General features: G+C 58.1%; 4 protein-coding genes across 8 annotated transcripts; 1 reads left to right on the top strand and 3 right to left on the bottom strand.

Moving 5' to 3' along the window:
• Nucleotides 1–4,882: 4,882 nt before the first annotated feature.
• Nucleotides 4,883–20,683, bottom strand: LOC100089850 (coiled-coil domain-containing protein 183). Of its 4 annotated transcripts, XM_029054165.2 has the most exons (15): nt 20,669–20,683; nt 19,918–20,096; nt 19,477–19,598; nt 17,902–17,979; nt 17,620–17,787; nt 17,046–17,150; nt 15,355–15,477; nt 14,947–15,072; nt 14,721–14,772; nt 12,607–12,707; nt 10,340–10,500; nt 9,184–9,349; nt 6,864–6,968; nt 6,631–6,715; nt 4,883–5,156 (listed from the first exon to the last, which is right to left on the bottom strand). In XM_029054165.2, exons 2-15 carry the CDS (start codon nt 20,054–20,056, stop codon nt 5,035–5,037), a joined length of 1,653 nt encoding a protein of 550 aa, XP_028909998.1. In that variant the 5' UTR covers nt 20,057–20,096; nt 20,669–20,683; the 3' UTR covers nt 4,883–5,034. The 4 variants fall into 4 exon arrangements, with proteins under 4 accessions (XP_028909998.1, XP_028909996.1, XP_028909997.1 ...); XM_029054163.2 differs by lacking the exon at nt 20,669–20,683 and having other exon boundaries at nt 6,855–6,968; XM_029054164.2 differs by lacking the exon at nt 20,669–20,683 and having other exon boundaries at nt 6,855–6,968; nt 14,721–14,769.
• A 2,670-nt stretch (nt 20,684–23,353) lies between these two features.
• Nucleotides 23,354–29,421, bottom strand: LOC114807836 (transmembrane protein 141-like). The gene is made up of 5 exons (XM_029054486.2): nt 29,332–29,421; nt 28,489–28,555; nt 26,406–26,489; nt 24,919–25,026; nt 23,354–23,629 (listed from the first exon to the last, which is right to left on the bottom strand). The coding sequence occupies exons 1-5, from the start codon at nt 29,383–29,385 to the stop codon at nt 23,550–23,552; spliced, it is 393 nt and encodes a 130-aa protein (XP_028910319.1). The 5' UTR covers nt 29,386–29,421; the 3' UTR covers nt 23,354–23,549.
• A 2,545-nt stretch (nt 29,422–31,966) lies between these two features.
• Nucleotides 31,967–37,526, top strand: PAXX (PAXX non-homologous end joining factor). 2 transcript variants are annotated; one of them, XM_039910700.1, is made up of 7 exons: nt 31,967–32,031; nt 33,273–33,333; nt 35,551–35,600; nt 35,708–35,904; nt 36,033–36,101; nt 36,759–36,843; nt 37,199–37,526. In XM_039910700.1, the coding sequence occupies exons 1-7, from the start codon at nt 31,991–31,993 to the stop codon at nt 37,236–37,238; spliced, it is 543 nt and encodes a 180-aa protein (XP_039766634.1). In that variant the 5' UTR covers nt 31,967–31,990; the 3' UTR covers nt 37,239–37,526. The 2 variants fall into 2 exon arrangements, with proteins under 2 accessions (XP_039766634.1, XP_028910029.2); XM_029054196.2 differs by lacking the exon at nt 31,967–32,031 and adding an exon at nt 33,034–33,153.
• Nucleotides 37,527–38,545: 1,019 nt separating this feature from the next.
• CLIC3 (chloride intracellular channel 3) lies at nt 38,546–51,420 on the bottom strand. The gene is made up of 6 exons (XM_029054485.1): nt 51,372–51,420; nt 42,090–42,199; nt 40,488–40,613; nt 40,282–40,388; nt 39,241–39,416; nt 38,546–39,094 (listed from the first exon to the last, which is right to left on the bottom strand). Exons 1-6 carry the CDS (start codon nt 51,405–51,407, stop codon nt 38,933–38,935), a joined length of 717 nt encoding a protein of 238 aa, XP_028910318.1. The 5' UTR covers nt 51,408–51,420; the 3' UTR covers nt 38,546–38,932.
• Nucleotides 51,421–51,909: the final 489 nt, after the last annotated feature.

Here is a 51,909-nt window from a genome sequence, read left to right as displayed (position 1 = left end):
GGTAATCGGGTGGTCCCACGTGAGGCTCCCAGTTCATCCCCCATTTGACAGATGAGGTCACTGAGGCCCAGAGAAGTGAAGTGACTGGCCCACGGTCCCACAGCTGACAAGTGGCAGAGCCGGGAGTCGAACCCGTGACCTCTGACTCCCAAGCCCGGCCTCTTGCCACTGAGCCACGCTGCAGAGCACTGGACCAAGCGTTTGGAATGGACAGTTGGGCAACAGAGAGAGACCATCCCTGCCCCACGACGGGCTCACGGTCTAATCCCGGCTCTGCCACTTGTCAGCAGCCTGTGTGACTGTGGGCAAGTCCCTTCACTTCTCTGGGCCTCAGTGACCTCATCTGTAAAATGGGGATTGAGATCGTGAGCCTCACGTGGGACCCCCTGATGACCCCGTATCAACCCCAGCGCTTAGAACAGTGCTCTGCACATAGTAAGCGCTTAAGAAATACCGACATTATAAACGGGGGAGACGGACGGCGGAGCAGAACGGAACCAAACAAAAACAAGACCACATCCTCAAGATAAATAGAATCATTCATTCAGTAGTATTTATTGAGCGCCTATGTGCAGAGCACTGTACTGAGCGCTTGGAATGGACCATTTGGCAACAGATAGAGACGATCCCTGCCCGATGACGGGCTTAAAGGAGATATACACCTTATTAACCAAATACAACACATTCTCGCCCATCCCGCCGTCGACCCCCGGGCCACGTCCTCCCGCGGTCGTTCGAACGCCCTCCCTCCTCACCTCCGCCGAACTCATTCTCTTCCCCTCTTCAAAACCCTACTTAAAGCTCACCTCCTCCGAGAGGCCTTCCCAGACCGAGCTCCCCTTTTCCCTCTGCTCCCTCTGCCCCCACCTTCGCCTCTCCGCAGCTAAACCTTCTTCTCCCCCCTTTCCCTCCGCTCCTCCCCCCTCCCATCCCATCCCCTCAGCACCGTACTCGTCCTCTCAACTGTATATATCTTCATTACCCTATTTATTTTGTTAATGAGATGTCCATCACCTTGATTCTATTTATTCGCTATTGTTTTAATGGGATGTTCTTCCCCTCGATTCTATTTATCGCCATCGTTCTCGTCCGACCGGCTCCCCCGATCAGACCGTGAGCCCGTCAAAAAGGGCAGGGACCGTCTCCATCTGTTACAGATTTATACATTCCAAGCGCTTAGTCCAGTGCTGTGCACATAGTAAGCGCTCAATAAATACTATTGAATGAATGAATGAATCCGATACCCTTTGTCCTATTAAAAAAACAAAACAACCGTTGGTAGCGACCGTTGGCTGAGTTCCGTGGTTGTGGCGGTCCGGGCCTCAAAGTGAACAACCGTAATAATGATCGTAGTGTTTGTTAAGCGCTCACTGTGTGCTGGGCACTGTACTAAACTCAGGGGTGGATAGACTTAAACGGGGTTGAACGCAATCCCTGTCCCACGTGGGGCTCACCGTCTCGATTCTAATCCTCCTTGACCTCTCTGCTGCCTTTGACACCGTCGACCATCCCCTCCTCCTCCATACCCTATCTCACCTCGGCTTCACGGACTCCGTCCTCTCCCGGTTCTCCTCTCGCCTCTCCGGCCGGTCATTCTCGGGCTCCTTCGCCGGCGCCTCCTCCCCCTCCCGTCCTTTAACCGTTGGAGTTCCTCAAGGGTCGGTTCTCGGCCCTCTTCCGTTCTCCATTTACACTCACTCCCTCGGTGAACTCATCCGCTCTCACGGCTTCGACTACCATCTCTACGCAGATGACACGCAGATCTACCTCTCCGCCCCCCGTCCTCTCCCCCTCCCTTCGGGCTCGCGTCTCCTCCCGCCTCCGGGACGTCTCCGCCTGGATGTCGGCCCGCCACCTAAGACTCGACACGAGCGAGACCGAGCTCCTCGTCTTCCCTCCCAAACCCGGTCCTCTCCCAGACTTCCCTATCACCGTGGATGGCACGACCGTCCTTCCCGTCTCTCGGGCCCGCGATCTCGGTGTCGTCCTTGACTCGTCTCTCTCGTTCACCCCGCGCGTCCTATCCGTCACCGAGACCCGCCGGTTTCACCTCTACGATATCGCCGAGATCCGCCCTCTCCTCTCCACCCGGACGGCTACCTTACCGCTACGGGCTCTCGTCATATCCCGGCTAGACTACCGTGTCGGCCTTCTCTCTGACCTCCCTTCCTCCTCTCTCGCCCCGCTCCGGTCTATCCTTCGCTCCGCCGCCCGGCTCATCTTCCCGCAGAAACGATCCGGGCGTGTCGCTCCCCTTCTTAAACGACTCCGGTGGTTGCCCATCGACCTCCGCTCCAAACAGAAACTCCTCACTCTAGGCTTCGAGGCTCTCCATCACCGCGCCCCTCCCTACCTCTCCTCCCTTCTCTCTTTCCACCGCCCACCCCGCACGCTCCGCTCCTCCGCCGCCCGCCTCCTCGCCGTCCCCCGGTCTCGCCCGTCCCGCCGTCGACCCCCGGGTCGCGTCCTCCCGCGGTCCCGGGACGCCCTCCCTCCTCGCCTCCGCCGAACCGATTCTCTTTCCCTCTTCGAAACCCTACTTAAAACTCACCTCCTCCGAGAGGCCTTCCCAGACCGAGCTCCTCTTCTCCCTCTACTCCCTCTGCCACCCCCCCTTCACCTCTCCGCAGCTAAACCCTCTTTTTCCCCTTTTCCCTCTGCTCCTCCCCCTCTCCCTCCCCATCCCCACGGCCCCGTACTCGTCCGCTCGACTGTCTATATTTTCGTTACCCTATTTATTTTGTTAATGAATTGTACATCGCCTCGATTCTATTCAGTCGCCATCGGTTCTTACGAGACGTTCTTCCCCTCGACTCTATCTGTCGCCATCGTTCTCGTCCGTCCGTCTCCCCCGATCAGACCGTAAGCCCGTCGAACGGCAGGGACCGTCTCTATCTGCTGCCGACTTGTTCGTCCCAAGCGCTTAGTACAGTGCTCTGCACATAGTAAGCGCTCAATAAATACTATTGAATGAATAACAACGATGGTACTTGTTAAGCGCTTACTATGTGTCAAGCACAGTTCTAAGCGCTGAGGTAGACACAAGCAGCCTGGCTTAGTGGCAAGAGCCCGGGCTTGGGAGTCAGAAGTCGTGGGTTCCAATCCCGGCTCCGCCGCTTATCGGCTGTGTGACTCTGGGCAAGTCACTTGGCTGGGCCTCAGTGACCTCATCTGGAAAATGGGGATGAAGACCGTGAGCCCCACGTGGGACAAACTGATGACCTCGTATCTACTCCAGCGCTTAGAACAGTGCTTGGCACCTAATAAGTGCTTAACGGATACCGAACGTCGTGATTAAGATTATCAGCTTAATCAGGTTGGACAGTCCCTTAACCCCCAGTTTCCAGTAAGCGCTCAGTAGGGTGCCTGACACATAGTAAGCGCTTAACAGATACCACAGTTCTTATTTAGTGAGAGTTGACTGTGCGCAAAACACCGCACTAAGCGCTTGGGAGAGCACAGTGCAACAGTAAACGGACACATCCCCTGTCCACGATGAGCTCACGGTCTAGCGGTGAGGACGGGAGACGGACGTTCATAGAAATAAGTGACAGCTGAGGGCATAAGCGGTGTGGGGCCGGGGGTGGGAGGGGACGAAGAAAGGGAGCGAGTCGGGGCGACGCGGAAGGGAGCGGGAGAAGAGGAAGGGGGGGCTCAGGGAAGGCCTCTTGGAGGAGGCGGGCCTTCGATAAGGCGCTGGGGCGGTGGGGGGCATTTCAGAAAAGCCCACCCTCCCCTGGGCAGCCGTGTAGACGGAAGGGGCTGCGCAGTGTCCCCTGGGCACCACCACCAGATGGGCACGGGACTCCACCGGGTACCTACCGCCCCCGCCGTGCCCCCCGGGGCGCCCCGGCAGCCCCCTCTACCGGACCGCCCGGCCGCCTCCCCCGGAACCCACCCGGTTCCCATCCGGACCCCCCACCTTCCATCGCCCCGGCGGGACGCCGGAAAGCAGCCGCGGCCCGGCGTCACCCCCACCGGCCCCCCGGGGAGGAAAGGGCGGCTGCTGCTGGACCGCTCACCGGGGCCACGGTTCGGACCGTGGACTCTGAGCTGCGGGGAGCCTGAAATTCTGCTCCTCTAGCCGCAGCGCCCTACTGATCCTCGTTCTCGTCCTCGCGTTGCCTTCGTGTTTTTCCGTGGGCGTCGGTCACCATTCGGCCCTCCCCCATTTGTATTTTTAGACCGGAAGCCCCCCAGGGCCAGGGCCCGAGTCTAATTCCCGCCTGTGTATTCGAAACCATTCCTTAGTACGGTGCTCTGCACACGGTGAGCGCTTAATAAATACTACAATTATGACTACTTCGTCTCTATCTGTCGCCGAACTGTACGTTCCGAGCGCTTAGTACGGTGCTCTGCACATAGTAAGCGCTCAGTAAATACTACTGAATGAATACTACGATGCCGGGAGAAGCGGCAGGGCCGAGTGGAGAGAGGACAGGCCCGGGAGTCAGAAGGACTTGGGTTCTAATCCCGGCTCTGCCGCTCGCCTGCTGTGTGACGTTAGGCAAGTTACCTCCTTCTCTGTGCCTCGGGTATCCCATCTGTGAGATCATTATAACCACGATTAATCGCGGTATCCGCGAAGCGCCTACTAGGTGCCGGGCACCGTACTCAGCGCCGGGGTGGATCCCGGCCAATCAGGCCGGACCCAGTCCCACGGGGGTTAAGACCGTGAGCCCCACGTGGGACGCGAACTGTGTCCAACTCGATTAGCTTGTATCTGCCCCAGGGCTCAACACAGTGCCCGGCCCAGAGTAAGCGCTTACCAAATACCGCTTTTAAAAGAACGGTCGCTTCCTTGGGAGGTGGGGCAGAGGGAGGTGAGGCCAACTTGCGACGGGAAATCTGAAGGCCGGGAAGGACAACGCCCCATTCGGTCTTGGGGGAGAAAAAGATTGTGAAATTTAATTTTATTCATAGGACAAAAGGGCGGGGGGCGGAGCAAACCCCCGAACCCTGGGGCAAGAGGCCGAGCCGGCCGGCCGGCCGGGGCTCCGGGCCTCGGAGCCTCCTGGGCAGACCCGGAGACCCTCAATTCTTCGGCTTCTTCTTGCTGGCCTTGAGCTTGGCCTCGATCAGGTTTTTGCCCTGCCTTTTGATTTCCTCCCGGGTCGGGACGTAGTAGTCCTCCACGTCGGCGGAATCGAAGCTCTCTGGACAAGAGAGGTGAGGGCGGGAGAGGGAGCCGTGAGGGAGGCGGGAGGGAGCTTCGGGCCAAGGGGCGTCGGGAGGGTGACTGGTCCCCGACCTCCCTGCCTCCAGCCTCTCCCTTCTCCGGTCCTTCGCTCTGCCGGCCCCGTCATCTTTCTTGAAAAAAGCCTCTTTTGTGCACGTCTTCCCACTCTTCGAAAACCTCCGGTGGTCGGCCCACCCACCTCCGCTTCCAACGGAAGCTCCTTACCAAGGGCTTTAGGGCGCTCAGTCGGTTCTCTCCCTCCTACCTCACCTCGTTTTGCTTCTCCAACACTAACCTACTCGCTGGGCTTCCGTCTCCTCTCGCCCTTGGCCTCTTGCTCACTCGCCGCCGCCCGCCTCGACCTCCCTCCCTCATCCATTCGTTCAATCCGTCGTGTCTCTGGAGCGCTAACTGTGTGCAGAGCACTGTACTAAGCACTTGAGAGAGTGCGAGAAGCAGCGTGGCTCAGTGGGAAGAGGGAGAGGGAGTCAGAGGGCGAGGGTTCTAATCCCCGCTCCGCCACTCGTCTGCCGTGTGGCAAGCCGCTTCCCTCCTCTGCGCCCCAGCGACCTCATTTGAAAAACGAGGGGAAGACTGTGAGCCCCACGGGGGACGACCTGCTTACCTCGTATCTACCCCGGCGCTTAGAACAGTGCTTGGCACGTAGCGCTTAACGAAAAACCTCATTATTATTACAACACCACAATTAAGAGACACCTTCCCTACCCGCGGTGAGCTTACAGTCCCCCCGATAGCCAGAAGACCGGTGTGCCCGGTGGCCACGGCCACGGTTTGGACAGTGGACCCTGAACGCGAGGAGCCTGGGCTTCTGCCCCTCCCCTTTCAGAAGTCGCATCGCCTCCGGGAAGCCTTCCGTGACTAATGTCTCATCTCCCCACCCTATCTCCCTCCCAACTGTGTCGCCTATTCCCTTGAGTCTGTACTCCGCGGCACTTTTTTTAACGGCACCCGTTCGGTGTTTACAATACGGCAGGCACCCTGCTAAGCGACGGGGGAGACAGAAGCCGATCGGGTCGGGCGCGGTCCGCGGCCCGCGCGGGGCTCACCGTCTTGATCCCCATTTGGCAGATGAGGCCTGGAGGAGGGAAGTGACTTGCCCAAGGTCACGGAGCACGCACGTGGAGGAGCCTGGATTCGAACCCGGGACCTGCGGCCTCCCAGGCCCGTGCTCTAGCCACTACGCCGTGCTGCTCTAGACTGCGAGCCCGTTGTGGGCAGGGAACGTGTCCGTCTATCGTCGCGTCGTCCTCTCCCACGCGCTTAGTACAGCGCTCTGCACACAGTAAGCGCTCAGTAAATCCGACCGAATGAATGGACGACCCAGCCTCTACCTTGCTTCCTTTCCAAGGAGGCGGTGGGGGATGGCGCTTGATGCCAGGGGGGCGATCGGACTCTGAAAGCCCCCACCCTCCCGCCCCTGGGGCGCCCACCTGTTGTTTCAGTTTCCTGATCTACGTAAGGAACCTTCCTGTTCAGCTTGTCCTCTTGGGCCGACTTTTCGAGGACGCGTTTCACCTGCGTAAGAAACCGCAGCAGTCACTTCAGCTCCGAGGCCGGGGTCTGGGGAGAGGCGGTTGACCCCGGGACCGCGAGCCCCGGCCAAGGGGCCGGTGGGGACCGCCCTCCGCCCGCCCCTCCGGCCCCAACGCGCCACCTTCTCGACCTCCTCCGGGGGGACTTCTTTAGACACGTTGACCAGATGGACGAGTTTCCTCTGACAGAATTCCAGCTTTGTGAATGTGTCTTTGAAGTCAGTCGGGCCATCCTCCTGGAGGCCGAGAAGTGGGTGTGAACTTTGACCCCCCCCCGCCCAAGCCGGTGGGCTCCCTCCTCGACCCCCCGCCCCCACCCCCGACCCCTCACGATCAGCCCAACGTCCCTTTAAGCCCTTGATCTTCACCCCATCCTCTGCCCCACGGCGCTTATGCACGTAGCCGTAATCTATTTTAATATCCGTCTCCTCGCGTAGACTCCAAGCTCCTCGCGGGCGGGAAACGTATCTACCCACTCGTCTTCTCCCACGGGCTCGGTGCAGTGCTCCGCACGCAATGTCTGCCCTGCGGCCTGGGGCCGGTCGCTTGACTTCTCTGGGCCTAGTCGCCTCGTCTGTAAAACGGGGATCGAGGCCGTGAGCCCCACGTGGGATGAGGGACCGTGTCCAACCCGATTTGCCTATATCCATCCCAGCGTTTAGCACGGTGTCCGGCACACGGTACGCCTTTAATAAATACCGTGATTATCAATAAGCGCTCAATGAATATCACCGCCTTATTGACCGACCGACTGAGCTTCTCCACCCAAGTCCATCCGCTTTCAGACGAGAAGCAGAGAAGCAGGGTGGCCTAGCGGAAGGGGCCTGGGCCTGGGGATCAGAAGACCTGGGTTCTAATCCCAGCCCAGCCATGCGTCGGTTGGATGACCTTGGGCAGGTCACTTCATTTCCCTGTGTCTCATTGGCAAAATCGGGATTCAATGCCTATTCTTCCCCCTAATGTGGGACGTGGTCACCTTTCATCTGCCTCAGCGCTCAGAACAGTGTTTGATACGAAATAAGTGCTTAGGGGTCACCACAGTTGGTCTTCTCCTTCCTCTTCTTCCTCCTCGTCTTCCCAATCCCCTCGCCCCCTCCCACCTTTCATTCATTCAGTAGTATTTCATTCAATAGTATTTATTGAGCGCTTACTCACCTCACCTCGCTGCTCTCCCACTCCAACCCAGGCCTCACATTTTCCTCCTCTAACGCCAACCTTCTCACTGTCCCTCCATCTCGTCTATCTCGCCACCGGTCACTCGCTCACGTCCCGCCTCTGGCCGGGAACGCCCCCCCTCCTCACATCTGACCGACAGTGACTCTCCCCTCCTTCAAAGCCTTACCGAAGGCCCATCTCCTCCGGGAGGCCTTCCCTGACTGCGCCCTCCTTTCCTCCTCTCCCACCCTTTCCGCGTCGCCCTGACTCGCTCCCTCTCTCCATCCCTCCTCCCAGCACCCCCCCCCCCGACTTACGTCCATATCTATCATTTATTTATTTCTATTGATGTCTGTCTCCCCTCTAGTCTGTAAGCTTCTTGTGGGCAGGGAACGTGTCTGTTTATTCTTACATCGTACTCTCCCAAATGCTTAGTACGGCGCTCTGCACACGGTAAGTGCTCAATACATAAGACTCACTCCTCCTCCTCCTCTTTCTCCATAATAATAATGACGCTATTTGTTAAGCGCTTACTATATACCAAGCACTGTCCCAAGCATCCTCCCTTTGAGGACTAGAGGGAGAAGAAGTAAGGGGGAAACAGTGTGGCCTAGTGGAAGGAAACCCGGGCCGGGGAGGCACGGGATCTGGGTTCTAATCCCAGTTCCGCCACTTGCCTACTCGGGGCAAGTAATAGTAACAATCCGGTATCTGTTAAGGGCTTACCCCGTGTCGAATATTGTCCTGAGTGCTGGCGGAGGGACGAGTTAACTAGGTTAGAAACCGTCCCTGCCCTGCAAGGGATTCACAAATTCAAATACACGGGGCGAGCTCTTCGTATGTGTCAAGCAGGGTACTAAGCCCTGGTGTACATACAAGATGATGAGGGGGCTCACCGGTCTAAGTAGGAGGGCAAACAGGTCCCGAGTCCCCATTTTGCAGATGAGGAAACTAAGGCGCGGTGACGTGAAGCGACTCGCCCACCGTCACCGAGCGGACGAGCGGCGGAGCGGGGATTAGAACCCAAGGCCCTCTGACCCGCAGACCCGGGCTTTTTCTCTAAATCACTTCTCCGCTTCAGTTATCCCGACTCGACCCCAGCGCGGAGCACAGCGTCCGACACGCAGCGAGCGCCGTCTACCGTCTCTGACCCTTCGGCCGCCCGCGTCCCCGCTGGCCCGGGGGGAGATGCGTGCCGGCCCTCCGCCCGGGGGCACGTTCCCTTCGCGGCCCACTGGTTCCCCCAAAACGGCCGGGGCGGGCGTGGGGGGGGGGGTCTCTGACGAGCGGCCTCACCTCTCCGGGCACCGAGATGCCGCACAGGCGCATGCAGAGATTGTCGATACCGTTCTGGATGGTCAACATCAGCTCCTGGTTCTTCGCCACGCTGCGGCTGGCCTGCTGTCGTCTGGCTTCTTCCGCCTCCAACTTCTGCTTCAGCTGCTCTTCCATCTGTCTGTACCTGGCGGGCCGCCGCGGGGGAGCGAGACGATTATAAGGGCACCGACGACGGTGCTGACGATGACGACGGCATTTGTTAGGCGCTTACTGTGTGCCAGGCACTGTCCTGAGCGCTGGCGTGGATACAAGGTAATCAGGTTGTCCCACGTGGGGCTCAGAGTCTTAATCCTCATTTTCCAGGTGAGGTCACTGAGGCCCCGAGAAGTGAAGTGACTTGCCCAAAGTCACACAGCTGACAAGCGGCGGAGCCGGGATTGGAACCCACGACCTGGGCCCGGGCTCTTTCCATTAAGCCACGCTGTTCTCAAGCGCTTAGTACAGTGTTCTTCACAAATTAAGCACGCAATAAATACCCTTGACTGGTTGTTCTTGTGGCCCCCAAATGGGTACCATGACAATCCCAAACTTCAGGGTGCCGGTTCCAGGTCTGATGGGCCGTGGGCATGGGGTCCAGGAGCCAGGGCGGGCCCGATCCCGGCCCCCGGGCGGCCCCATAATAATAATGATAGCAATAATAATAATAACCGCGGCCTCTGTTAAGCACTTACTATGTGCCAGGCACTCGTCTAGGCGCTGGAGTAGACGCGGGATAATCGGGTTTGATACAGTCCCCGTCCCACATAGAGCTCCCGGTCTTACTCCCGTTTTCCAGATGAGGGAACTGAGGCCCAGAGAAGTGAAGTGAATGGCCCGAAATCACACAGCAGGCAAGTGGCGGAGATGGGATTAGAACGCAAGTCCTCCCGACTCCCGGGCCCGGGCTCTATTTATTGAGACCGTGAGCCCCACGTGGGACAGTGTCCAACCCGATTTCGCGAATCCACCCCAGTGCTCGGTACGGGGCCCGGCACACGGTAAGCGCTTGACCAATACCACATAATAAGAATTATTATTATATTACTACCCACTTGGCCACGCTGCTTCTCCAGGCAACCTCCACCCGGGACCCTTTCCGTCAGCGCCGCGGCGATCCCCGAGCGGCCGTAGGTACCTGATGGAGCTGGGAGTCTGGTGATATTTGAGTTCTGTCCGCTCCAAATCCAGTTTGTGCAGCAGTGCCCTCAGCTCCTTGCGCTTCTGCTCACATTCTGCTATGTGCTGTACCAGCTTCTCCTCGGATACCTTCTGGGCCTGGAACCTCCCGGTGATATCCTGCCCGCCGGGGGAACATGAGGCGGGGGGGCCTGACTCCCTTCGGGTCCGCTCCTCTAGTTTCCTCTTTCCAAAACCGCCCTCGCCGTCGGCTTTAAAGCCGTCCGTCCCCCGGCCCCCTCCTACCTCCCCTTCCTTCCCTCCTTTGGCATCCCAGCCCGCACGCTCCGCTCCTCTGGTGCCGCTAACCTTGTCGCCGGGCCTCCGTCTCTCCCGTCTCGCCACCGACCCCAGGCCCGCTCCCACCTCTGGCCGGGAACGCCCTCCCTCCTCAAATCCCCCAGACAGTCCCTCCCCACCCCCGCCGCCCTTCGAAGCCTTATCGGAGGCCCATCTCCTCCAGGAGGCCTTCCCAGACTAAGCCCTACTTTTCCTCATCTCCCACTCCCTTCTGCGTCGCCCGGACTCGCTCCCTTTCCTCTTCCCCCCACCTCCCGGCCCCAACAGCCCTCGGGTCCGTCTCCGGCATTTTATTTAATTATATTGACGTCTACCTCCCCCGCTCTAGACCGCGAGCCCGTGGCGGGCAGGGAAAGTGACTGTTTACTGATGCATTCTCTTCATTCGTTCCTTCGATCGTATCTATTGAGCGCCTACTGCGGGTACAGCACTGTCCTAAGCTCTTGGAAAATACAAGTCGGCCACGGATAGAGACAATCCCTACCCAACGACGGGTCTAGAAGGAGGGAGACGGGCAAAAGAACGACTCCCGAGCGCTTAGTACAGTGTTCTGCGCACAGCTAGAGCTCGGTAAATTCGATCGATGAATGAATGAATGAATGAACGACACCCACCCCAGCCAGTTCAAGTCCACGCTGGGCAGAAAAGCCAGCTCTTCCAAAATAGTCACGTCGACCGTGGTATTTGTAAAGCGCTCACTATGTGACAGGCACTGTGCTACGGCTTGTGGGGGGGGGGGGATATAAAATAATCTCTATCCACACGTGGGACTCACAGTTTAAGGGGGAAGGAGAATAGGTCCTTTAGACGGTGAGCTCGTTGTGGGCCGGGAATGTATCTGTTATATCGTACGCTCCTAAGCGTTTAGTACAGTGTTCTGCACATGGTAGGCACTCAGTAAATACGTCTGACTGACAGATACGACCGACCGACTGACGGGTAATTCATCCCCATCTGATAGATGAGGTAACTGAGGCACAGAGAGGTTAACAATAATTAATAATGATTACGGTAGCCGTTAGGCGCTCCCGAGCACCGTTCTAAGCACTGGGGTGGATACAGGGCAATCGGGTTGGACGTAGTCCTCGTCCCACGTGGGGTTCAGAGTCCTCATCCCCATTTTACAGATGAAGTAACTGAGGCCCAGAGAAGTAAAGTGACTCGCCCGAGGTCACCCGGCAGACAGGTGATGGAGCCGGGATTAGAACCCAGGTCCTCTGAGTCTCGGCGTGGACAAGTTGAGTGATTTGCCCAAGGTCACCCGGGAAGCAGAAGGGGGAGCTGGGATTAGAACCCAGGTCCTCTGACTCCCAGCCCAGGCTCTCCCTTCACTTCTCTGCGCCTCGGTTACCTCAACGGTCAAATGGGGATGAAGCCGGTGAGCCCCGCGTGGGACGGGGACCGCGTCCAACCTCAGTACCTTGTATCCAGCCCAGTGCTTACGACGGCGCTCGGCACAGAGTAAGCGCCTAACGAATATCATAATTATTATCATTATCATCTTCTCTGTACCGCAGTTACCTCAACTGTAAAATGGGGTAATGTAATTAATGTAAAAGACGGTGAGCCCCACGTAGGACGGGGACCGTGTCCAACCTGATGACCTTGTATCTACCCCAGTGCTTCGAACGGTGTTTGGCACAGAGTAAGTGCTCGATGAATACCATCATTTTTACTGTTATTCTCCTGCTCTCCTCCTCCTCTCCGCCTCCCTGCCTCGAGGAGCTCTTTCCCGCCACACGGTTGACGGCCCCCGGGTCCCTGGAGATAATCAGAGGCTGAGAAGCCCAGCTCCCCGCCTCTCCCTTCGCGACCTCCTCCCTTCTCTCACCCTGCCGGCCTCAATCCACGTAACTGACCACCCCTAATTCTCCTCTGTGCCCCCGGACCTCCCAGGTTCTTGAGCTGCGAAGCCGGTGGCCTTACCCAGGGGTTCGAACACTGTAGAGCGGTCTTGACCTTTTCCACTTCAGCTATTATCTGGGCTTCATATTCCATCTGGGATTTGGAAGGTTCCGGGTTCTTTCCTGGGTGCGAAAGAGGGGAATGAGTGGGAGAGAGAGGGAGGGAGAGGGAGCGCGTTGGGGGAGAGGCGAGAAGAGAAAAACAGAGGAGGAGAGAGGGGGAGAGACAGGAAAGACAGAGAGGAGAGAAGCAGAGAGATAGAAAGAGGGGGAGAGCGCGAGCGGGGGGAGAGGACGGAGAGAAAAACTGGGTGATCTGACAAGGAATGAGGCCGGGGGAAACGGTAGTTCACACACGAGCAGCTCCCTTGAATTCTCTCCGTGATTTCGCGTTTGATATGGACCCAAAATAGCTAGGGGAATTCGTAGGGGGAGATCTAATAAGAATAACAAACTGGGCTTATTATGTGTCAAGCACTGCACCGAACACTGGGAGAGAGAGACAAAGTAATCAGATCGGACACGGCCCCTTCCCCGCTCGGGGCTCACCGCCTAAGAGGGAGGGAGAACGGAGATCTTGGCCCCCTTTTTACAGACGAGGAAACCGAGGCGCAGAGGAATTAAGTGACTTGCCCAAGGTGACCAGAGCCTCCCAAGCTCTAGGATAGTCCAGCGGATTGGAGGGAGGCCTCAAACCTGGACGCTCTGGATCGATGAATCGATCGATGGTATTCATCGAGGGCTTACTGCGTGCGGAGCGCCGTGCTAAGCGCGTGGGAGAGGACGGCACAACCGAGTCGGTAGACGCATTCGCTGCCCACAGGGAGCTTCCAATCTAGAGGCACGCCGGGCTTCCGAGGTGACCTTTCGGCTCGGGGTGGAACCAGATCCCTTTCCGTTCCGCGGGGCGGAAAATGGTTTCCGTCGGTGGGAAATTTGGGGGGGGGGGGGCGGGCAAGAGGAGGCGGGGGATTGATAGCCAGTCCTTGCTTAGTCCCTCACTTTAAAAATCTGGAAGAGGAGGGGAATTGAGGAATTTCCTGCTACCTCATCTGTAAAATGGGGATTGAGGCGGCGAGCCCCATCTGGGACAGGGACCGTGTCCAACCCGATTTGCTTGCGTCCACCCCAGTGCTTAGTACGGTGACTGGCACGCAGTGAGCGCTCAACAAACACCACAGTTATTATAGGAACCCAGAGATCCAGAAATAGGGTGGCCAGGGTCACCCAGTTTTATAGGGGACAAGTGGGCCAGCCCAGTTCTTTAGTTTGGGCACCCAGGCCCGCGACTGCTGCCAAGTCCCGGCGCTTGGACGCTGCCCCGGATTTCACACTGACCCAGGAGGGCAACACCAAGGTTGCGGAGAAAGCTGGGGGGGTTCTTGGGTACCCCTGAAGAGACTCTCTAGGATCACGGGGAGCTCGGGTACTTCAGAGAAAAGGTTCTCCTAACATCGTCTCATTACACCGCGTGCCCGGGATGAGTGTCACATCAGGCAGGGGTGACCCCTTAACCGAGTAGCGGCCTCTCCTTTCTAGCCGGAAGCCGCCGCGCCCCGGGCTCCGTCCCCGAATACCACGGCCGAGGACGACGGGAGGATCCCCAAGCGATTACATCCAGGAGACGCGGGAGGACCCCCAACGAAAGTAGCTACTTTTAGGAAAGCAAGCGATGCCCCCCATCCCCTCTGGCACCTCCCCCGTCACCGGCAGAGAGCAATCCCACACCCGCTTCCCAGAGACCACCGTCGGGTTGACCCGTGAGACCCGGAGCAGTCGGGGAAGCCGGTGGAGTGCGGAGATAGACGACGATAGCGAAGATAATCATGGCATTCGTCAAGCGCTTACCGTGTGCCGGGCGCCGCACTGAGCGCTGGGGTAGATAGGAGCGAATCGGGTTGGACGCAGTCCCTGTCCCCCGTGGGGCTCACAGTCTCCGTCCCCATTTCACAGATGAGGGTACCGAGGGACAGGTGGCTCAGACAAGTGGCGGAGCCGGGATTAGAACCCAGCACCTTCCGACCCCCAGGATCATCTCCCACGGTCGGCGACCCTTCCCGACACCCAACCCCCGGGCTTAACCGCCCCCTCCCCGCTCCGCGGAGAACCAATCCCGGGGAGACGTAGGGGATTCACCTTTGGTAAGATCCTCGCCAAGAAACGAGAAGTCAGTATCTCTCCTGGACTGCTGGAGGAAAATGCAGAAGAGCCACCCGGGCCCTTGTGAGGTCCACCCTCCGGCGACGGTTCCCGAACCACGTTCCCATTCCCCCCGCCCTCCTCCGGATCCGGCCCGACCGTCCCGGTCGGCTTCGGGCCGGGAGGGGGGACTCTCCCCGGGTCTCCCAGCCTGGGGTCTCACCTGCCGGTGGCGGTCGCCGGTGTCTCTCACCCGGGCCTTGTCAACCTGCTTCTTCTGGGCGTTCAGCTGGCTTTCCTGAGCCTCGTGCTCCGCGATGAGAGCCGTCTCCGCTTTGGCCGCGTCCAACTGTGGGGCAACGGGAACGGGAGAAGGCGGGGCGACAGAGGCGTATAAAGGGGGGCGGACGGACCCGGGCCACCGGGAAGCTCCCGGAGTCCTGAACGGCGCGAGGCAACGAGCGTAGGAGCCGGCGGAGACGTACGGGAAAACGGCCCCTCGCCCCGGAAGGCGGGAAAGGGGGAAGGGGACGTGTGCGCGTCCCCGTGCGCGTTTGCGTGCGTGCGGCTCGGGGACGAGGTTGAGACGGTGGACTCTAACCCAACGGGATGCGCCCGGGGGGGTTCTGACCTTGGTCACCTCCGTGATCTCGACGGTCTCCTGGGCCATCTGGGTCATGTCTTGAAGTGCACTCTGGTAGGCGCCCACCATGTTCGCCATGTTGCTCAGCTTGGAAGGGTAGCTGGCCAGTTCCTGAGAGAAAGCAGAGGGTGGCATAGACACGGGGGGCAGACCGGCCTTTAGGCGGCAAAGGGGGTGGGCAAAGCCATCAACAGCAATTGGCCCTCTCTAGCTCTTCTGCGTCGCCCTAACTTTATAATGATAATAATATTGTCGGTATTTATTAAGCGCTTACTATGTGCAGAGCACTGTTCTAAGCGCTGGGGTAGACACGGGGTCATCAGGTTGTCCCGCGTGAGGCTCACGGTCTTCTTCCCCAGTTTCCAGATGAGGGAACTGAGGTCCAGAGAAGTGAAGGGACTTGCCCACGGCCACCCAGCTGACAAGTGGCAGAGCCGGGATTCGAACCCCTGACCTCTGACTCCCAAGCCCGGGCTCTTTCCACTGAGCCACGCTGCTTCATCCCCCCCTCCCAGCCTCACAGCACGGGCCGGGAAGCGGCGCGGCCGAGCGGCAGAAAGGCGCAGGCCTGGGAGTCCGAGGACGCGGATCCTAATGCCGGCTCCGCCACTTGTCCGCTGGGTGACCTTGGGCGGGTCGCTTCACTTCCTCAGTTATCTCATCAGTAAAATGGGGACGAAGACCGTGAGCCCCACGGGGGCCGGGGACTGGGTCCAACCAGATGACCCTTGTATTCACCCCCGGGCTTAGAACGGTGCCTGGCACATACTAAGGGCTTAACAAATACCAGTTTCATTATTACATCTGTAATTTACTCATTAATGTCTGTCTACCCCTCCGGACTGCAGGCTCGTGGCGGGCAGGGAATGTGACTGGTTATTGCTCCCAAGCGCTTAGAACGGTGCTTTGAACACAGCAAGCGCTCAATAAATACGATTGAATGAATGAAAGGGGCTGGCTCTGACCCGATTGGACTGTGACGACCCCAAGACTGAAGCCTGTTTGTATTTTTTTATGGTATTTGTTAAACCCCCCACGACGCTATCGACGCCTGCCTAAATGCCTTGTTTTGTTGTACTTTCCAAGCGCTTAGTGCAGTGCTCTGCACACAGTAAGCGCCTGCTGTGCCTGACCCAGAGGCAGGTCGCTTCGCTTCTCTGGGACTCGCTTTCCTCAACTGCGGAATGGGGATTCAATACCTGTTCTCCCTCCTACTCGTACTGTGAGCTCCTCCACGCGGGACCTGACGATCTGGTATCTACCCCACGGGGTAATTTTTTAAGAAAATGTCATCCGTTAGGCACTTAACTTACTGTGTGCCAGGCACTGTACTAAACGCTGGGATAGGTACAAGCTACTGGGGTTGGGGTATGCCCATGGTGGGGCTCGCAGTCGAAGCAGAGGGAAAACAAGCATCGAATCCCCACTCGCAGATGGGAAAAGTGAGGGGCAGGGAAGCGAAATGACTTGCCCAGGGTCACCCAGCAGGCAAGGGGAGCAGTCAGGATTGGCACCCAGGACGGGGCACGGTCCGCCTCTCCCGTCCACCGAGGTGCCCCCAGCCGATCCAAAAGCCGTCCCCCTCCCTGGGCGTCGGGGTTCCGGGGCCGGGTGCTGCCGGCCTCCCCGGGGTGGAGAAACCCGGTGGCCCAGGAGGGAGAAGCCGAGGAAAACCTCACCTGTTTCAGGGATGCCAGAGAGTTTTCATACATCTGGTGGATGCTCTGGGCAGAGCTGCACTTCATCTCCATCTTCTCGATGCTGTTCTCCAGCTGGCGAATCCTCTGAGGGTGGAAGGAGGGGTGGGGGGTGGTGAGGGCCGTGGTCTGAAGGCCACCGGGGAGTGGGGCTGGGAAACGAAGGTGGGAATGCGGCCCGGAGGCCACAGGTGGAAGGAGGGGGCTGGGAAATGAAGAGGGCAGGGTACCCCGCCCGAGGGGCGTGACCCGAAGGCCGCAGGAAGGCCCCGGGAAAAGACGGCGGGAGCGGACGTGGCCGCGAGAGGCCACGGGCGAGGGCGGAGGCGGGGAAATGAAGGTGGGGCTGTGGCCTGGAGGCCACAGGCGGAGGGAGCGGGAAACGAAAATGGGGGCCATGGCCAGAGGGAGAGCGGGGAGGGGGGGCCGTCAGCGGCCCGGGGAGTCGTAAGGGGTCGGTGACGGTGGAGGGGGAGGGAAGGGAGAGGGGACGGGGAGGCGGAAGGTGCGGGCCGGCTCGGGGGTCGCCGGTCGGGTCGCCGGGGCCCAGTCTCACTTGGTGCTGCAGCTCGGTCTCCTTGCTGGGCTCCTCCAGGCGTCGCAGCCTGAGCAGTTCCCGCTGCAGGTCTTCCAGCACCGCGGCCCGCCGCCGCAACAGATGAACCAGGGCGTCGTGCACCTTCACCCGGTCGTAGATATACTTCTGCAGTTTCTGCTGCACGCTCTGGCCCGCGGCGAGAAGGAGAGGGGTTGGCCCAGGGGTAGACCGCCAACCCGCCCGCCCCCCGCGCCTCTCCAGCTCTCTAAGGCCCCCCCGGCACCCCTCCCCGGATGTCACCTCCATGGAAGTCTTGTTCGTGGCTAGTTTCAGCAGATGCTCTTCGCGAAAGGCCCAGGAGATGGACCTCTCATCATGCTGCGAGAGAGAGGAAGGACGGGGCCGGGGCCGGGGAGGGGCGGGGGAGACTCTGCTGTACTCTCCCGAACACTGACTACAGAGCTCTGATCGATAAATACCACTGATCGAAGGATTGGATGATTGACAGGCTCCAAGGCCTCACTCTACCCCACCCCACCCACTTAATCCAAGTCAACCCACGCTCGACAAACCCAGTACACACCACTCTCCGTGACCAGAATGCCCTCCCCGCCCCCCTTCACCAGACCGCGTCCCTTCCTTCCCTCCAAATGCCCCCTCTTCCTCCCTTAAAGCGTTCCAGACTAATCTCACCGGCCCTGGCCCCTTCGATCCCCGTCCCGCCCCCTGGCTTTTTTTGTATTTTATGGTATTTGTTAAGCACCGGTGTCGGGCGCTGTATTAAGCTCTGGGGTGGACACAGGCAAATGGGGTCGGACACAGTCCCCGTCCCACGTGGGGCTCAAGGTTTCGATCCCCGTTTTACAGACGAGGGAACCGAGGCCCAGAGAAGTGAAGCGATTTGCCCAAGGTCTACGGCAAACGGCGGAGCGGGGATTAGAACCCATGACCTTCTGACTGCCAGGTCCGGGCTCTATCCACGAGGGGTCGATGAATCTGTCAGTTTCTGGAGTTTGAGTTTCTACCGACTGCCCCTGGAGCTTATCCCGTTAAGGGCCGCTTCCTCCACTGGGTTGTAAATCCTGGGGGCAGAAACGGGTTCTTTCCTTTCTTCCGAGTTTATCCCGTTCACTTGTTTTGTTTCGTTGTCTGTCCCCCCCATTCTAGACCCCGAGTCCGTTGTCGGGTAGGGTTTGTCGCTATCGGTTGCCGAATTGTACTCTGCAAGCGCTTAGTACAGTGTTCTGCACACAGTAAGCGCTCGATAAATACGACTGAATGAATGAAGTGGCGTCTTCTACCGGGTTCTGCTGCCCTTAGTTAAGCTAATAAGGTTGCCCGGCGGATGGATAGGGGTTCAACGAGGGGACCCCCCGCCCAGGCTGGCCCGGCACAGGCTTGAGACCTCCCCCCGCCCCCCAAAATAATCCCGCTCGTGGTATTTGCTGAGTGCTTCGGGACAAGCGGCGTGGCTTAGCGGGTACAACACGGCCCCGGGAGTCAGAAGGGCCTGATCCCGGCTCCGCCGCTCGTCAGCCGGGTGCCGCTGGGCAAATGGTTTGAACTTCTCTGGGCCTCAGTGACCTCACCTGAAAAATGAAGAATAAGAGTGTGAACCCCATGTGGGCCAGGGACTGCGTCCACCTGGATTTGCTTGTATCCACCCCGGAGCTTAGTACGGCGCCTGGCACGTAGTAAGCGCTTACCAAATACCATCGTTATTATTATTACCGGGGTAGAGGCTGGATAACCGGGCCAGACACAGTCCCCGTCCTCCCGGGGCTCACTTAGGGAGAGGGAGAACCGTTACCGAGGAGCCCCGGCTTTTTCCAGTCAAGGTTCCATCCAGTTTTGGGGGGGAGGGGGGTCCCGTACCTTTCTGGCCATCTGCCATTCACGTGTCCGTTGCCGGATGCTGCCCCGCAGGAGGCCGACGGTATCCTTGTTCTGGTTCACTCGCTGCTTGGACGACTGGGTGTGTAGGACCCTGCCTTGCTCTAGAAACGGAACAGAGAGGGCACGGCGGGGGTGGCGGTTGGGGTTCGAGGCGGGCTTCGGCGGGTGGGGCTGCCCGGAGCCGCTGACCGGAATCCCCCATTCGTCCGTTCATACCGACCGAGCGCTTACTGCGCGCCGAGCACTGTACTAAGCGCCTGGGAGAGGACGACGTCACGATCGACGGATTCGTTCCCCGCCCACGACGAGCGGACAGTCGAAGCAGCCTAGCTCGGTAAAGGCCGACTCCCGCACTGTTTCTAGACAAACGGTCCAACTTGGCATCCCGGGGCGAACCGGCGGCCGTTGCCCGGTACTCACCCTGCAGGCGTATGATGGCTCGCAGTTCCTGGATTTGATCCCGAATGTCCTTTCCACCTTGCACCTTCATGGTGGCCTCCGCGCCGCCCGGCTCGCTCTCCTCCTCCTCCTCCTGCTGCGTCCCTCTGCGGAGTGCCATGGCAACAGCTCTCCTGTTCTCCGGTTGCTAGGGACTCTCTCTGATGCGCTCAACGGAAATGGGGGGGGGAGAAGGGGGGAAGGGGGGAGGCGAAGGGGGGAAGTGGGGGAGGCAAAGGGGGGGGAGACAAAGGAGATGGGGGGGGAGGGGGGGCAGTTAAGGACAAGGGTGATCTCTGCCCGTCCCCAAGGGGGCAGTTCCTCTCCCCCTGGGGTGGGGGGACACACATCTCGCGGAGACCCCGACAGGATCCTGCCCGAACGGGATTCTGAAAGGCCGAATCACGACCCCAGAGAATTGTCCAAGGGGCCACAGGGTCCGGGGGATTTTGTCTCCAGCCCGGGGTAACAGAGGGCTTGTTCTGAGGGCATCCGCGGTCCTCGCTGCGGACGGGGATCTCGGAGGGCCAGACCGCCTCGCCCTTCGACCCCAGTTCCGTGAGGACAGTTGGTCGCGTCTTCTTTCTCCACCGTGCTCTCCCGAGCGCTTAGTCCAGTGGTCCGCACACAGCCGGCGCTCAATCAGTACCGCGGATCGGCCGATTGAGCCCCTGTAACCCCGACTCTAGAACGGACGGGTCCTCGGGTATCTCTCATTTTACCGGAAGCTCACCGTGGGCGGGGAACGCGTCTACCGACTCTGTCGGTATCCGCTCCGCGCTCGCTGTGTGTCGAACACCGTTCGGCGCGTTAGAGTAGATCTAATCGGGTTGGACAACAGTCCCTGTCCCGCGTGGAGCTTCCAGTCTAGGTAGGAGGGAGAAAAGGAGAAATGAGGCACAGAAAAGTTGTGAGTCGCCTAAGGGGACACAGCAAGTGGTTGGCGGAGCGGGATTAGAACCCGGGTCCTCCGACTCCCAGGCCCGTGCTCTTTCTACGAGGCCACGCCGCTCCGTGTGTCCCACGTATCCCACGTGGGGTTCACGGTCTCGATCCCCAGGTAAGGGTCAAGAGCCGGGAAGAGCACGGGTCTGAGTCTCGGAGGACCCGGGTTCTAATCCCGGCTCCACCCCACGTCTGCTGAATGACCTCGGGCAAGTCACTTCGCTTCTCTGCGCCTCGGTTTCTTCAAGTGTAAAATCGGGACTCAAAACCTGTTCTCCCTCCTACTTAAGACCGTGAACCCTACGCGGGACGGAGACTGTGTCCGACTCGTACCCACCTCAGCGCTCCGAACAACGTTTGACACACAGGAAGCGCTCGACAAATACCGAAAAACGAACCAACCAACCATCAGAGGAGGGCGGGGGGGGAGGAGCGAGGGGGTCTTCCGGGAAGGAAAAGTGGTCAGGGGAGATTCGTTCATTCATTCAATCATATTTACGGAGCGATTAATGCATGCAAAGCACTGTACGGAGCGCTCGGGAGAGTACAGTATAACAGACGCGTTCCTGCCCACAACGAGCTCACGGTCTAGAGGGGGAGACAGACATTAATATAAATAAATCGATAAATTACAGATATATACAGGTATATGTGCTGTGGGGATGGGAGGATGAATGAAGGAGACTCCCAGGCCCCCGCTCTATTCATTCATTCATTCAATAGTATTTATTGAGCGCTTACTACGTGCAGAGCACTGTACTAAGCGCTTGGAATGTACAAGTCGGCAACAGATAGAGACAGTCCCTGCCCTCTGATGGGCTTACAGTCTAATCAGGGGAGACGGGCAGACAAGAACAATGGCAATAAATAGAGTGAAGGGGAAGAACATCTCAGAAAAACAGTGGCAACTAAATAGAATCAGGGTGATGTACATCTCATTAAACAAAATAAATAGGGTGATAAAGATATACAGTGGAGCGGACGAGTACGGCGCTGAGGGGATGGGACGGGAGAGGGGGAGGAGGAGAGGGAAAAGGGGGAGAAGAGGGTTTAGCTGCGGAGAGGTGGGGGGGGGGTAGAGGGAGCAGAGGGAAAACGGGGGGAGCTCAGTCTGGGAAGGCCTTTTGGAGGAGGTGAGTTTTAAGGAGGGATTTGAAGAGGGGAAGAGAATTAGATTGTCCTAGGTGAGGAGGGAGGGCGTTCCGGGACCGCGGGAGGACGCGGCCCGGGGGTCGACGGCGGGACGGGCGAGACCGAGGGACGGCGAGGAGGCGGATGGCGGAGGAGCGGAGCGTGCGGGGTGGGTGGCGGAAAGAGAGAGGGGAGGAGAGGTAGGAAGGGGCGAGGTGATGGACAGCCTGGAAGCCTAGAGTGAGGAGTTTTTGTTTGGAGCGGAGGTTGATGGGCAACCACTGGAGGTTTTCAAGAAGGGGAGTGACAGGCCCAGAGCGTTTCTGCAGGAAGATGAGCCGGACTCACCCCACTAGACCGCCCTGATTAGTTGTACCGAGCGCTTACTGTGTGCCGAGCACTATACAAATGGTTTGGGAGAGTATGTTATTACCGAGTTGCTAAACGTGAGTTCTCTGCCTAGAGGGCCAGAGTCTAGGGTTCAAGGTTCAATCCTGCATCTCCTTCTATTCTCCATCTAACGTTCAATCCCTTGGGAAGCTCATCCTCGCTCATACCTTAGGCGTTTAGTACAGTGGCTGCACACAGAAAGACAAGCCGTGCGACCTAGTGGAAAGAGCCCGGGCCTGGGAGACAGAGGACTTATTCCGGCTCCGCCACTTGTCTGCCGTGTGACCTCAGGCAAGTCATTTCGCCTCCCTGGGCCTCAGTTCCCTCATCTATAAAATGGGGATGAAGACTGTGAGCCCCGTGCGGGACAGGGAGTGTGTCAAACCTGATTAGCTTGTACCCACCCCAGTGCCTAATACAGCGAACACACAGTAAACATTTAAATAACACTGAAAAAACACAAAACTTCCCAATCGCTGTTGACAATACCAACGTCTTTCAAGTGGGCCACGTGGACATTTTCTGTGATTCCTCTGTCTCAACCTCCAAGTCAAGTCCCGGTGGTTATTCCTCCCTAACATAACATAGTGGATGGATCACGGGCCTCGGACTCAGAAGGTCATATTGATGTCCGTCTCCACCCTTTTAGACCGCGGCTCGTCGTGGGCAGGGAATGCGCCTGTTTCGTGTTGTACCGTACTCACCCAGGCGCTCAGTACAGGGCTCTGCACGCGGTAAGAGCTCAACAGATACGATCGATCGAACGAGCGAACGATTTCCGACGCTGACGTTGCCTCGTGGGACCCGGGACCTCTGCCGCCCGAACTCTGGACTGGCCGGTCCTTCCGCTGCAGCGTCAACGTGACTTCTGGGTTCCCGCCTCCCGGCCCCCCGTAGCCCCACGCCTCCCGCCCGGCCCCCTTGCCCCCCACAGACCGACAAGCGGCACTCCTTCGGGACACAGATTTAATCACCAACCCCTCCGGGGATGGGCCAGGGGGCCTTCTCTCCGCCACCACGGAGGGCCGTCAGAGGGAAGGACGCAGAGGGGAAGCCTGCCGGATCCCACCGGCCCGACCCCCGCTCCCCGCCCGGGGAGGGCCGCCGGCTCCGGGACCATCGGAGGTCCCGCCAGGATCCTCGTTCGCCTATTCCAGCACATCTCCATACCGGTTCCTCCGCGGGGCCGGCTCCCTGCTCTCGGGGGAGTCCAGCCGGATGCTCGGCTCTGGAAGGAACAAAGAGGAAAAGCTGTCGGGATCGAGGCCGGGTCGGGTGAGAAGCAGCGTGTGGCCTAGCGGAAGGGCGCCGGGATCGACTTCTGGGTGCCTCGGTTTCTTCATCTGTGAAGTGAGGCCTAAATACCCCTCTTCCCTCCCACTTAGACCATTAGCCCCGTGTGGAACGGGGACTTTAACCAACCTGATGCCCTCATATCTACCCAGATCTTAGACCGGTGCCCGGAACGGAGTGAACGCTGAACAAACACCGTTATTACTTAGTCCCATGCAACCAAGGCCCATGGACCTAAATGATAATGAGAATCGTAATGTTGGTATTCGTTAAGCGCTTACTACGTGCAGAGCACTGTTCTAAGCGCTGGGGTGGACACAGGGTCATCAGGTTGTCCCACGTGAGGCTCACAGTCTCAATCCCCATTTTACAGATGAGGTCACTGAGGCACAGAGAAGTGAAGTGACTTGCCCACAGGCACACAGCTGACGAGTGGCAGAGTCGGGAATCGAACCCATGACCTCCGACTCCCAAGCCGGTGCTCTTTCCACTGAGCCACGCTGCTTCTCTGTGTGTGTAAAGCAAAGCTAGGGGGTCGGGGTGAGGAAAATGGGACCCGGGCGTTCCACGACAACGGTGGCGTGTATTTTGATACACACCCCCCTCCCAGCTCCACTGCAATCACGTCCACGGCCTTACAGGCAGTTGCCGTCCATTTCTGTAATTCACTTTAACGTCTGCCTCCTTCACTAGACTGTCAGCTCCTCGAAGGCAGGAGATCATGTCTAGCAATTCTATTGCACTCTCCCAAGTGCTTAATACAGCGTTCTGCACACAGTGAGTGCTTAATAAACACCACTGACGGATGGAGTCTCTCCGACCGGTGAATCTGTCGATCCCCCCCGCCTCATTTCCCATCAGGCCTGCGGGCTCGTCCTGATGGTATTTTTAGTTTAATGGCATTTGTTTAGCGCTTAGTATGGGCCAGGCACTGTTCCAAGCGGCTGGGGGGTAGATACAAGGTAATCGGGTCGGGCACGGTCCCTGGCCCACGTGGGACTCACAGTCATCATCCCCGTTTCACAGGGGAGGTGACTGAGGCAGAGAGAAGTGAAGCGACTTGCCCAAGGTCACACGCCCGGGGTTAGGACCCAGGCCCTTCTGACTCCCGGGGCCTAAGGGCTGGGCCACCCTGCTTCTCTAACGGCCACAGCGGCTTTCCATCTTCTTCCCACCCACCCCCGCGGGCTGGAGCCGCCCACCCGGGGCCCCGGGTCCCCTCACCTGCCGCCCCGTCTTGGGGGAGCCGGCCCGTCTCCAGGAAGAGCCAGAGGTCGGAGCATTTCCGCGTCTCCGCCCGGGTCACCGCGTAGCTGCCGGCGGAGCCTGCAACTGAAGGGAGGGTGGAGGTGGAGGAGGGGAGGAGAGAGAGAGCGCGTGGCAGAGAGGGGGCGGAAAGCGGGGCAGCAGCGAGGAGTAGCAGGGCCCCCCCCTCCAGCTCCCTTCCACAGAGTCCCAGACTGATCAGGTTTGGGGGGCGGGCCCGACGCTGAGAACTCTGCTCACCCACCTGAAAAGCTGTAATAACGCTGGTGCTTGTTAAGCGCTTACTAGGTGCCGAGCACTGTCCTACGCGCTGGGGGAGATACAGGGTCATCGGGTTGTCCCACGTGGGGCTCACACACTTTTAGTCCCCATTTTACAGATGAGGGAACTGAGGCGCAGAGAAGTTAAGTGACTCGCCCACGGTCACCCAGCTGACGAGTGGCAGAGCCGGCAGTCGAACTCACGACCTCTGACTCCGAAGCCCGGGCTCTTTCCACCGAGCCACGCTGCAGAAGCTGCCGTCAGGTCCGGCTCTCAGTATGGGCTCCAGACCCCCCAAGATGACCCCGAGTCCCTTCCCTTCCGGCCTCTCCCTCGCTCCCTCACTCTCCCGGGGCAGGGACCGGGGACAGGGAGAAGGCCCGTTCGGAGGCACCAACCAGGCCACTGGCGGGCGGGTGGTCCAGGCTGCCCCTCGCTCTCGTCCATCTCGCTGCCGACCCCTTCGCCCGCATCCTGCCTCTGGCCCGGAACGCCCTCCCTCCTCAAATAATAATACTGATGGTATTGAAGCGCTTACTCGGTGCCAGGCACTGTTCTAAGCGCTGGGGTAGATACGGGCCGTCCCACGGGGGGCTCACACTTTTAATCCCCATTTTTCAGATGAGGTAACTGAGGCACAGAGAAGTTAAGGACTTGCCCGAGGTCGCATAGCAGACCAGCGGCGGAGCCAGGATTAGAAGCCACATCCTCTGACTCCCCAGCCCGTGCTCTTTCCACCGAGCCACGCTGCTTCTCAAATCCCACAGGCTGTGATTCTCCCCGCCTTCAAAGCCTTACTGAGGGAACACCTCCTCCAGAAAGCCTGCCCCGACTGACCCCTTTCCTCCTCTCCCGCTCCCTTCTGCGTCGTCCTGACTCCCTCCCTTTCTTCATCCCCCCTCCCAGCCCCCCCGCACTTAACGTCCGTATCTGTCATTTATTTATTCATTTATTTAAGTCCATCTTCCCCTCTAGACTGTAAGCTCGTCGTGGGCAGGGGATGTATCTGTTAGAGTGTACTCTCCCAAGCGCTCAGTACAGGGCTCTGCCCACGGTAAGCGCTCAGTAAATACGACCGAGCGCATAAATGAGTTCCGACCCCCTTGGTCTCAGGCTGTCCCGTTCTCCAGACCGTCGCCCGGGCAGCCGGGGACGCCACCGCCCACCGCCGAGGGGGCACCCACCCACAGCCAGGAGGACGGTCCACTGCATGGGGTACGGCAGCTTCCTGTTGAGTAGCTTCTGGAGGGCGAAGGCGGCGCCGAACCCTGAGGAGACAAAAGCATTCAGTCCACCTGGCCGTCCTCCCACGGCTGCCCCTCTCCAAAGCCGTCCCATCGCCCCCGTCCGACGTTTGGAAGTCTCACTCTAATGGTTGCCCATCTCCAGGCTAATGGGTCACCAACTCTCCAAAGGCTCCCCATCCCTTTCCCAAATGGCTAGTAATCTCCCTTTAATGGTTGCCTGTTCCTCTAAAACGGTGACACACTCCCTGTCTCGTCGTTGCCCATCCTCATCCAACAGCTTCCCAGTCTTAGAAATCCACTTCACCTCTTCTTCCCACAACGCTCTGGCACAGATATTTAAACGTGACGTTGCCCTGCCTGTAATTTATTGTGTCTTTCTCTCCCGCTACATCGCAAAATCCTCGAGGACAGGGATCGGGCTGTACTCTTGCAAACGTTTAATAATAATGATGATGTTGGTATTTAAGCGCTTATTATGTGCCGAGCACCGTTCTAAGCGCTGGGGGAGATACAGGGTAATCAGGTTGTCCCTCGTGGGGCTCACAATCTTAATCCCCATTTTACAGATGAGGTGACTGAGGCACCGATAAGTGAAGTGACTTGCCCAAAGTCACACAGCTGACAGGTGGCGGATCTGGGATTAGAACCCATGACCTTTGACTCCTAAGACCATGCTCTTTCCACTGAGCCACGCTGCTCCTCAGTAGTTTACTACGGCGTTCGGCACAGTTTACTACGGCGTTCTGCCCGGCTATAGATAGGTTGAATGGCGGGTTGGTCCTCTGTCCTATTTTTTTAATGGTATTTGTTAAGCTTTCAGCCGATCAGCTTGTATATGCCCCAGCGGCTAATACAAGGCCTGGCACACAGTAAACGCTTAAATACCATAATGCCAGCGGTTGAATCTACGAGCCCCATGTGGAGAGGGACCGTGCCCATCCCAATTTGCCTGTATCCACCCCAGGGCTTAGTACAACGCCTGATTACCTCGTATATACCCTACTGCTTAGGAGGGTCACTCTTGCCCCCTTCAAAGCCCTACTGCAGGCTCGCCTCCTCCAGGAGGCCTTCCCAGACTAAGCCCCCCTTCTCCTCAGCTCCCTCTCCCTTCCGTGTCACCTCGACTCGCTCCCTTTGCTCTCCTCCCCCTCCCTGCCCCACAGCCTTACGTATTTATCTATAATTCTCTTTATAGTGATGCCCGTGTACTTGCTTTGATGTGTATGCATCCATAATCCTATTTATTTATAATAATGCCTGTTTACTTGTTTCGATGGCCGTCTCCCCTTCTAGACCGTGAGCCCGTCGTCGGGTAGGGATTGTCTCTGTCTGCTGCCGAGGTGTACTTTCCAAGCGCTTAGTACGGTGCTCTGCACACGGTAAGCGCTCAGTAAATACGACTGAATGAATGAACAGTGCCTGGCACATAGTAAGCGATGAACAAATACCATCTCTACCGTACTGTTCTATCCCAGGCTTAGTCCAGCGCTCTGCCCGAAGTAAACAGAGCTTCGCACACAGTAAGCGCTCAGTAAATACACCTGAACGAAGTAAGCGCTCCCAGCTCCGCCACTTGTCAGCTGGGTGACTTTGGCCAAGTCACTGCACTTCTCTGTGCCTCAGCTCCCTCATCTGCCAAATGGGGATTAAGGTTGTGAGCCCCACATGGGACAACCTGATGGCCTTCTATCAACCCCAGCGCTTAGGACAGTGCTTGGCACACAGTAAGGGCTTAACAAAGACGAGTATTAGTATTAAAAACCACTCGTTAATTCAGCCAATCCTATTTATGGAGCACTTACGTACTGTGGCCCAGCGTCACCACGCGTCCCAAACAGAGGCCTCGTTAGGGGCCGAATCGGTCTTTTCCACGGGAAATCAGTCAGTCACCGCTATTGATTCATTCACTCTCATTTAGTGAGTGCTCACTGCGTGCAAAGCACTGCACCGCACGCTCGGAAGAGCACAGTACGGGCACGTTCCCCGCCCGCGACGAGCCGATTTTTGTTCTCGTCCGTACCTGTGATAAAGGCGCCGATGCCCTTGAGGAACGCGTGAGACTGGCACGCCGCGTACTCCTGCAGGCCCTGAAAAAGAATCGCGGCCTTCGTTCAGCGCTCGCTACGTGCCGGGCACCGTACTGAGCGCTGGGGTAGGTGCGAGGTCTCCGGGTTGGACACGGTCCCTCTACCACATAGGGCTCACGGTCTCAATCCCCATCTTGCGGATGAGGAAACTGAGGCGGGGAGAAGGGAAGTGAGGTCATCCACCGGGCAGGTGGCGGAGTCGGATTAATAATAATAATAATAATGATAGTATTTGTCAGATGGAAGGAATCGGGGTGTCGGAGGCGGGGCTCACGGTCTTCATCCCCATCTGACGGAGGAGGGAAGCGAGGCGCCGCGCCGAAGGTCACCCGGCAGACGAGCCGTGGAGTCGGATTAATGATGATAATAATTAGAGTGTGTATTAAGCGCCTGCTATGTGCCGAGCACCGTTCTAAGCGCCGGGGGAGGGGATACGGGGTGATCGGGTGGTCCGGGGTGGGGCTGACGGGCCTCGTCCCCATTTGACAGGCGAGGGAAGCGAGGCGCCGCGCCGAAGGTCACCCGGCGGACGAGTGGCGTGGTGGGGATTAATAATCATCATAATTAGAGCACGTATTAAGCGCCTCCTCGGGCCGAGCACCGTTCTAAGCGCTGGGGGGGGGGGCACGGGGTCATCGGGTGGTCCCGGGTGGGGCTGCCGGGGCCCGTCCCCATTTGACAGGTGAGGGAAGCGAGGCGCCGGGCCGAAGGAGGGGTCGGGAAGGAAGGGTCCCAAAATCCGGTCGAGCCCGGCCCCGCTCCGCCTCCGTACCCACCGGGTGCCTGGCGGCCACCGCCTCCTCCACTCGAGACAGGCCCAGGTTCACCATGGGGCCCCGCCGCCTCCACGTGACGGCGACCCCCGCCCCCTGACGTGGCTCCCCCTCCTCCTCCCGCCCCGCCCCGCCCCGCCCCGCCCCGTCGCCCGTCGCTCGGTCGGGATGGTCTCTCTCCGTGGCCCGATGGTACCTCAGCTCCGCCACTTGTCAGCTGGCTGACTGCGGGCAAGTCACTTCGCTTCTCCGGGCCTCAGTTCCCTCCGTCTGTCAAATGGGGATTGAGGTTGGGAGCCTCACGCGGGACAGCCGGATGACCCTGCATCTCCCCCAGCGCTTAGAACGGTGCTCGGCACACAGTAAGCGCTTAACAAATTCTATTTAGTATAAAATATATAAAGTATATATATATAAGGTATATAAACAGTATGAAACAAATACTATTGAATGAATGAACAGATGCCAACATTATTATTATTATTACCTGCCGAGCGCTCGGTCCGGGGCTCCGCCCCCAGGAAGCGCTCAATAAATAGGATGCAAAGAAGGAATGAATGACGCCCCCGTTGCCCCTCCTGGGTCCGCTCTGGCCCCGCCCTCCTCCCTCTCTTAGCCCCGCCCCCTCTATGGCCCCGCCCCAATGTAGCTCCTCCCCCTCTCGGCACCGCCCACTTCTCTGGCCCCGCCCCCTCCCCTGCCGCCGTCCCCCCCCCCAAGCTCATTCATTCATTCATTCATTCAATCGCACTTATTGAGCACTCACGGTGCGTGTACTAAGCGCTTGGGATGTAAAGTGGCAGCAGGAATGAGAGGGAGGCCCCCTGTCCTCTCCCCCTCCCTTCAGGCTCGCATCTCCTCCCGCCTCCGGGACGTCTCCACCTGGATGTCGGCCCGCCACCTGAAACTCGACACGAGCGAGACCGAGCTCCTCGTCTTCCCTCCCGAACCCGGTCCTCTCCCAGACTTCCCTATCACCGTGGATGGCACGACCGTCCTTCCCGTCTCTCGGGCCCGCGATCTCGGTGTCATCTTTGACTCGTCACTCTCGTTCACCCCGCGCGTCCTATCCGTCACCGAGACCCGCCGGTTTCACCTTTACAATATGGCCAAGATCCGTCCTTTCCTCTCCACCCAGACGGCTACCTTACCGCTACGGGCTCTCGTTATATCCCGGCTAGACTACCGTGTCGGCCTTCTCTCTGATCTTCCTTCCTCCTCTCTCGCCCCGCTCGGGTCTATTCTTCACTCCGCCGCCCGGCTCATCTTCCTGCCGAAACGCTCTGGGCCTGTCACTCCTCTTCTTAAAAACCTCCAGTGGTTGCCTATCAGCCTCCGCTCCAAACAAAAACTCCTCACTCTAGGCTTCCAGGCTCTCCGTCACCTCGCCCCTTCCTACCTCTCCTCCCTTCTCTCTTTCCACCGCCCACCCCGCACGCTCCGCTCCTCCGCCGCCCGCCTCCTCGCCGTCCCTCGGTCTCGCCCGTCCCGCCGTCGACCCCCGGGCCGCGTCCTCCCGCGGTCCCGGAACGCCCTCCCTCTTCACCTCCGCCAAACTCATACTCTTCCCCTCTTCAAAACCCTACTTAAAACTCACCTCCTCCAAGAGGCGTTCCCAGACTGAGCTCCCCTTCTCCCTCTACTCCCTCTACCACCCCCCCTTCACCTCTCCGCAGCTAAACCCTCTTTTCCCCCCATTTCCCTCTGCTCCTCCCCCTCTCCCTTCCCATCCCCTCGGCACTGTACTCTGCTCAACTGTATATATTTTCAGGTTGAAGACAAGAGCGCGGATCGCTTCTCCAAGACAGAGAGGGCGTAGACGGAGAACGGGAGGTGACCCAAAACTGCGCCTTGAGAGCGGCCACGGTTAGAAGATGGGAGACAGAGGAGGAATCCGGGAAAGAGACCAAGAAGAAGCGGTCAGAGAGAGAGGAGGGCAAACCGGGAGAGGACACGGTCGGTGTACACAGTATGTGCTTAAGAGACACCAATACTACTATTCTTACTAACTGCAGTGAGTAGGTTTCTTTAGACCGATCTACTTGAAGGTCATTCGTTCATTCGATCCTATTTATTGAATGCTTACTGTACGCAGAGTACTGTAACTGAGCACTTAGGAGAGTAAGATAAACAGATCCTCTGCCCAGAAGGAGCTTAGAGCGTAGAGGGGGAGATGGACAATAATATAAACGGATAAATGACAGATACGGACGTGAGTGCTCTGGGGCCGGGAGGGGGGATGAAGAAAGGGAGCGAGTCGGGGCGACGCAGAAGGGAGCGGGAGGAGCAAAGGAGGGCTTAGTCGGGGAAGGGATATTATATATTATGTATGTCTTCCCAACACCTCAAATTAAACAGGTCCATAAGTGAACTCCTTATCTTCTCACCCAAACCCTGCCCTCCCCCGTCTTTCCCATGTGTAGACAGCACCACTGTCCTCCTTATCTCACAAGCCTGTAAACTTGGCCTTATCCTCAACTCATCCCTCGCATTCCACCCGCATATTCCATCTGTCACCAAATCCTGTCAGTACCACCTTCCCCAAATTGCTAAAATCCGCCCTCTCCTCTCCAACCAAACTGCTTCCGTGCTGATCCAAGCACTTATCCTAGTCCACCTTGACTATTGCAGGTTGGCTTGGGAGGAAAGAAGAGAAGAAAAGATGAGGGGGGTGATGAGAGAATGCAGCAGATACACAAGGAGGTGAGTTGGCGGACAGGCAGTGAAGCTGACGGTGCAGGGATTTTGCTGGATGCGGAGGGACACGGGGATCCACTGGAGGGTTTTGAAGAGTGGAGAAGTGTGAGTCAAGCCTTGCTTCAGGAGGATGATTAGTGTAGCAAGGCGTGGGCCTGGGAATCAGGTCATGGGTTCTAATCCCGGCTCCGCCACTTGTGTGCTGTGTGACCTGGGGCAAGCCGCTTCAACTTCTCTGGACTTCGGTTACCTCATCTGGAAAATGGGGATTAGGACTGGGAGCCCCACATGGGACAACCTACCCTGTATCTCTTCCAGCGCTCAGAACACTGCCTGGCACATAGTGAGCGCATAATGAATACCATAAAAAAAGCCTGACACAAAGTAAGCACTTAAGGAATACTACTATCATTATTATTATTAATTATCATCGCACTCCCCCATGTGCTTCACACAGTGCCCTGCACCCAGTAAGCGCTCAATAAATACCGCCGATTGATCGACAGTGCAGCGTGGCTCAGTGGCAAGAGCCCGGGCTTGAGAGTCAGAGGTCATGGGTTCCAATCCCCACTCTTCACTTGTCAGCTGGGTGACCGTGGGCAAGTCACTTCTCTGGGCCTCAGTGACCTCATCTGGAAAACGGGGATGAAGACTGTGAGCCTCACGTGGGACAACCTGATTACCCCCAGCGCTTAGAACAGCGCTCTGCACCTAGTAAGCGCTTAACGAACACCATCATTACTATTGTGGGCAGGGATGGTCTCTGTGGCCGAATTGTCCTAGTCCAGTGCTCTGCACAGAGTCAGCGCTCAATAAATACTACTGAATGAATCAATTGGACTCCCCCAAGCGCCTAGTACAGCGCTCCGCACGCTCAGCAGTGGTGTGGTGATTGACGCATGCGCAGTAGCCGCCGGGTGGCGGACTCTAGGACCCGGAGGAGCAGCGGGCCCCGCCCCCGCTCCCCGCTCCCCGCTCCCCCCTCCTCTGAGGCGCGGCGGCCATGGCGGCCATGGCGGCGGCGGGGCCTGCGTTGTGCGTCGTGACGGCGGCGGGCTCCGGCCGGCCCCGCTATCTGTGCTACTGCGAGGGGCCGGAGGCGGGCGACGAGGGCGGCTTGGGCGTCTGGTGGGTGCGGGGGGCCGGGCGGGGGAGGCGGCGGCGGCGGCGGCTCCTCCTCCTCCTCCTCCTCCTCCTCCCGGCCCGACCTGACCGCGCTCCCGCCTCTCCCCTCCCCCCGACCACAGCGTGACGGACGCGGCGGAGATGTGGGCCACCAGCTTCTCCGCCCACAGCCTGGCCGGGCACGTGGGTGAGGGGGCCGAGCACGTGACGCGGGGGGCCGGGCGCGCGGCGGAGGGGGCCTGGCGCGCGGCGGAGGGGGCCGAGCACGTGACGCGGGGGGCCGGGCGCGCGAGGGCAGGGGGTGCGGGCCGGGAATGGGTCTTGTCTCTTGTCGTATCGTCCTCTCCCAAGCGCTTCGTCCAATGCTCTGCACACAGTACGCGCTCAAGAAATAATAATCGTAATAATGGCATTTGTTAAGCGCTTACTAGGTGCAGAGCACTGTTCTAAGCGCTGGAGTAGATATAGGGTCATCAGGTGGCCCCACGTGAGGCTCGCAGTCTTCGTCCCCATTTTACAGATGAGGGAACTGAGGCCCAGAGAGGAATAAGTGACTTGTCCACGGTCACAAAGATTCGAACCCGTGACCTCTGACTCCCAAGCCCGTGCTCGTTCCACCGAGCCACGCAATGGGGGTATTTGTGAAGCACTTACTATGTGCCAAGCACTGGTCTAAGCCCTGGGGGAGATAGAAGGTATTGAGGTTGTCCCAGGTGGGGCTCACGGTCTCGATCCCCATTTTACAAATGAGGTAACTGAGGCCCAGGGAAGTGAAGTGACTTGCCCAGGGTCACAGAGCTGACAAGTGGCAGAGCGGGGATTCGAACCCATGACCTGACTCCCAGGCCCGGGCTCTAGCCAGTAGGCCATACTGGCTAGATCCAATCCGATTTTCCTGTACCTAACCCTGCAGTTAACATAGCGCCTGTCATGCAATCAGTGTTTAATATTCTTATTCTTATTCATTCAGTTGTGCTTAGTGAGCGCTTCCTGTGTGCCGAGCACTGTACTGAGCACTTGGAAGAGAACAGTACAGCGTGGCTCAGTGGAAAGAGCCCAGGCTTGGGAGTCAGAGATCATGGGTTCAAATCTCGGCTCTGCCACTTGTTAGCTGGGTGACTGGGGGCAAGTCACTTAAATTCTTTGTGCCTCAGTGACCTCATCTGTAAAATAGAGATGGAGACTGTGAGCCTCATGTGGGACAACCTGATTACCCTGTATCTACCCCAGCGCTTAGAACAGTGCTCTGCACATAGTAAGCGCTTAACAAATACCAACGTTATTATTATTATCATTATTATTATAAACAGACACACTCCCTGCCCACAACGAACATTAATATTAACTTCCCCTTCCTTAGGCCAGGAAGCATGTGTGGGACGGGTCTGTGTCCAGCGTGATCGTACTGTACTTACCCCAGTGTTTAGCACAGAGCCGAAGTCACCCTTCTAGACTGTAAACTCGTTTAGTATTATATCGTACTCTCCCAAGCGCTTCGTACAGCGCTGTGCACACAGTAAGGACTCAGATATGATCGGCTGACTGACTGATTGTCATGGGCTCTCCCAAGAGTTTAGCACAGTGTCCTGCACACACTGCGTGCTCAGTAAATACTAGTGATAATGCTTGGCACATAGTATGGGTTTAAATACCATTATTATTATTATTATTATTATTCCTCTTCTCCCCCCCTTAGGCTGTGCACCCCTTAGAGGATAAGACTGTGCTCAATCTGCTTGGATTGTGTCTACCTCCAGTGCTTAGCACAGTGCTGGGAGCCTAGCACTTAATTCTGTATTTATTATTAGGAGTATTAGTAGTAGATACTGCCCAGGATGCCTCGCCCTTACCTGCTGTCTCTTGCCTCCGTCTCCCCCTCCCTCTTCGTGTGGTCCCCATGTACCCCACCCCCAGAACAACCCTGGAACTTCATTTAATCGTATTTATTGAGCGCCTACTGTGTGCGGAGCGCTGTAGTAAGCGCTTGGAGTACAGTGCAATAATAGACACATTCCTTGCCCACAGGGAGCTTCTGGTCTAGGGGGAGCTGGCAGTCTTTGTTGGGCCCTGTACCCCGCTTCCCCCCACACCCTGCCGGCTTTAATCTGTCCCCTGGGCCCTCGGGACCACCCCAAGGAGCCCCCCAGGGCTAGTGCCTACCCCCCCGCCTTCTCCCTTGCCCCTCCTGGGGGCCGGATCAGCGGACCCAAGAGTCCCTGGCCTCCCGGGGGAGGACGCCTCACCGAGGTCTCAGCCCGAGCCCGGCCGGGCAGCGACCCTGCTTGCGGCCAGCTGGGGGGTGAGGGGGGAGTCGGGGCCCGTTGGGCGTTTGGCCGAAAGCTGGCTACGGGGCAGGCGCGAGGGGGTCACCCCGCCCCCCATATGCTCTCTTCCTCACAGAAATCTCAGCAAGGACTGACGCCCACTGAGAACTACGCCACTCGATTCAGGTGAGGCCGAGGCCGGGAGAGGAAGGGGGCCGGGGGAGGGCGGGGCGTGGGGGGGTCCTGCCTGTCCCGGAACAGAACATCTAATGCCCCGCCCCATTCGCCCCCAGAGATGCCTGCGAGCAACAGACCGTCTCCCTGACCCTGCAAGATGATGGAAGCACGGTCTCCTTGCAGCTCCCAGGGGGTCCCTCGGGCCTGACCTTTGAACTGCCAAAGCTGCCCGATTCGGAGGCCCGTCCGCGGCTGCAGGCCCTGATGCTCGAGTTGGCGGAGAGGGTCCGGGGGCTAGAACGGCGCCTGGCAGGTACCCCCGGGGAATCGGGGGGGGGAAAGGAGGGGCGGCACCTGTCCCCCGGGGTGTCCCCCGACTTCCCAAAGTCCCCGTGACGACTCCAGCCACGTGATGAACCTTCTCTCTCTCTCTCCCTGCAGATGTGGAGGCTATGGCTGCCAGTCCCAGGAAGAAGTCATGTCTGAGTGGGCAAAAGCTGTTTATGCCAGGTACCGTCCTCCCCTCCCCAGTGCGGCCCGAGTTCCGGGCCAGGGATAATAATAATAATAATAATAAGGGTGTTAAGGGCTTACTACTGCAGCAGCATGGCTTAGTGGAAAGAGCCCGGGCTTGGGAGTCACAGGTCACGGGTCCTAATCTCGACTCTGCCACGTTCTGCTGTGTGACCTTGGCCAAGTCGCTTCACTTCTCTGTGCTTCAGTTAGCTCATCTGTAAAGCGGGGATTAAGACTGAGCCCCATGTGGGACAACCTGATGACCCGGTATCTACCTCGGTGCTCACAACAGTGCCTGGCACAGAGTAAGCGTTAAACAGATACCATCATCATCAACGTTACTATGTACCAGGGACCGTACTGAGCGCCGGAGTGGATACAGGCAAATGGGGTTGGACTCGGTATTCGTAACCCGAGTTAGCGGGTCCAAGAAGGAGGTGGCGGGGAGCCTTTGGCTGGGAACTCAGACCCCTGGGTTCAGGAGTGAGTCTTTAATCCAGAGAGAGACTCCCCCTGCCTTGGGAGCGGGCGGCATCCCGGGTGGGACTTCTGAGTCGCCGACTGTCCGGTCGGGATGTCCTCTCTCCTCTCTCCCCCGCCCCGGCCTGCCCCTGCGTGTCCCTTCCCGCCGCGTGGCTTCTCTCCCCGCAGACTCGGAACGCCGCAGAGGCGGTTCCGGCCCCGGGACCAGGAAGAGGATGCCAGGCGAATCGCTCATCAACCCCGGCTTCAAGAGGTAATGAGAAGGAGGATGGCATTTGTTAAGCGCTTTCGATGGGTCAGGCACCCTTCTGAGGGTTGGGGTAGATGCGGTCTGATCAGGGTGGACGCAGCCCCCGTCCCACACCGGGCTCAGTCTTAAAATCCATTTGACAGGTGAGGTAATCGAGGCATGGAGAGGTTAAATGACTTACCCAAGGTCACGCAGCAGACAGGTGGCGGGGCCGGGATTAGGACCCAGGTCCATCCACTATGCCATGCTGCTCCAGTGCCTCCCCCTGGGACTAAGCTCCCCCCTCACCTGGGGGAGCCCCTCAGGGCCCCCGGGGAGACCAGACCCCTAACTTTCTCTTCTTTCCTGTCCCCCACAGCAAGAAGGCACCCAGCGGGGTGGACTTTGATGACTCCTGAGGACCTAACCCCAGAGATTCGAACCTCTTCCCGGGACACGACCTCCTGTCTTCAGGGTGACCCTTCACCCCCGCACCTTGGGAGGATGGGGGTTGGGCGGGACCGCTCAGTGGGTGTGGCGGAGGGCAAACCGGAGGATTCCCGGGGTCCTTCCCAACCCCTCCTCTCCTCGGCTCCGGCCTGTTCTCCGGGCTAGTTCTGCCGGGCACCACTCGGCCAGCCTCCCTCACAACCGTGCCCCTCTCCGCGGGTGTCACTGACTGAATAAAACAGACCCAAACTGACTAACTGGGCTCTTGTGCGTTTCCCTTTAATAATAATAATAATAATAATGGGCATTAACGACGGTGTTTGTTAAGCGCCAGGGTGGATACAAGCAGATCAGGTTGGACCCAGTCCCTGTCCCACGTAGGGCTCACAGTCTCAATCCCCATTTTACAGGCGAGGGAACCGAGGCATTAGGACCGAATGATGTGACTTGACCAGGGTCACGCAGCAGACGGCGGGCGGAGCTGAGATTAGAACCCACGACCTTCTGACGCCCAGGCCCCCGCTCCGTGCTGCTTCTCAAAGCGCAGCCCTCCCTCGCACGGCGGGGGTCAGGGCGTCGAGATTGGGGTCCCGGACTCGGGTGGGCCCCGCCGAATGGTGGCCTGACCCTCCGACGGGCTCCGGCGGCGTCTGACCCGGCAAACGCCTCCTGACCGCGGGACCGAACGTTCCCGCTTCCCTGGAGGGCCTCGGCCACGACACGGGGCCCACGTAGCTGGAATGCCGCCGGGGGGGCGGGGGGCCGGGGCTGAACTGGGGGAGGGAAAGAGAGGATGGGCCCCGGGAGAGACGGGGGCGGTGTGGAGCGACGGCGTCATCCCTCAAACCTCCGGCCGGGGCGGGTCGGGGGACGGCCCCTCTCCCTCCACCCTGTGGGTTTCGGGGCGGGCTGGAGGCAGGCCCTGTTCCGGTTTTAAACGCGGTTGGGCCGGGGGCAGGTCCCCTTCCTCGCTGACTTGTGGAGAACTGAGTCACCCACGGGCCCTCCCTGCAGCCGGACGACTTGGGAGCGTCTCGGCTGGCGACGGGCCCCAGAGGGGAGGGGGTGGGGCGGGTCGGCGGCGATGCCTGGCCAACTAAGGGAGGGTACGTGGGTGTGCGTGTCCGTCACTCGCGCACACGTACACACACGTATGTAACCGATGGCGAACAGGTGAAGGGGACCCTCCCCCGCCCAGCCCCCCTCGGGGAGGCCGTGGGGGCGGGGAGTTGGGTTGGCTGCGGGTTGGTGGCCCGGGGAGGTTCCCACAGTGCCGGACCGGGGCAGACTGGTTTTCCACGTTCTCCGGCATCGCCTACTCCCGGGGAGGGGAGGGAAGGGGAGCCAGCCAGGGCCGCGCTTGCCGTCTCTGCCTTAGGGGACGAGATGGGCCGGGCCAGGGAGATCCCAGAGCCCCCGACCCACCCTCTCATTCTGGTCCGGCGTACCCAGGGGACCGCCCCCGCGCCCCCCAGCTCTGCGGCAGCCGCACACCACCTGAACGCAAAACTTTTATTCCCGTCCTCGGCATTCCCGGGAGCCCATCGTCCGCCGCGGCCCGGCCGGGCCTCGGGGAGTCCAGGGTGGATGTGCTCCGGGACGGGCGCGGCCTGGGGTGTCAGCTCCCCCCCCCCCCCCCCACCATCCAAATTCCCACGAGGGCTCAGGGGAGGGGTCTCACAACGGGCTTGTAAGCGGCCAGGATCTCCGCCGTCTGGGGACACGTGTACTTGAACTCCTTGATCTGGAGGGCGTTGGCCAGGTAACGATGCAGCCCCCGCAGCTCGGCGGGGATGGGGGCCTGGCGGAAGTGGTCGCACACCGTCTGCAAGGTGGAGGCAGAGCGTGGTCGGGGTGGGGAGGGTGGGGGTGAGGCGGGCCCTCCCCCCGGCCCCGACGGCACCAGCCCCGGGGCGACCGGACGGCCGGGTCGGGTCTGCCGGTCCCCCCCTCCCGGTGGCCCGCCCTCACGTTGACGATGTGCAGCTTGGGCAGGAGGCTGCAGTCGGCCAGGGTCATCTGGTCACCGTCCAGGAACCGGCGGCGGGACTGGGTGAGCCGGGGCTCCCGCTCCAGTTCGTGCTCCAGTGGGCTACTCAGGTAGCCGTCCAGCTTCAGCAGCGCCCGCAGCAGCATCCTGTGCAACGCTGGGGACGGGAGGGGGCTCCGTTGGGGGCGCTGGGAACCCAGGCCCCCTCTTCTCATTGTCCCCCACCTTCAAAGCCTTTTTGAAGGCCCCTCGCCTCCAAGAGGCCTTCCCAGACCAAGCCCCGCTTTGCCCGCTCCCTTCCGTATCACCTTGACTCGCTCCCTTTGCTCTTCCCCGCCCCACCCCACTAATATTTATTTGTAGTGAACTGTGTCTCCCCCCACCCTAGACCGTAAGCCCGCTGTGGGCAGGGATTGTCACTGTACACTGTGTGCTCTGCACACAGTAAACACAAACACATTTCGACGAACGAACGAGCGGCCTAGAGGATTAAGCTCAGGCCGAGAGTCAGACGGATCTGCGTTCTAATCTCCGCTCCGTCACGTAATGGTGGTGTCCGTTAAGCGCTTACTACGTGCCAAGCGCCGTTCGAAGCGCCGGGGGAGATGCGAGGTCGTCAGGTTGTCCCACACGGGGCGCACAGCCTTCATCCCCATTTTCCAGGTGAGGTAACGGAGGCCCCGAGAAGTGAGGTGACTCGCCCGAAGTCGCAGAGCTGACACGTGGCGGGGCCGGGATTAGAACCCCCGACCGCCGACTCCCAAGCCCGGCCTCTCTCCACTGAGCCACGCCGCTTCTCCCGTCCGCAGCGTGACCTGGGGCGAGTCGCTTCACTTCTCCGGGCCTCAGTGACCTCATCTGGAAAATGGGGATGAAGACCGTGAGCCCCACGTGGGACGGGGCCCGGGTCCAACCCCGTTTGCCTGTCTCCGCCCCAGCCTTTAGAACGGCGCTTGGCGCCTAAAAAGCGATCGCCAAATACCGCGATCATTATTATCGGCGGACCGGCCACCGGGCCTCACCCTCATCCTGGGAGGGCACGGGATTCTTGATGAAGGCCGAGAACTTGTGGAAGACGTCGTTGCCGGCCGTGTTGGACTCCTTGTAGCGGGGCACCAGGCTGGGGAAACTGGAAGGGGGATGTCGGGTCAGGAACACCCCGCGGGGAACCCCACTCTCCCCGGCGCCCGCCCCGGCGGGTGGGGGGCAGGATCCCGGCGGGTCTCACTTGGGCGGTCCCAGCGTCTCCTCCAGGAACTCCTCGATCTGAAGGGTGTCCGTCCGGGCCTCCCCGTCGTAGAGCAGGATGGGCAGCTGGGAGCCTGGGGCGAAGTCCTTCAGTACGTCCAGGGACCTGAGAGGAGAAAGCGGGGGGCCGCGCGGTGGGGGTCGCCCAGGAAGGAGGGGGACAGAGCTCAAGGACGAGGGAGCGGGGTGACCGCGGGACAGAGGGGGAGGAGGGGTGCTCAGAGTGCTCAAGGCAGAGGAGCAGGAGTGCTCGGGGAGAAATGTCCTTAATAATAATTATTATCATTATAGCATTTGTTAAGCGCTTGCTATATGTCCAAGCACTGTTCTAGGTGCCGGGATAATGATAATAATAACGCTATTTGTTAAGCGCTAACTATATACCAAGCATTGTTCTAAGCGCTGGGGTAAGAATAATAACAATCATGGAATTTGTTAAGCGCTTACTATGTGGCAAGCACGGCTCTCAGCGCTGGGGTAATAATTATAATGATTATGGTATCGGTTAGGTGCTTACCGTGTGCCAAGCACTGTTCTAAGCTCCGGTGTAATAATAATAATGGTATTTGTTAAGCGCTTACTATGTGCCAAGCACTGTTCGAAGCGCTGGGGTAATAATGATAATGGTATATGTTAGGTGCTATGTGCCAAGCACTCTTCTAAGCGCTGGGGGAATAATAATAATAATAATAATGGTATTTGTTAAGTGCTTACTATGTGCCAAGCACTGTTCTAAGCATGGAGGTAATAATTATTATTATGGTATTTGTTAAGCGCTTACTATGTGCCAAACACTCTAAGCGCTGGGGGAATAATAATTATAATAATAATGGTATTTGTTACGTGCTTATTGTGTGCCAAGCACTGTTCTAAGCATGGAGGTAATAATAATTATTATGGTATTTGTTAAGTGCTTATTATGTGCCAAGCACTCTAAGCGCTGGGGTAATAATAATAATAATAATAATAATGGTATTTGTTAAGTGCTTACTATGTGCCAAGCACTGTTGTAAGCATGGAGGTAATAATAATTATTATGGTATTTGTTAAGCGCTTACTATGTGCCAAACACTCTTCTAAGCGCTGGGGTAATAATAATAATAATGGTATTTGTTAAGCACTTACTATGTGCCAAGCACTGTTGTAGGCACTGGGGTAGATACAAGGTAATGAGGTTGTCCCACGTGGGGCTCACAGGCTTAATCCCCATTTTCCGGATGAGGGAACTGAGGCCCAGAGAAGTTAAGCGGCTCGCCCAAAGTCACGCAGCCGACAAGGGGCGGAGCCGGGACTAGAACCCACGTCCTCTGACTCCCAAGCCCGGGCTCTTGCCGCTGGGCCACACTGCTTCTCCGTCCTTCTTCTCTGGGTTGGCTAGGAGGGAGGCATCGGGCGCCTGAACGGCACCAGGGCCCGATGGAAGACAATCCCGTCCACCCGGCCCCCATCTCCGGCAGCTTGGGGCAGCCTCACCCCGTCTCCCCGCTGGCCGGGGCTGCCGCGTCCGGCCCCGACTCTGGTTCGGGGAGAGGCCGAGCCCGCGACTCCCCCCGAGCCGGGCGGGGAGAGGGGGACCGCTCACCTCTTGGTGTCCACCGTGGTGAGCGTGAAGGGGACCCCCTTGAGGAGAAGGATCATGAAGAGCCGCTGGCAGAAGGGGCAGTTGCCCACACTCTCTCCGTCCTCGCTGGCCTGGAGAGCAAGAAGTCGGGGGTCGGCGAGGGCGTAGGGGGCCAGCGAGCGCCTGCTGGTGAAATCCCTCTGCCCGGGCCTTGGCATCTCTCCCTGTATTCCCTATCCGGCCCCTGCCGGGGAGCCAGGATGGCCAGGAGGCTGGGCATCTAGTGGCGGCTAGTTGTGGAAGGGAGGGCAAGGGGTTCTTGGGGCCGACGGTCCTTCGGTTAGCTCCGAGGCCTCTCCGCTGGAGGATCATCACCATCACAACAACGGTCGTTTGTTAAGCGCTGACAGTGTGCCAGGCTGGAATGGACATAAGCATGCTATCGTTCCTTCCAGGGCAGTGGCGTGTCAGTTGAGAGCCTGACCTGGCTTGGGACAGGGACCGTGTCTAATTCCCCCATCAATCCATGGCATTTATTGAGCGCTTCCTGTGTGCAGAGCCATGTCCTGAACACTTGGGAGAGTACAACGCAACGGAGGAGGCAGACACGTTCCCTGCCCACAAGGAGCGTACGACTTGTTTTTTATTTAATTTGTTAAGGACTTGGTACTGTACTAAACACTGGGGGAGATGCGAGATGATCGGGTTGGAACAGTCCCTGGCCCACTTGAGGCTCCCAGTCTCAATCCCCATTTTACAGATGAGGTAACTGAGTCATAGAGAGGTTAAGTGACTCGTCCAAGGTTACAGAGCAGAGACGGGATTAGAACCCGGGTCCCCTGACTCTTCGGCCCGCGTTCTTTCCACTGTGCCAAGCTGCTTCCCTGACCACACCGCTTCCCTGTATCGTTTCCCAGCACTTAGCACAGCGGTCTTCATACAAATACCGTAATTATTATCAGTAGTAGTGAGAAATATAGCGTGGCCTAGCGGAAAGAGCCCAGGCCTGGGATTCAGGGGACCCGGATCCTGATCCCGGCAACCACCGCTTGTCTGCTGCGTGACTTTGGGCAAATCGCTTAATAATGGTATTTGTTAAGCCCTGACTCTGCGCAAGGCGCTGTACTAAGCACTGGGGTGAACACAAGCAAATCAGGTTGGACAAAGTCCCTGTCCCCCGTGGGGCTCACGGTCCTAATCCCCATTTTACAGATGGGGGAACTGAGTCACGGAGAATGCAGTGACTTGCCCAAGTTCACACGGCGGACAAGTGGAGGAGGTAGAATTAGAACCCAAGACCTTCTGACTCCCAGGCTAGTGCTCTATCAGTTTCCTCAACTGTAAGATGGGAATTAAATCCCGCCCCCTCCGACTTGGACTGTGAGCCCTACGTGGGCCAGGACCCGAGGCGGACCTGATTAACCTGCATCTACCCCAGTGCTTAGCACACGGTAAGAGCTTAAGAAATACCATTATTATTATTCATTGTCACGAACACGTGCCACAGTGATTATCGAGCCGGGTAGCCGCCCCCTCGGCCCGAGCGCGCCCCTCTCCCTCCCAGTGCCCCCACCCTCCGGAAGTGACTTTGGTTGCCAGGGTTAAGAATAGACTGCCCACCTCTCATTCGTTCATCCATTCAATCGTATTTATTGAGCGCTTACTCTGCGCAGAGCACTGTTCTCTCCCAGGGTCCCCCCTGCCCTAGCTCTCTGACCATCAGCTCGCCGAGTAGTCTGAGCCCTGCTGGGGCAGTAGGGAGGTTTGGGCACGAAGGGCAGGGCTCTGGAGCGTTTATTCAGTGATTCACTCCGTTGGCATCAGGCCGGGGCGACACCCGCACTCGGCGCCTGCAGACAGTCGGGGAGGGCCCACCGCCCCCCACCCTGGAGCGTGTGGGAGTCCTCAGGGCGGGTCTCCTCCCTCACCGGGCCGGACACGGGGCGCAGAGCGGAGAAGAGAAAAGACACGGCTGTAATAATAATAATAATAATAGCTATGGTTCTTGCTAAGCGCCTACTAGGTGGCAAGCACTGTTCTAAACACTGGGGTAAATCCAAGTTAATCAGGTTGGACTCGGTCCCTGCCCCACATTGGACTCACACTTTTAATCTCTTCTCTACAGATGAGGTTAAGGAGGCCCGGATAAATTAAGAGACTTGCCCGAGGTCACGCAGCAGACGAGAAAGTCTGCTGCCTGAAACAAGGCGAGAACTTCAGGCCGGAACCCCTGGGGTCGCTGACCCCTCAGTGAGCCTCCGTCTCCCCAGTGGGCGTGTGGGGGAGGATCCCCCGAGTCTTGGGTCTGCCCACGTGGGCACAGAGACGTGAGCAAATAGCCGCGAAGTGGATCCCCCCGAACTCTTCCGAAACGGTGGGGGCCCTTCCAGGGGTGTCCGTGACCCCCAGCGAGATTCCCGCTGGGATTGGGGTGAGACTGCCGTACCCATAGATCAGCGGGACCTGGGAGTCGGAGGGACCTGGATCCTAATCCCGACTCTGCCCCTTGTCTGCTGGGTGACCTTGGGCAAGTCACTTCACTTCTCTGGGCCTCCGCTACTTCAGCCGTAAAATGGGAATGAAGACTTTGAGCCCCATGTGGGAGAGGGACTGAGTCCAACCCGATTTGCTTGGATCCGCCCCAGCACTTAGAACAGTGTCTGGCACCTAGTAAGCGCTTAAAAAATTCCACAGTTATTATTATCATAAAACAGCCTGGGGCAGGAAAAAGTGAGGTTGGGGTGGGCAACTGAAAGCCAAGAAAGCCCGTAGCCACCGGGGAAGGAAGAAAGAATTGGGGTCCCGGGGAAGGGAAGAACTCTCCCCCTCCGCCCCCGCCCCGATCGGGACCTCCAAACTCCCCCCTCCAATTTGGCTGAGGTGGTGCTTGGCGCTGCCTTTCTCGGCTCGGCCCCCGACCTCCGTCTTCCTTTCTTTGCCCCTTCTCTGCCCTCGCCCACAACAATCAGGTCTAAAGGGAAGCAGAGTCTTCCCAGTCTGCCGGTCCTTGGATATTTTCCGGAGTTGACCCCAGCCAACCTTCCCCGCCCCAGGGCCCCGGGACCTGAACCGGAAAGCTGGGACCCATCGCTGGTCAGGCGCGGATCCCCACTTCACCCTTGGGCCTGACTCGGATGGAAAAGGATTTAACGTGCCGCTACGGAAACTTAGAGGAGTCTCCCCACTCCTCAAAACCTCCAATTTCCTGTTATTGGTTTTAATGTCTGCCTCCCCCTGTAGACTGCAAGCTCCTCATCAGTAGGGGTAACATCTATTTTCGTTTTTATTTTATCTGTGGTACTTGTTAAGCGTTTACTAGGTGGTCGGCACTGTTCTCTGTGCCGTGGTTGAGGCACAGAGAAGTTCAGCGACTTGCCCAAAGTCACACAGCAAGCAAATTCATTCAATACAGAGCACTGTACTAAGCACCTGGAATGTACAATCGGGCAACAGATAGAGGTGATCCCTGCCCCATAGCGGGCTCACGGTCTAAACATTGCAAATGACAGAGGCAGGTTTAGAACCCAGGTCCGCTGACTCTCAGGCCCTTGTTCTTTCCACTGGATTCCGCTGCTTCCCAATGGAGTCACATCTTCCCCCTCTATTATTTATATTATACTTTCCCAAGCTTAGTACAGCGCTCTGCACACAGCGAGCACTCAATAAATAGCATCGACTGACTGATCGGTCGAGTCCAGTGGCTGCCCATCCCTTTCCAGTGGCCCCAGTATTTAAAGCCCTTCTGAAATCACGTCTCCTCCAGGAGGCCTTCCCTGACCCATCCGTCATCTCGCCACTCCATTCCCGCCTCCCCCCCTTCAGCGCTTCCAGGCCACTCCACCACTTGCGTATTCACACCCCTCTGTGGCATTTACGCCCATATCTTTCTCCTCTGTTCCCTCCCCTACTTGTAATTTCTTTTAGTGGTGGTTTCCCTGGATGGATCGTGAGCTCTTTCAGGGAAAAGGACGAGGCCTATCTACCCTCTTATTCTCCCTCAAGTGCTCAGCACATAGCTCTGGACAGAGTTAACGCTCAATAAATACGATTAGATTCTGCCTTGGGGGGCGGGGGGAGGTCCTAACTGTGCTTCCAGTTGGGGTGGGTTGGGGGGAGGCCCTGGGGAGTCCCCAAGAGGTCAAGGAGCAATGGGCAGGGGCGGGGGTCCAGGCTGCTGAGTACAGCCCTCCGTACACAGCGACTGCTCAATAAATACGACCGAATGAATGAAATGCTGAGAAATTCGCCCGAGAATTCAGCGGGCGAAAGGAGCGGACCTAGAGGCAGCAGCCTGATTGTGAGCCCCGCGAGGGACAGGGACTATGTTTCATCCCACCTGGGTATTTTCCGCCTGCCTTCAGTACAGTCTATGCAAGCTGTAAGTGCTTAATAAATACGCCTATTATAACGACTACCCCATCCTCCACTCAGAGCAGCCCTGTGCTTTTCGGCTTGAGACCACCCAACCCTCGCTCTCACCCTTGGGTGGAACTGCAGAAAGGCGGGGGCAGGAATCGGAGTAGGCCATGGCCAGGAGACTGCCAAGGGGCTAATAATAATAATAATACTTACTAAGCACTTATGCCTGCCTACTTGCTTTGTTTTGTTGTCTGTCTCCCCCATCTAGACTGTGAGCCCGTTGTTAGGAAGGGATTGTCTCTATCTGTTGCCAAATTGTACCTTCCAAGCTTCTTAGTACAGTGCTCTGCACACAGTAAGCGCTCAATAAATGAATGAATGAACGCATTTTGTTTCCAAGCCCCACGCTAAGCACCGGGGTAGATACAAGGTAATCAGATTGGACACAGCCCCTGTCCCACGTGCCTAACTCGGAGGGAGTAGAATTGAATCCCCGTTTTGCAGATGAGGAAACCGAGGTACAGAGAAGTGACTTGCCCTTGGGCAAGGGGTGGAGCCAGGATTAGAACTCAGGTCCTCTGACTCCCGGGCCTGGTTCTATCCACTAGGCCACGGTTCTCCTCACTTCTCCTCAAGAGAGACCCTGCTCCCGAGTCAGCTGGTGGGGGAAAGGGCGAGGCAGAGGGAGACAGAGCCAGGACATGGTACTAGACCCAATCAAGTCAATCAGTGGGATTTACTGAGCACTCACTTTGTGCAGAGCACTGTACTAAACGCTTGGGAAAGTCCACCACAAGAGAATCTCTGCCTAAAATGAGCTTAGAGTCTACAGGCTCAGTTGCCGGGGGGTGGGGGAGTCTCAGGTGTGGTCCCAGGGCAGGACACCATCAGCTGGCAAATCTGTGCAGGGTGGGACGTCCCAGCTGCCGGAAGGGATCCCCCTTGACCCCTGGGGTGGGCACACGCTCAGGCTGAAGTTTCCTCCAACCTGTGGAGACCGCTGCCGCTTGGCTGCACGGGATAACTCCCCCCTCCTCTCCTCGTCCTGGCTAAGACGAGAGGCGGGAGCTGGGAGCAGAGGAATTCTAGGATTTTAGACGAGGAGCCCAGTGTGGGCAGGGAACGTGTCTGTTTATTGTTGTATCGCACTCTCCCAAACGCTCAGTACGGCGCTCCGCACGTGATGAGCTCTCAATAAATACGATCGAGTGAACGGATGAATGCGTCCGATCTGCTCATCTTGTCTCCGTCCCAGAACTCGGCCCAGTTCTCGGCCCATAGCAAGCAAAGAATCAATCCCATTGAATAAAAGGCAGAATCAGGGAAAAGCAGGCCGGGGTCCTTCACGGAGGCACGGGCACCGACACCCCAAAGGCCCCCAAGACCCTGCCGGGGAGCGTTGACCAGACAAGGAGAGGAGAGGAAGCGCCAGGGCAGAAGTCGGAGAGAAGGCCCAACTGGAAGGCAGGGAAAGTGTTTATCGTTGTATTGGATGCTCCCAAACGCTTATTACAGTGATCTGCATACAATAAGCGCTGAATAAATACGATTGAATGAATCGTATGAATGAGCCAGGGGGCTAAGGCAGCTGGGCTCAGGCCTGGGAGTGGCCCCGATCGCCTAGCTGGTAGCCAGGCTCCCGGGTGAAGGGTCTGGCGTTCCCTGGGGCTGCCCAGCTGGACCCGGACTCGGGGGCAGGATCGGGGCAGCAGCCGGCGGCCGGTGTAGACGGTTGCCCGGGCGGGCTGCAGGGTGACCCTAGCCCCCATGGTGATCCCGGCCCTTGGACTCTGCATAAGGAAGTTCCGGAAATGACCGGTTCCCCTGTTCCCCATGGCCCTAGTCCTCCCTGGGGTGAGAAGGGGCAGATTTCCCATCTCCTCGCCCCCTCCCCTCCCCCAGAGCCCAGACGAGCCTCAGAGGCTGAGACCCTTCCCGGGGTCAGGGACCAGAAAGTCCACGGACGGCCCCTGCTCACCACCACCGCCGGGCAGCCCTCCCTTGCTGTGCCCGCCTCAGGGCACCGGGTGCTTGGTTTTCAGCTGCCGGTTTGCCACACGGCTGGAGCCGCCAACTCTTTGGTCCCCAATATCTCAACCGGCTCAGGGGCCCCCGAGCTTCCCTCTGTCTGGGGGAGGATGGCTGGCAGGTGGAAGCCGGGCGGAGGGATGCACGGGAATGGTGGATTCTTGGGTCCCTAGACTCACTATTCCCTTCCTCAAGTTCTTCCACTGTCCCCAGAGGCTCTGTCGGGGTCCCCGAAGTCCCCACCCCACTCAGTCTCCCCCCCAGCTTCCCCATCCACTGTTCCTCTGCAACTTTCGGAGCGAGGCTGGAAAATTCAGGCCTGGAGAGCCAGCTTCCTTCCTTCCCAGTACCCTGAGACCCCCATCCCTCTGCCTCAGCTCTCACCCCTGGATATTCCATGTCCCTTGGTGAATGGGGGTCCCCAGATAGAGCTTGGGTTCCTGCAGACCCTTGGCGGGTGAGGCATTTGTTCACATTTACACCACTATGGCCCTGGCTTTATCCCCTCACTCCAGACCCAGCAAGTGGGGGTCTCCTGCCCTCAGCATGTCTCCCCCGCAAACAGCACATCTATCCACGTCCTTATAATAATAATAAAATAATTATCATGGTACTTGTTAAGCTCTTACTATGTGCCAGGCACTGTTCTAAGCAAGTTAGATACAAGTTAACCACCTTGGACACGGTCTCCGTCCCCCACTGGGCTCACACTCAATGCCCATTTTTCACAGATGAGGTAACTGAGGCCAGAGAAGTTAAGTGACCTGCCCAAAGTCACACAGCAGACAAGTGGCGGAGCCGGAATTATGCTCTGTCACTTCCCCCATCTGCAATTTAGTTCAGTGTCCGTCTTCCCCTCCAGACTGTAAGGTCCTTGTAGGCCGAGATGGTGTCTTTCATTCAATAGTATTTCTTGAGCGTTTATTATGTGCAGAGCACTGTACTAAGCGCTTGGATGTGTCTACCAGTTGCACCTCACTGTCTTCTTTCCAGTGCTCTGCACACAGTAATCACTCAGCAAGCTTGTTATAATAATGTTGGTATTTGTTAAGCGCTTACTATGTGCAGAGCACTATTCTAAGCGCTGGGGGAGATACAGGGTCATCAGGTGAGGCTCACAGTTAATCCCCATTTTACAGATGAGGTAACTGAGGCACAGAGAAGTTAAGTGACTTGCCCGCAGTCACACAGCTGACAAGTGGCAGAGCTGGGACTTGAACTCATGACCTCTTGGGCAGTGAAGCTGTCATAGTATTTTACTCTTCCAAGCGCCTAGTACAGTGCTTCGCGCAGTCAGCACTGCGCGAATGAATACCACTGACTGATTGATGGGTTTCCCGTGGAAGGGACCAATTCGGCCTCCGACTCTGCTTCTGTCTGGGCTCGGACCGATCCCCTCCCTGGACTTGTTCTCACAAGTCTGGCCAGCCACCGGCTCCCTCACCTTCCAGCTCGGCGCCCCTTCTCTCCTGCGGGTCCCCCCCCCAACCCCGGTTCTTCCCAATCACCCCGCTTCCCTCTCTGGGCACCGCCTCTTGCAGTGTCGGCCCACCTGGGGGTGGGTAGGAAGGGAGGAAGAGGAGGGTGGGAAATTAACGCCGGGGAGGTCTCTCTGTGGATGTTGGGGAACGCTGGTGGGGCCGGGGGGAGAGTTGCACTGTCTCACTTCTCAGGCTAACTGCCCCCCTTTTTAATTTTAGCCCTGCCCTCAATAACACCCCAGGATCACCCTTCCCCCTCATCCTTCCCCCACCAGCTCCCCAATCTTAGCTCTACCCCCGTGCCCCCCTTTCCTCTTCTTCCACTCCCTTCTGCGTCGCCCTGACTTGCTCCCTCTGTTCACGGGGAAGCAGTGGCAAGCGCCCGGGCTTGGGAGGCAGAGGACGTGGGTTCCAATCCCGGCTCCGCCGCTTGTCTGCTGTGTGACCCTGGGCGAGCCGCTTAACTTCTCTGCACCTCAGTTACCTCAAATGTAAATAATAATAATAATAATAATAATAATGTTGGTATCTGTTAAGCGCTTACTATGTGCAGAGCACTGTTCTAAGCGCTGGGGTAGACACAGGGGAATCAGGTTGTCCCACGTGGGGCTCACAGTCTTAATCCCCATTTTACAGATGAGGGAACTGAGGCACAGAGAAGTGAAGTGACTTGCCCACAGTCACACAGCTGACAAGTGGCAGAGCTGAGATGAAACTGTGGATCGACCTGATTACCTTGTACCTACCCCAGCGCTTAAACCAGGGCTCGGCACACAGTGAGCGCTTAACAGAAGCCATCATTATTATTATTATTCTTATCCCAGCCCCACAGCATTTATGTCCATATCTGTCATTTATTTCTTTCTCTCGATACTTGTCTCCCCACCTTTAGACTGTAAACTTGTTGTGGACAGGGAATGTATCTAATTGTTGTATTGTGCTCTCCCAAGTGCTTAGTACAGTGGTCCGCACATAGCGCTCAATAAATACGCCCGAATGAACCCACGCACATCAACACCCTGCTCCGTGACCCTTCCCCCACTCTGCCCCCCAGTTCATTCATTCCTTCAATCGTATTTATTGAGCACTTACTGTGAGCAGAGCACTCCACTAAGTGCTTGGAAGGTAGTAAGCAACAAAGAGAGACAATCCCTTCCCAACAACGGACTCCCCATTCTTAACCGTACCCCCAAACCCCTTCTTCTGCCCCTCCAGGGCCCAGGAACCTCAGCCCCCACCCCCCACCTGCAGAGACGTTGGCAGAGACCGGAGCTGGAAAAAAGATCAGAATCTCTCCAGGGTTCCTGCTGGCTGGTTTTTCGCTCCAGCCTTCACCCTCCCCCTGCTCTCCACCCACCCCCTGCCCCGGCCCGGACCCCCGACCCCTTCCCCCTCCTCCCGTTTCTCTGGTCCCCAGCCCCCCAAGGCCCCGCACCTTGACAAACAGCTGCAGTTTGGAGTTCTCGGCCATGGTTGCGGCGTGGGAGGGGGTGGGCCGGCCCTTTGAGTGTCTCTTTTTAATCTCCACAGCCCCGCCCCCACCCCTCCCTGCATACCTGAGAGCTGTGTGTGTATGTGTGTCTGCTGTGTCTGTGACTATGAGGGCGGGTGTGTGTGTAAGAGAGAGGTCGACTTCTTGATTTACATCCTTCGACTCCTGTCTCTCTTTCAGCTCACATATTCAACCCATCACTAAATCCTCTCCTTCATTCAATCGCATTTATTGAGCGCTGGCAGAGCACTGTTCTAAGCGCTTAGTACTGTCGGTCCCATCATCACAACAGCACTAAGATCCGCCCTCTCCTCGCCATCCAACCTGCGATCACTTTCATACAATCACTGTCCCACCTGGATGACCGCATCAGCCTTCTTGCGCACCTCCCAGCCTCCTTAGAGAAGCAGCGTGGCTCAGTGGAAAGAGCCCGGGCTTGGGAGTCAGAGGTCCTGAGTTCGAATCCCTGCTCTGCCACTTG

This window comes from Ornithorhynchus anatinus, chromosome X4, assembly GCF_004115215.2.
Source record: "Ornithorhynchus anatinus isolate Pmale09 chromosome X4, mOrnAna1.pri.v4, whole genome shotgun sequence".
Lineage (NCBI taxonomy): Eukaryota > Metazoa > Chordata > Mammalia > Monotremata > Ornithorhynchidae > Ornithorhynchus > Ornithorhynchus anatinus.
The sequence above is the reverse complement of the archived record's forward strand: the minus strand, read 5'-3'. Positions and strand labels throughout refer to the sequence as shown.

What these genes read in the sequence shown, in the direction of transcription:
- LOC100089850 (XM_029054163.2), bottom strand. Translation starts at nt 20,056, where the DNA reads ATGGCACTCCGCAGAGGGACGCAGCAGGAGGAGGAGGAGGAGAGCGAG. An exon ending in AGACCGAGCTGCAGCACCAA is followed by an intron (nt 17,151 to 17,619) that starts GTGAGACTGGGC and finishes TTCCACCCTCAG; the next exon opens with AGGATTCGCCAGCTGGAGAA. An exon ending in GCATCTCGGTGCCCGGAGAG is followed by an intron (nt 6,969 to 9,183) that starts GTGAGGCCGCTC and finishes CTCGGCCTCCAG; the next exon opens with GAGGATGGCCCGACTGACTT.
- LOC114807836 (XM_029054486.2), bottom strand. Translation starts at nt 29,385, where the DNA reads ATGGTGAACCTGGGCCTGTCTCGAGTGGAGGAGGCGGTGGCCGCCAGG. An exon ending in GACCGTCCTCCTGGCTGTGG is followed by an intron (nt 25,027 to 26,405) that starts GTGGGTGCCCCC and finishes CCCTCCCTTCAG; the next exon opens with TTGCAGGCTCCGCCGGCAGC. An exon ending in CCCCCAAGACGGGGCGGCAG is followed by an intron (nt 23,630 to 24,918) that starts GTGAGGGGACCC and finishes TGTTCCTTCCAG; the next exon opens with AGCCGAGCATCCGGCTGGAC.
- PAXX (XM_029054196.2), top strand. Translation starts at nt 33,038, where the DNA reads ATGGCGGCGGCGGGGCCTGCGTTGTGCGTCGTGACGGCGGCGGGCTCC. An exon ending in AACTACGCCACTCGATTCAG is followed by an intron (nt 35,601 to 35,707) that starts GTGAGGCCGAGG and finishes ATTCGCCCCCAG; the next exon opens with AGATGCCTGCGAGCAACAGA. An exon ending in ATCAACCCCGGCTTCAAGAG is followed by an intron (nt 36,844 to 37,198) that starts GTAATGAGAAGG and finishes TGTCCCCCACAG; the next exon opens with CAAGAAGGCACCCAGCGGGG.
- CLIC3 (XM_029054485.1), bottom strand. Translation starts at nt 51,407, where the DNA reads ATGGCCGAGAACTCCAAACTGCAGCTGTTTGTCAAG. An exon ending in AACTGCAGCTGTTTGTCAAG is followed by an intron (nt 42,200 to 51,371) that starts GTGCGGGGCCTT and finishes CTTGCTCTCCAG; the next exon opens with GCCAGCGAGGACGGAGAGAG. An exon ending in ACCACGGTGGACACCAAGAG is followed by an intron (nt 40,614 to 42,089) that starts GTGAGCGGTCCC and finishes TTCTCCTCTCAG; the next exon opens with GTCCCTGGACGTACTGAAGG.